The sequence below is a fragment of the Marmota monax genome, unplaced genomic scaffold, assembly GCF_021218885.2.
Source record: "Marmota monax isolate L192 unplaced genomic scaffold, Marmota_monax_Labrador192_F-V1.1 WCK01_AAM20220418_F8-fsc00011, whole genome shotgun sequence".
NCBI classification, from domain to species: Eukaryota; Metazoa; Chordata; class Mammalia; order Rodentia; family Sciuridae; genus Marmota; species Marmota monax.
Window position 1 is genome coordinate 24,432,668 of NW_026693082.1, and position 60,948 is coordinate 24,493,615.

Genomic DNA, 60,948 nt, shown 5'->3' on the forward strand with positions numbered 1-60,948 from the left:
TTAGCATCATTGTCAGAATTCCTATCTTCATCCCAGTGCCGGTGAAGACAAAGATGAAACCAAACTACAGTTTCTTCGATAGTTATCACAACAAACTGTATAAACTGATGCATCTATGAATAATAACTCAACAAGTAATGCTCAATCAATGAGTCGATTTATTTTGGGAGGAAATGGACATATTGATAGATTCCTCCGCTTTGAACTGCTTACAGAACTTGCCTGGACTATGTATCACTTGTATGCATTGTGATCTATCTGTTGATGCAGCGAATTATGGTAGTGCTGGCGTATCTTTGCTGATGTGTCACCAGTGATGCAATTTTTCCTAAGGAGCCGTCAATTGACTTGGTGTTGTGGCATTTCTGTATCCTCCTCCCTTCTACTAGTGATGGTCTAATTTTGGGGGCCAACAGAGGTGAGGCAAAGAACCTCACCCCCCCACCGGCACCAAGGCCAAATTTGGGGGCCAACAGAGGTGAGGCAAAGAACCTCACCCCCCCACTGGTGCATAGGCCTATCCACAAGTATGGCTATATGCTGGACCGGTAGTCAGTGACAGGTATGATCCAATTGCAGTGGTATCAACCTAAGACAGGAGGCTGACGCCTAGAGGTCAGTTCATCCCATGACGGGTAAGAACCTTATGTTGAATTGGACAAACCTAACAGGCACGGTCCCTAGCCACATTGCTTGTTGCTTAATTAAACACAAGGGGGGAGATGCTAAGAGCCACAGCCAAGTAATATGATGCATGGCATTTTTGGTTGAAAGGTGATGCCAGCAAGCCATTGAGACGATATGATTATGTTAAAATTTGCATTCATATGGATATTGGACTCCTGCTGTCCACCTGGGCCTGCTATGGGACTCCTGGAGAGTTCCCATTGGTTGGGGAAGTGCGGTAGGAGCGAATTCCAGAGGAGGAACTTCCTCTTGTGTTCCGGGGATCCGGGAGAATGCCACGTGCGTCGATCGGCAATCTTCCCGGGAACTTAAGGGGCATTGGCGGCAGTTTCAAAAAATAAAGTTTGTTCCTGCTTGAGTGGCTCGTGATTTTGTGCCCAGCCAGACTGCGGCATCCCACAAACATTCACATCCATTATAAAAAGAATAGATGTAAGAGGCTAATTGGAGTTATTTAGGTAGCTTTTCCTTCTTCTGAAAAGATAAGCCTACAGCTTTTTAAGCTCTTAGTATCAGTTTATATATTTAGAAGTCCTGGGTTCATAGAATGTATGTAAGGAACAGGGGAAGAACTAATTTTATATCAAGAAGGCCATGAAAATATAATATTGGTAGGAAAATATTTAAACCCATAGTTGTAAAAAAGCAGGTGTGTGTACTTTTGGAGAAAAATGTCAAATACATGGTTTAGTAAAAGGACAGAAGGAAGTCAAAACTTCTTTACTGCTCCTCTTGTTTCTAATGTTTGGCTATTATCCTCCAATGTTCCCAATCAGCATATTACAACAAAGTTATACCCTCAAGGTTGTATATAAAGACAATACATGAAATGACCTATGACTTTCAGGTAGACAATGATCTACTGTATTAACCACAAGTTCTTTGGGAGCACATTTTCTAAATGTTATGAAGTCATAATTACTTTTTTCTCTTCATATAAAATGCTTCATTACAATCTGATCAATATCTGGTGTTCTAATATGCCAAGAGAATAATTCTACTGAAAAAAATGAAATGTAAATCTGACAGAATCTGTTCTTGGTAAACCTATACTGGCTTCTCCTCTTATACACACACACACACTCTCTCTCTCTCTCTCTCTCTCTCTCTCTCTCTCTCTCTCTCTCTCTCTCTTTTCTGCTCAGAAGCAATAAACTCAGAAGTCCGTAATTTCTAGAAGTCCCTCCCCTGAGCATTCCTAAGGAGTTACTAGAATGTCATTCAGATTTTCTAAGCACATTAACTCATCTGTTTTAAGTCAGAGGCTGCATGTCAAATATTCATGGGCCCCAGCAGACAACAGAAATAAGGGAATGTAGCAAGTTATTTAAGAAGGAAGAAGAGAACTTGTACCAGGACTGAAGGGGCAGTGATCATTTGGCTCCAGCCAAGTTGTTACCATGTTGGACTCCAATCAGTGTTACAGAGCTTTTCAATTTTTCAAGAAAATAAAAATATGAAACATATTTCAATGGGAAATCTCCTTGTTTTTAAGTGTCAGTAATTACTTTTAGAAGATATCACACTGGGCCAAAACATATCAATGGGCAGAATTCTCTGAGTCCAGTCTTGTTCTAAGGTTAATAATCCATTTAGGAGTTTGTTAATGGGGAGGTAGTGCAAAGACAAGAGTTAAGTCAGAAGGGGGGTTCCAATCCCCTCTTGCAATATTTATTTTTATTCATTCCAGTCTAAATATTATCTTCCTTGATTCAGAGAACAAAAGTTAAATAAGACCAGAGTGATTACAAAATTACAAGACAGATGGGGCTGGGGTTGTAGCTTAGCCGTAGAGCGCTCACCTAAAACGTTAGAGGCCCTGGATTCGACCCTCAACACCAAATAAAAATAAATAAAATAAAGGTATTGTGTCCAACTACAATTAAAAATAAAAATAAAAAAATTACAAGACAGAAAAAAATGTAAGATACTCTTTATTGTTCCTGCTATATAAATAATGTCGCAAAAAACACAAGATTTTTCCTCTTACCCTTTTCTGAGTATACAATATCCACACAACATAAAATAGTATGCAGTATTCGTCTCTAGATACAAGACAGCTTCACTTAAAAATCTAAAAAAAATTTTCAAGCCCTGACACTCCCTCTTCTCTCTATCTTAGCTAAGACACAAATTACAAATGAAGCCAGGCATGATGGCACAGACCTATAATTCCTCAGTAATTCCAGAGGCTGAGGCAGGATGATGCCAAATTCCAGGCCAGTCTAGGCTATTTAGTGATACCTGTCTCAAAAGCAAAATAAAAAAGGCTGGCAATGTAGCTCACAGATAACAAGCCCCTGGGTTAATCCCCAGTACCACACACACTCATACACACGAAACAAATCATAAATGATCACTTTGTTAAATAAACTTTAGCCACATTTCCCATTCTTTTGAGCCATTTTTCCTTTTTGGAATTATAATCAATGGAATCTCTTTCTTATTTTTGTGTATTTGTTCATTGTTTTCTTTGAGAAAGCGACATACTTACACAATGCCTTCTCATTGTTTGCAATTATTTCCTAGAATTTTGAAATAGTTATGAAAATGTAACAACTATTCCCTGGGTTTAAAATACTTAGGACAGTAAAATAAAGTGACAAGCCATACTTGTATGTTCCTACAATGGCCATTATACACTTGTCCATAACCACAGAATGTGCAATAGTAAGACTGAATTCATACTAAACCACAGGCTCTGGATGATAATGGTGTGTTAACACAAGCTCACAGATTATAATAAATGTCCCAAACTATTGTGGGGTGTTGGTAGTGAAGGAGGCTAGAGGTATGAGATGAAGGCAAAGGAAAACTATTTTTTGCTCAATTTTTCTATGGATATAAAATTGCTCTGAAAAAAACAGTCCATTTAAAAGGAAGAAAAAGAAAAGGAAAACAAAAAAACTTAAACCAAGTTAAATCCCAATGGTAAAAAAACAGGAACTAACTTTTGAGTTTCTCATGTGACTTATGCAACAGGGTATCTCTACACACTAAGAAGGAGTGCTCAAACCAGGCCAGAAGAATTTCATAACTATGCTCATGTACAAGGCAATCATAACACTCTACTTTGTGTTAAATCCAAAACAGACAGGGCAGCCAGGCTTTGGAGTTACATACATCAGCACTTAGAGGCAAATATTAGTAGGGAGAATTCAGTGTCCAATCAAAAATATTCCTAATTTCTCTTGTTCTCAAAAAACATGATATGAACATTTAGATCCTTTTATGTCTTCTATCTTGGCAGTCTTATATGCCTTTGCTCTTGTCCAGTAGAGAATATTAACAAGATATTACAGGATGAAAACCAAGTTTAGACATTTCTTAAATTTATTGAATTCTTACTTGGGAGAGGAAAAAAAAATATCACAGGCTTAAACAACTGTAAGATAAAAGAACAAATAATTGCAAATTATTACAAAAGTAATTTCTGAAACATTTTTTTTAGCTACTGCTAACAAAATTTTAGTGCATCTTAAAGTTTATATTTTGATAAGCAAACATTAAATTACTGAAGAGGGAAAAAAAGTTACAATTAAACAGTACAAGATTATAATGTAGTAACTGAGCACAGCCAAATAAACAGCTATAATTATTCAAGGCTGCTTTTGCTATATATCTAGTAATTAAACAAGAATGTGGATTATTTTAACACTGCACAGTTAACCAAAGTTAGCAAATTCAGCAATATTAAAACTGGGCATTAAATAGTATTCAACATTACAACAGAAACAAAATGAGAACTTCTAGAATCACAACTCTATTCATATGAAAGGAATGTACATGGATGGTAAACAAATAAATAAATAAAGTGACAAGAGTGACTAACACTGCATCTGCATCTTCACAGCAGGAATACAGTAAATGAGTAAATGCTCACAGGGATTTTGCTGAAAATGAGAAAAAATACATTTCACTCTGCAGTACGATTTTTCTAATTTCTCCTGTTGCTCTAATTCTCTTGTGTTGATGACAGGTGGACAGGGTTTTTAAAGGAAAGTATTTTTCCTACCCTGAGTATGGATGCATCACATTTTTAAAAAATTCTGTGTAAAGTTTTCTTTGAAAAACATAAAATGTAAAGTGATATACTGCTGGGAAACTGATGATATTAAGTGGAATAATATTATCTAAATAATTAAGCAGACATTTGAATCTGGACTCTGATGATGAATGAAGATTACACTTGGCATTTAAGAAATATGCCCTAACATCAAAGTCACCTAATGTTAAATGGGCAAACTATCTTTCACTTTATATATGGTGCACTTAATAGGGAATTAAATTCTCCTAACAGCAACATAAAACCCATATGTAAGCAGAATAAATGTATTATGAATTGAGTTTAATTTACATCAAATATCTAGAAAGGTAAGTAGAACATGTTTCAAAGTATAAAGATATCACATATCATCACTGAGTGAACACTCTCAAATGTTTTATAACACCATTAAATCATATCAAACCATCCAATAGATAGTTATCTTCATATGTAATTTATAAATGAATCATCCTTTGAATAAATCAGGAAATATTTTCAGTATCAACATTACTAATACCAAAAATGTAAATGTAATTTAAACTTGGCTTAGGGAAAGAACTACACGAAAGACTTGTATTCTTTTTTTTTTTTAAGCTATTGCTAACAAAATTTTAGTGCATCCTAAAGCATATTTTGCCAAGCAAAATAATATTCTGAAATAATAAAGGTCTGAAATAATATTCTGAAAACTCCTTGTCAAAGGTGTCATTCACTTTCTTTCCACAGTTGGCAGGACAATTTTAAAATGGATAAGCAAAAGAATTCAGTTCATTGCACAACACAATTTTAACAGTTCTAAAGACATATTTCATTAGGACCAAAATGAACAGAATGGCAATATTACAATGTTACCATATAAATATGTCAAAACCAATTTGTAATAAAATAAGACACAGCTATCCTCAACACAAGCTGTTCTGAAGACTGAGCAACCAAACAGATCTAGAGTGTCTCTGGAAAGTCACAAAGTGCTTTTAAAGAAAGTTTAGACTGTACTTAATTAAGAGATACTGCTCTATTCTCAAACATTTTCTCTCTATATAAGTATGCTGAACCCACACCTCTTTTCACACCTATCAATAGTTAATATTTTCTCTATCCTCCTGCACTGAATTGATTTAAGTATGGAGTTCCACTATTATTACCACACATGCTAATACCTAATGATTGGCCTGTCATCAGGTAATTGTTAAATAGGGGAACTCTGAACCCAGCACAGCTCCAGCAAAAAAAAAAAAAGAAAGAAAGAAGAATATGAGGAAACCTTACTTCAAAGTGATTATTCTATTAACAGAAATAAGCATTTTCAAACAGAGTTTTACAAAACTACACTATATTATCATGTTATTTTAAAAGAAATTCAGAACTCAGTTTTGCTGTTAATCAAACCCATACATACATCCAAATTACTAAATCAATTTGAAAGTTACTTGTAAAACTGCAATCTAAACTTGATAATCAACTAATCTACCTTACAGTTAACAAAAGCAAACATTCCTGGTCCTAACATTTAAAACTCAATCCAGTGCTGCCTCAGACAGAAACAATTCTGGTTATACATTTCCTGCTTTTTCACCTTTAAAAATACTTGAAAAACCTTTAGGAAAATTATGTTTAAAGCCTCCCCTGTGTCTGTTATTTTAAACTGAGAAAAACCAAAGCTTACAATACAACCTCAAAATATTTAAATAGCTTTTGGCATTTTTCTTAAAAAGCAAATTTGAGTCTTTCATTATAAAACACATTTCTCTACCATAATTTTTAATTTGAATTAATGTAAGTGCCCTGATTTCCTACTCCCTGGCAGATGCTATGTTTTCTACAGCTTCCAGAACTGTCAGTGCTCAGGACAAAAGAAAATGCAATGGAACAAAATTAAAGCCCCCACAGAAAGTGACTCACCCTCAATTACAAAATCCACTAGTAGAAGAACCCAAAACTTACACATACAAACACACATACAAAACCAAGACATAATCTCAGTCCATGTCAACTTGCAGTTTTTGAAGACAAAGTATTAGGAAATGGAGAGCCCAGAAAAATCATGTCAAAACTTTACAAAACAGTAGACATATTTCATTGAAAGATGGAAAATCCCCATTTTTCTAGGAAAAAAAATAATTCCTGATAAAGGAGGGAGTTTTTTTAAAAAATTCAACAATGAAAACCATTATTAGGCTCCTCTGAATGTATTTCCATATTTAACATTAATTTTAAAAATTTGAATGTTTTGCAACCTTAACCTCAATTATAGAATAAAAGACAAAAATTTTTACTGCACAATCTTCATAAGCATTTTATTTTGAAGCACCTTTTTAATGTTAAATAGTGTGTTTCTAACTAAGAAAAAAAATAAAAAAAGAAGAAGAAAAAAAACCACTGGCAAGATTCAAGTTCTCCTTTAAACACACACACAGATACTCACTTTCATGCCAGGACAATCAGCAGCACTGGCAGATAATGTCCTCTGATGGAAGGCTGGGAAAACTATAGTTTTTGATGTTTACAAAAACCTAAGACACTAAAGTTTTTTACTAAGAAATTAAAATTTGGGGAAATCAAGAAACTTCTAATAGCTAATCTATGTTAATAAAACTGATTTTTAAAAAAGCAGGACCAAAGCCTATGAATCTGCTGAAATCAAAAAAGGCTCAATTTTACTTTTGACGTCAGATAGTCATTAGTCAGATACCATTTGTATGCAAAAGAGCAAAACTCTCTTTATCATGGAAACTCCTCCTCAGCCACCTCAGTGTAGTTTCAAGCAGCACTGTGTGTATGCAAAAAGAATGCTGTTAGACAATGCCCCGAAAGCCTCCCAGTTGACCTTCCTCCACATACACGTTCTTAGGGTCCTAACACACTACACAACCATACAGAATAGGTGAAGATAATATTTTGACAGAGATTACAAAAGTATGAACTATATACACTGTGAGGACAGAAAGCACTTAAAAGCTATATTTACTTTCCTCCCATTTTACTTAAAACGTTAATATTAACTACTCAAATTTTATCCTAAGTATGTTTATCTGTTTCTTCCCCTCCCAAAACAAATAATAAAATATACTGTTTGGGGATTTGTTCTATGCATTTTCCAAGAGCCAATCAAACAGAGACTTGCATCTCTCCTCAGTGGAAGCCTTTTCCACCACTTCGTAGTATTTAAACACAGCCTGCAGGACGTCTCCCACTTTCCATCCTTTTTCTTGTAATCGTTTTGAAAGCTAAGAAAGACAGATATGTCAAAAGTTAGGAGAAAATAATTTTATAACAAAGTTTTTATTTTATCATTAGATAAAACAGAATTCTACTGCTTCCAACTAAATATCGTTTCCCAGTTATACTAAGATCTTATCCTCTAAAGCACCACCCCTTTACCCAAATTAAACATTACCCCTTCCTGCCCTTTATAAATACATCTCTTCCACAGAATGAGACTGGGACTGCTTGGAGACACAACTCCACAAACCTCACCCCAGGGACAGTCTGTGTGGGAGTGCAGAGGCTTACTCTCTACAGGAAATTCTTCACCTAACTAAATACATCTGCCACAACCTTAATTAGGAACATAAAATAATAAAGACAATGTCAAACTTAATAAAAGGATGTGGATTTTCCTTCCACAACATATAGTATGGTTTTATTCTGGAAGACACACTCCAGCCTCAACGGAAACAAGGTTTTCTCAGTTAAGAAATGTTAATGTCTCAACACAAAAATAAATAAATACAGTTTTAAATAAACTCTACTGAGGCTAATCAGAACATGACTTCATTTACTTTTTTGTCTATTTACTCTATAAGTTCTTAAGTTTTGAAAGATCAGTAATTTAAATTTTGAAAAGCTACTTTAATTTTCTGTAAGTAAATATGCTTATCCTTTTTTATTTTTAAGTTGTTGGTGGACCTTTTTAGAATTTATTTATATATATGTGGTACTGAGACTCAAACCTAGTGCCTATCACATGCTAGGCAAGCGTTCTGCCACTGAACCACAAACCCAGTCCCATATTTATTCTTTTTTAAAAAACAGCTTTATTGAGATAGAATTCACATACAATTGTGTTTAGTATAGTCACCAAGAGGAATGCAACTATCACCACAATCAATATTAGAACATTTTTCCTCATAATATCAAATGGAAAGTCCTACCTGTCAGAACTTACTCCCCATTTCTTCCTAACCCCCTCTATCCAAGGCAACCACTAATCTATTTTTGGCCTCTGCAGATTTAATCTACTTTGGGTATTTCATATAAACAGAATCATAAATTATGTGTGGTCTTTTGTGACCATCTTCTTTCACTTAGCATAATTATTTTAAGGTTCTACCTAAAATGTTTAATGAAATGTTTCACTATTTCATTACTTTTTATTGACAAATAATGCTCCAATTCGTGAATATATCACACTTATCAATTCAACAGTTGATGGATACTTAGGACATGCCTACCCTTTACCTATGTTGCTAAGGACATTTGTGCACAAGTTTTTGTGTGGATGTATGTTTTCATTTTTCTTGCACATACACCTCGTAGTAGAAATTGCTGGGTAACATGATAATAACTGTATTCAATTTTCTGAGGAACTGTCAGGATGTTTTCCAAAGCAATTACATCATTTTAGATTCTCACATCAATATATGAAGGATCTAATTTCTCTGCATCCTTGCCAATTCTTGTTATTACCTTTCTGATTATATTCCTCCTACAGAGTGGGAAGCTCACAGTGGTTTTGATCTGTGTTTATTTACCTAACAGCTAATGAAGCTGACCATCTTTTCACATACTTGGCCACTATAATTCAGATTCTCTGCCCATTTATTAATTGGATTATCTGCGTTTTTTTATTAAGTTATAAGAATTCTGTATATATGTAGGTAAAGACTGTTATGTTATCAGACATATAATTTGCAAATTTTTTTCCATTCTGTGAGTTGTCTTTTCACTTTGTTGATAAGTGTCCTTTTAAGCACAAAAAAGTTCTTAATATTGATCTATTTTATCTTTTTCACTTATGTAAGTGGACTTTTATATTTTTTGTTTCTATATGATTATCTCTCATTTTCTATTTATGCTTATGGTAATAATGTTTGTTTGTTCTACTTAACAGTGTAAATATCAGAATTACTAGTATATCATGCATAAAGACACAAAATAAAGTATTTCTATTATCCTCAGTATCATCAAAGATATTCTGTACTTGCCTCTTAACTGCTTCAGCTTTTAAAAAAATGTATGCCTACCTGCTCAGTTCTAACAATTCTCCTACCCATACTTTCCCCTTGATAATTCATCTCCTGAGCACTCCTTTCTATCCTATTTTCTCTTTCTGCTCCAAACAGAAACCTACACTGAAAAAGTCTACTGTAAGTAAAAATTATGACAAAATACACACATAAAAAAAGTATATATATAATGTCTTCTCAAATACTTCTTTCTCAACAATATCCTCCTAAATTCTGAATCAGAAAATAAGAGTAACTGGAGTATTCCGTTTTTGTTATTATTGATCCACCTAACTTGGTTATTCACTAGACTATTTTACACCCTATAAAATTAAACCAAAGTTTTCTTTTTTTTTTATTGTTGGTTGTTCAAAACATTACATAGTTCTTGATATATCATATTTCACCAAAGTTTTCAATAAAGACAATTATGGAGGGAAAAAAGTCCTTAAGACTGTAAACTGAAAATCTTGATGAACAAGTGCTTAGCACATACTAAACACTCAATAAAAATATCTTATTTAAAATTTTATTGGCTTTTGAAAATGAATACTCGGGAAACTAGATTATCAGAGAAAGAATCTTATTAATTATTAAGAATAATTATGAATCAAATAAATACATAGAATAACTCAATCTTTCATAGGAACCCATAAAATGCCTATCAATGGCATGTTAGTTGGAGAACTTAGTGCATGCCCAGCATGAAGCTAAGCATTTTGCTTTTTACAGTTATTATATTAAAATTTTGCAAACCCTGTAAGGTAGATTCCATACTTAAATTTCCATAGTGCAACTAAGGAAACTGAAAATTAGACTGGTTAATTTCCCCACAGTTATATTGCTGGAAAGTAGCAGAACTGACACCTGAACCCAAACTGCCGACTCCACAGCCTAAGCATATAATCACTTTGCCAACAGGTATCTTACTAGACTAACAAGATGACAAGAACATTATATACTATCAAATGTATCCTCACAACCACTTCATAAGATAAGTACTTACTAATACAAACTCCTTCTTTGAAGAATCATGAAAATAAAGCTCCGAAACTTCAGCCTCAGAAGCAACAAGCCACTGAAGAATAATCCTCAACTGGGGGTCCACTGTGCATGGCTCCATGTCAATGTTTGTGATTAGCAGAATCTTTCCATCTTGCTCCAAACCTAATACATTTAAACAATATGAAGTGAAATTCATCAATTCAACTCATAATACTTTGGTTTCCAAGTATATACAAATATATTTCAATGAATGCTTTTCTTAATCGTACCATACTATCAAAAAAATATTTCTCTGAAAGGGAAAAATGATGCTAAAAAAAGGAATAACTTTGATCTTTTAGTGACAGCACAAATGTGAAATACTATTGTAAGGTACTGAATTCAAATACTATATATGTCATAATTTATGTCAAATTATGACTCACAGGTAAAAGGAGAGAAAATAAAGCTATCATTGCAATCAAAATAAACATGAAACAGAAACAATCTGAAAGAAAAACAGCAAACCGTGGTATAACATATTATATCCTAAGTACTATTCTAAATTTTTTTTATATATAAACTCCTTTAATCCTCACAAACACCCTATGAAGTATCATCACCTTTATTTTACAGGTAAAAGTAAGTTTTCAGGCCAAAAGAGATCCAGACTCTTACAATGTAAAATGACTAAGCCAGGATATGAACACTGGCAATGTGGCTCCACACTCAATCACTTCATTCTTTAGGCAAAATAGTGTTTGTGAAGTGGGTGGGAGATGTCATATGTAACCACTTAAATACCAAAAGCCAGACCATGAAATTTTCTGGTACAGCCTAATATAAAAAAAGGTGCTGCTCTCAAGTTTATTTTCTTGTTTAATGACAATTAGGTTTTTAACACAAAGGTTTGTTGCCTTAGGATTTCCAAAATTTTTAATCTTTCTGTAAATCCAGAGAAATATGTCCTTTAACAAATTTGAAAAAGTTAGCTATAACTTTCTATGTAATGAGAAATACCTATGATAATCTTAAAAGCTGAGTAATGACTAACTTGCATATAATTAACCTTCTTATTTCTACTGACTCACAAAAGAAATCCAAAACAGTCTGGGTGGTGTCAAAAGAAAATTTTTAAAATGAAATTCATATTTATATAAACTTCTATCTCTTTCTGCCTAATAATTCTTCAGTAAAGTTAGTTATGCAATACTGAGAAATACTTACCACATGCATTTATACCATGTATATACAGCCTTTGGAATAATTCTGCTCACAGGTGTTACTTGGGAAAAAGTACACAACTTTTATAGACAAAGCCAATACATTTTTAGTAAACAAAAATAAAGCAAGCATTACCTAGCCTATTGCTAATTCTAAAAATACTGTTCTATGCTGACTTTATATTTGATGAGAAAAACTTTCTAGACTTCCTATAGGAAGAATGTCTAATACACAAAAGACAATAAAATCAATAATAATCTTAAATATGATGATTTTAGGTTAAAAAAGGGATGTAACTTTCCCAAACAAAGACACTTGAAGATAAAGCTGATTGGAAACTCAACAGTTTTATAAAGTACATTTCAAGAAATTCTTTTCAGCATTTTCTCAGTTTGCCTACTTCTAAAGAAAGAACAAAAATCCACTGGTTCAAACAGCATAAATATATTTTATTTATATGTGCTACTCTATAGAAGATGTTATTAGTATTTTCATTTTTCAGGAAAAATAAGATTTGGGGGCAAAATTAAACAATTATCTGAATACAACATAAACTCCATTTCAATGTGAAAATTTTCTAGATTCACAAGGCATTCTAATATATGAATTAAGGAATAAAAGCCAATGACATCTAGTATTGAGATATGTGGAACTATATTCATTAAGGAAGGCTTTAATATTTTCCTCTCATATACATATGCATGAGTATAGAACTGGAATTAAAGAATAAATAATTACCGAGGCACTTAGATGTATCTTTTCACTTTTACTTATTCATGCCAGTCTGGCATGAAACATTAGTTCTAAAAATTACCAGTTTGGAAGGAAAATACTATGAGAGTAATATGCCATAATTATACCAAATTATAACATAAGGATTTTAGATCTTTATATTTTGAAAATGACAACAATGTGGAGAGATTATCACATATTTCTTCTCAAATAATTGAATAATTCTTTAAAAATAGTCCAGTCTTAACACCAATGAGTACTTTACTAGTGGCAACCAAACAATACAAACTTTTCAAAAGGACCTATACCAGGGGCTGGGGACATAACTCAGTAGGTAGAGTGCTTGCCTCACAGGTTCAATCCCCAGCACCACACACACACACAAAAAAAAAACCCCTAAATCCAGACAAAGTATCTGATGAAGATGCACAAATACAAACTGTAAAAGACTCCTCCAGGAAATCTTATACAAAAAACAAGCAAACTCTTTGAAAAAACAAACTGTCAGTTACCTTCTACATTGTCCTCATGATCTTCATCTTTCTCATCTTCTCCATCACTTTTTGAAGAAAATAGCAGCATTTAAAAAAAAGGGGGGGCTTAATTAATAATTAATAAACTACTTCTTGGAAATGTAAGAAATGAATGTTACAATAGGACATATGACAATTTGGAAAGGGGAGAAATGACAAAAAAAGGAAGCATTGCTTCTCACATCATTTCATGTTAAAATTTGAACTGCAAATGATGCCTAAAGTTATCAACAACCAAGAAGTCCTAACTTACCATTATGTTTAGAGCCAAGTAATTTCTTAATAAAATTGAATTTTAAATAATTTAAAGCTAAACTATTCTAATTTGATTTTAGATAATATGGCATTTGAATATTATAGAATTCATAAATAATAAAAAATTAGCACTTCTATTGGTGCCACTTACATATATTTTTAACACAATAAAAACATTTTTCTATGCTTTCATTATGTATAAAATAAAACTACATACAAAAGAAAAAAAAAGGAAAAAAGAAAAGCCAACAGAAATCCTGTAGGAAGCAAGCTCTTTTTAATGAAATAATAATTGGTAGAATGAAAAATAGCAAGCAGAGAAACACATGCATACAGTCACACATTTTGCAATTAGATGTCAGTCATGTCTTAGCATAGTTGAATTGTTTCATTAGATGTAAATTTATCAAGCAGAATCATGTCAAAATACAGGAGAAAAGCAGGTTGATAAATACTGGTACTGTAACCCACATTCTCTTTAAGAATATGACATCATGCATTAGTGGTGAAAGACTCATCAGTTTTTAAGTTTCTAGACTGGACCAACCTGTCTGATGTTGGAAAGGATAAATTGTCCTCATACAAATCTCCTTCTAAACCAAGACTGCTCCAGCTACTGCTGTTACCATTACTGCCGGAGGAAGAAAAGAACAGAGCTGAACTAGTAGTGAATAGTTAAGACCACCTTGGTTTTCCTTGGAACAGCTTCTGTCCTTGATAATTGTGCATGTCCTGAAGCTGCCACAATAGAGTAGCATCCATCCACTGAGCGGACGAGAGGTCATCACTGCTACTCTAAAGAGTACCTGACAGGATCAGAGACTCAAAAGTTTTTTTCTTTTTCCTCCATACATCACGTAAATTATTCTAAGCTTACAATTATTTTGCAAACAAAGACAATAGAATGATTTTCAAGACAGGAAATAAATGGATGATGAAATTAATTTTTATGGCTAAACTTAGGATATAATTTGTAAAAAGGTAATACTTTTCAGTTTGCATAGTTTAAAAAGAAAACAAACAAGATTAAGATTCTTTCAATTTTTTAAATAGAGTTAAACTACTGGCTTACTACAGGTTTGGGTGAGGAATATGGAGGAGACAGAATGAATAAACCAAAACATAGTCTCAAATAGATGTTGTTTTCTAGTTTTAAAATATTCTTATTATGTCAATTACCTTTATTTTTTACATTATGTGTAATTCAGTAGGTGGCAAATAACACACATTTTCTTCAGAATAAAGCTAGAATAATCAAGGCTTAATCACACTTGTCTGATTCACCAGTCACTGATACCACATTCAGATAAATTCTTACACTACCTAACCAAAAGAAGAAGAAAGCAACTATATTCTATAACTGCAGCAAAGCAATTTTTTTTAAAAAAGCAACGATGTTCAGAAACAAAATTAAATTCAATTTTTCAGATTAAAACCTTCAACATGCAATTTTTTAAAAATTCTAATCATTCCTAATTATTAAAATAATTAGTAAGCACATTAGTTTGCAGTGATAAGCGGCTATATCTCCTGATATTAGGCTAGGCAATTATAAAAATAAATATTAATACAAAAATGAAATTTTGCTTCTAAAGAAATTAACATTAAATCATTACATGTGCATCAGTAAATATTGACAAGGTTACCAAAAAAGGATGATTACTTAAAGTTCTAACAGTTTCCAATCAATCTCAAATAATTTACCTATCTATATTCATACTAATAGCATCAAATTGTCACAAACCATAATATATTACAGAACAAAAGTTAAAACTGAGCAGTATTTTAACATACGTTCAAACAAATATAACTCTATTATAAAACCATTAAAACAACCAAGAGTCTTATCCATGCAGTCTGTTGTCAGACAAACTAAAAATGAGAAAATATAGAAATATAGAATGGACAAACAGCTGTGTGCCAGAGAAAGAGAAAATTAATGATTTCAAAAATTGTACTTACATCTATCAATAGTATTATTAAACAAAAACAAGTTACTAAATTAAAATTCTTATTCATAGCCTAATAACAATAATGCTTTCTCCATTTAATTAAAATAAAAATCTACCACCATAAGCATTAGATGAACATGAAAACAAGTAACAACTAAATAATGTAAAGACTTAAACTTCAAAATCTCTGTCACCTCATCTCCTCCACCCTTTTGCTCCTCAAAATGGGTCTGCCTTAAGATCAGTTATTTATAAAAGACTACTTCTAACTTCGATGACAATATAATTTTTCATCTAACTTGGGTACTTGAAAATGTAAGAAGATACCATTAAAAATTATACCAAAACAGGAGAAATAAACCAGAACTGGCCTGAGTAAGCTGGAAGATATGATCACCCTCCATCCCAACACTGGGGGAAAAAAAAAAATCTTCACATAATAGACTATTTCATTCTTGAAACAATTTATCACTTCCATCACATCCTTTTCTGCCTTTTCATATTTCCTTTGTCTAGAACCAGCATACTTACACTCTCATACCAATGGTAGTCAAGTACAAAACTCTTAATTGTGGCTTTCAGTCATAGGAAGTCTACTATTAATTCTATCACATCTCATACAAAATATTTCAAGAATTCTGCAAGTTCAGCCCCATCTCTTAACTAGTGTAACACATAACTTGTAACAATCACAAACCACTTGAAATATTTGAGATTACAGACCAGTTCTCTTACTAAATAATAATACAATCCTCCTAAACACATATGCAAACCTGAAATTACTGTTTCTTTAATTTGTTGTCATTTATTTTCTACCTAGAGTGAAAGTGCAAGGTGTTTATCTCCCATCTTGATCTCTGTATATAAAGGAACAGTACATAGAGCAAATGTCACCAAAAGATACAAAATGTAAAGCAATCTATCTTTAGATTCCAATGAAATCATCTAAGAGACTTATCAAGCAAGTAGATTTTCAGGACTCTCTACTGACCTAATAAATCAATCTCTGAAGGTGAGGCCCTGGAAATTATGTCCAGCAAGCACACCACCAACCCAGGATGAGCCCCACAATCTTTTTCTTTCTCCCAAATCTTAATACCAAATAAAATCATTATTAGTTTTAATAATTATTAGTTTTAATAATAATGTTATTAGTTTTAATAATGTGGTCAATTGAAACATAGCCCTTTTTTTGACAAAATACTATAAAGCCAGACTTACTCCCTATATGAGTTCAAATAATTAATTTTGGAACCTAAATGTATTTACTCTTGTTAAGTATAATTATTTTAACATCAGCCTGACTCAGTCTTAATTTCATTAGTGGGATTATCTTTTCATCCTTGTTTATGAGCCATCCACAAATGAATATTCTACACGATTGACGAACTAATGCTAAAGAAGATAAAATAAAGGATAAAACTGGTAGAATACTCCCTCTTCTCATTAAATTACATAGTTAGCTTCTTTGCACAGAGTTGTTCTACTGGGTATAAATCCTCTTAGGGCCACTAGCCTCCACCAATAGTTCTTTTTTTTTTTTTAAATATAATAATATATTTTTATTTTTATTTTTTTTATTGGTTGTTCAAAACATTACAAAGCTCTTGACATATCATCTTTCATACAATAGTTCTATTTTTTATTTTTTTAGTTTTTTAAAATTGGTTATTGTAGTTCAATGACAATAGAACTCATTTGAATTATAATTATGTAATATAAAATAATTATAAAAGCATGGAATATAATTTGTTCTAATTCGGTCCCTAGTACTTCCCCTTCCTTCCTCCCATCCCCTGTTACCTTACCTGTACTCTACAGATCTTTCTGTTACTTACTTACAGTTGTTTTGTTTTTAATTAGTGTTTTGTTTATGTACATGCTAGTGAGATTCACTGTGGAATATTCATATATGTACATAAGAATGTTAGGTCATATACATTTAACTCTCTCTCCTTATTCCATCTCTTCTTCTTCCTCCCTTCCCCCCACTCCCCTTTGTCTACTCCACTGATTTTTTTTTTTAAATCCCCCTGACCTTTGTGGATTAACTTCCACATATAGTAGAAAACAATCTATCTTTGACTTTGGGAGACTATCTTATTTCACTTAGCAGGATACTCTCCAGTTTCATCCATTTACCAGCAAATGCCATAAAGTCATTCTTCTTTATGGCCAAGTAATACTCCACTGTGTATATATAACACATTTTCTTTATCCATTCATTTGTTGAAGGGCCCCTAAGTTGGCTCCATAACTTAGCTAACTCTGCTTCTAAAATTATCTCTATCTGCCAATGATATAATCCTATATTTAGAAGACCCAAACTTCTCCACCAGAAGAGTTCTAGAGCTCATAAATGAATTCAACAAAGTAGCAGGATTAAAAATTAACACACAAAAATCCAATGATGAATCTGCTTTAAAAAATTAGGAAAACTATCCTATTCACAATAGCCTCAAAAAAAAAAAAAAAAGGAAAAACCCCTTGGGAATTGATCTAACAAAATAGGCGAAGAACCTCTCCAATGAAAACTACAGAACTCTAAAAAAAATTGAAAAAGACCTTAGAAGATGGAAAGAATTCCCATGTTCTTGGATAGGCCAAAGTAATATTGTCAAAACTGCCATACTACCAAAAGCACTACATAGATTCAATGTAATTCCCATCAAAATTCCAATAACATTCTTCACAGAAATAGAAAATGCTTGAAATTCATTTGGAAAAATAAGAGACCCAGAATAGCCAAAGCAATCCTTAGCAAGAACACTGAAGCAGGAGACGTTATATTATGGGACGTCAAATGATACTACAGAGGTATAGGAACAAAAACAACACAATACTGGCACCAAAACAGGCATGAAGATCAATGGAATAGAAAAGAAGATACAGAGACAAACTCACATAAATAAAGTTATCTCGTACTAGGCAAAGGTGCAAAAAATGTATGTTAGAAAAGAGATAGCCTTTTTAGCAAATGGTACTGGGAAAACTGGAAATCCGTATGTAGCAGAATGAAATTTAACCCCTATCTCTCACCCTGCACAAAACTCAACTCTATGTGGATCAAAGACCTAGGAATTCCAATGAAACCCCACACTTACTACAAGAAAATGTAGGTCCAATATTCCAACATGTCAGCTCAGGAAGTGACTTCCTTAACAAGACTCCTAAAGTGTAAGAAGTAAAATCAATAAGTGGGATGGCATCAAATTAAAGAGCTTCTTCACAGCAAAGGAAAACAATCAAGCGTGTGAAGAGAGAGCCTACAAAATGGGAGAAAAATCTTCGCTACTTGCTCCTCAGATAACGCATTAATATCCAGAATATAAAGGACTCAAAAAACTTAACACCAAAAAACAAATAACCCAATCAATAAATGGGCTAAGGAACTAAACAGATATTTCTCAAAAGAAATACAAATGGTCAACAAATATATGAAAAAATGTTTAACATCTCTAGCAATTAAGAAAAATGCTAATTAAAACTACACTGAGACTTCATCTCACTCCAGTCAAAATGGCAACTACTAAGAATAAAAGTAACAATAAATGTTGGCAAGGATGTGGAGAAAAGCGTAAACTCATACATTGCTGGTGGGACTGAAAATTGGTACACACACCCTGGAAAGCAGCATGAAGATTCCTCAAAAAACTAGAAATAAAACCATCATTTGATCCAGCTATCCTACTCCTCAGTATTTTTGCAAAGGGTTTAAAATCAGCATACTATAGTGACACAGCCACATCAGTGTTTACAGTAGCACAAGTCATAATAGCTCTCCTATTTTAACACCAGAATTTCCTAAGCAACCATGTCAACCCACATGGGAATTCTAGAAGCTTGTGTTTCTCAAAGACAAGAGAAAAAAATTAAATGTTAATATTCTATTCTAGATAAAGTTATGGAAAAGGGCAAACTATGATTTATAACATTGCTCCATCTGCTTCTGCCAGTTTTAAAGACTATCTTTTTGGATCTGGATTTTAAGAAATATAATTATTTCTTTTAAGAAACTATGACAAATTATATACTTTAAAAAAATTTTAATAGTGGCTAATGCAAGTAGCTAACAAAATACTCTTGAGATGCAGCGTCTTAACAGGTGAAAGGCCATTGACTCTTCTTATGCTACCTGATCCCTTCTCTGATCCTTCTCTGGTTCTTCCTTCCACCTTCCTAGTAAGTCAATTCCAAAGAAGCCTTTCAGGGTCCTTCCCACATAGAGTAAGAATGTTGAGAACTCCTCCCACTCCCCAGATTCAGCACTGCACAATATTTATTATTGCTAATTATCAGCTAATGTGGATAGAAATTTTACGGGAATTTATAGGTCAGGATACTTTTAGATAGAGGTACGAATATAAGAAACAATTACCATAATTAAGAAAATATTTCAAAGACTGTTAAGAACAATGTTAACTAAGAAAAGTTATATATGAAGCAAATGTCAAGATATAAAAAACATTTTTATAATGGGTTTATGTATTTTCAGTCTTTCAAGTATGCATATACTTTGTGACTTTATTCCTAACAGCAGTAACAGCTTACCCTTCCCTGCAAAAATATATTAACTAATATAAACAAAATTACAGCCATATTGATGCCTTTTACAGATAACTGTCCCTTTTCCTAACCTCTAATGGGAGGAAAACAAAAACCCTATCCTTTTTAAAGTGAAAAAGAAAATATATTACTGAAAAGTTTAGGAAAAGTTTAAAAGGCAAGAAAATCAAATATCTATATTCAAATTAACTATTGACATTATTGACATAACCAAAGAACAATAGCTCAGCTAAGTATTGTATTTAATAAGTATCAGAAACCTTTACAAACATGTTGTAAATAATAAAACACATTTTGAAAGTAATAGTGTATTTCCAAATTTAGAGTTTTTAAATAATACTTAGTGTAAATTTACAGCATTTATAACACAAAATTTTACACAATGTACACAAAATTTTAGTTACCTTTCACTCAGATGATGAAAACTGCTGCTTTCATCCTGGTGTTCATCCTCAAAACTTAAATTGGACCAGCTACCAGTGCTGTCATCACCAATACTGAGATTCATCTGCTGGCTACCAAATGACTCAATTGATTGAAAGTCCTCTATTTCTTTTGAACTAAGAAAAGAAAACAACAATAATAATAATATCACACTAAAAGCATCACAGATCTCAACTCTTAGATTATTAAACTGATAACAGAGACGACAAAAACAAAAGATGATATTTAGAGTCAGACCAGTGTGCTAATAATGAGACTTTGTAGGATAGCATATTAACTTCAAACATAACTGAGATACCCAATAATTCAGTATGAATCCATTCCTAGTCCATCATTTATATAAATTCTGTTTAAAATAGTTTCTATTTTTCAACTGGGATACCACAAGGAGTATAAGTTCCTAAGTTGATCATCTATTTTGAAAAACAGTATTTAAGCTGTACTAAAGTAGCCTCTTTCTGGCTTTAAAAACAAAATAAGTAACTCAAGGAATTCGAGTAGTGTCAAATCAAGCCCACATTCAAACTAGCCATGAAATTTTGAGCATGGATCATTAACTCTTTTCATGCTTGTGTTTTTCCCCCCCAATAAGCAGACATTTGTATTTTTATTACATCATCACCAAAAAAAAAGTTCATTCATTGCTCAACTATTGTAATTGCCCCTTCTATGTATTATTCGCATTATGGTAGTTTAAAGTGCTATCTAAACATAAAGAAAAAAATGTCAGTCTTCTCATCAAAAAATATTCAATGGCTTCTCACCAGACTGAAAGCAAAAGTCCTTTACAGCATACTAGCTAGTCTTTTCTCATGTCCACCTTATCACCTTCCATATCATATCCCTGGTTTACTCTACTTCATCAACATAAGCCTATTGTTTCTGAACATGCACAATCCCACCTCTTTGACAGGAACACACTTCTGATTCCCATATGACTTAGGCGGTCCTCACTTTGGGCTCTTAGCTTAAATGTTACTTTGCCAGTTATTTCTTGGCCTGCTACCTATTTATTCAAAACTGCAAGCCAACTGCAACTGTCACTGCCCACTGCCACCACTGAAACTCTTCTAACTCTTTACCTTGCTTTATTTTTCCTCTGAAGCACTGGTCACTATGGGACATACAACATTTTACTTATCTAGGGTCTACCTCATTCCACTATAGTAAACTTTAAGAAAAACTAATTTTGTGTGTTTTACTCTCTTCTATATCCCCAGTGCATATAATAGGCCCTGAAGTGCTTTCCTTTTATAGGAAAAATTCTTCTTTTGCATTTAAGATATACCTACTAGATTTATATTGGGCATTCCAAATTCAAGTACATTATAGTTCTGAATAATAATAGAGCTGTATTTTGTTCTTTCTGATATTTTTCCTGATATATGCTACATTTTTATGGAAATGACCCCCAGGCTGAGGTCCAAAGAGGAGTTTTTAATGACTGTTAGGAGATTTTGGCCCAGAAATAATAGCTCAGAATATAATCTAGATGTTTTGTTCTTACAAAAATGTACTATCATTTAGTCTCCCATTTGACATTTACATGTTACCCATGTGAACATTAAAGCTTTGTGATATACTACCATATATATTTAAAAGGAACATTAGTGAAATAACCCAAATAATATCTTAAAGACATCTGAAAAAAATCCCACTTCAAGCTTGAAAGGCAACTTCAGAAGTAGATGTGAAATGCAAACTGAATACACCAGAGTCAATTTTTAACAGTAAGCACTTACAGAACTCTAGCACAGTTATTAAAAGAAACAGAAAAGAACCACAAAATAATATTCTTTGTAAATACCATCCTGGATAAAAAGTTGACTTACAATAAGAACTTCAGGGGCCTGTCTATTGAAGTCCTAAGAAGGTAAAGTAAAATATACTAGAGGTACCGGGGCTGGCATTGTGGCTCACCTAGCATGTGCGAGGCACTGGGTTCAATCCTCAACACCACATAAAAATAAATAAATAAAATAAAGGTACTATGTCCAACTACAACCAAAAAAAATTTATTTTTAAAAATATATACACACATACACTGGAGGTATTGGCTAGGTCCTGAGAATAATGTCTTAGAAACACTGATCTACAGAGTTCCTCCCACGAGACTGGGATGGTGGGTGGGAAGGGTTAGGAAGAGGGATAGAGGATGTTAAAATGATCTGAGGCTACTTGTTTGGGGAAAGAGGAAAGTTGAATCAATTGTTGAAAAAAAAAAAAAAAAAAAAAAGCCTAGCTCACTACCACTTATTTTTAATATTAATTAACCACATATTATGTATTTATCATCTAACTAACAGGTTATCATGAACAAAGAAAATGTGGGTCTATGACAGAGGTTCACAAACTTTTGCTTTAAAGGGTCAAATGGTAAATACTTAGATGTTGTTGCCTATATGGTCTCTGGTGCAACTGCTCTACTTCCATTTTAGCAAAAATGTAGTCACCAAAAATATATAAATTAATGAGTATGGAGATATTCCAATAAACTTTATTAATGAAGACTGAAATTCAAATTTCATGTCACAAAATATTCTTTTGATTTTTGTCAAACCATTTTTTAAAATGTAAAAACTATTCTTAGCTTGTGGTCCACATAAAACTTAGCAGTAGGCCATAAGACAGCCACAGATTGTAGTCTACCAACCTCTGATCTAGGAGTCTGCCTAATTAAGGCAAACAGAGACCTAGCCTTATTGCCCAGAAACTTACAGCATCTTTCCTCCCAAGAGGATGCCACGGGACAACTGGATTCAAGAGTCCTAGCCAAACAGCATCTCTATTTAAGGACAGCCAAGGAAACAGGCAGTCTTGGTCTTAAGTTGACAAAAGTTATTCAAAAAATCTGGTATACCATGTGACTCAACTAAGTTCCACCTCAATTCATTTTCTCTTTGCATTGGGGCTTGCAAATAATAATCCTGCAAACTAATACCATAGGTTAGTCCTTACATTTTCTGAGGAAGAAGGCTAAAAGTGAAAATGTTCATCAATCTGTTAGAATCACAGAGCAAAAGAGACAGCTACTAAAGGAAAGGACACAGTATGATCATCAGAACCCTTAAGGTTGTGAACTGATCAAGAGGGGCAGTGTCTCTGGTAGAAGTATTTAGAGGATATTGTTTTATTCCTCAAAACAGTTTGATTAAACCATGTTCTTCATAAGAAAATTTACCTTTATAAACAAGAAAAAGAAAATACTACACAAAAATCTAAGAGTAGTAAATTAATATGACAATAGTCTATATTTACTCTATAAAAGTCTCCAGCTATTTCTTTGACTCTACCTACTTCATAGATTAATGAACTTGGACAAAGTGATTATCTTCTCTAACCCTCATCTTCCAGCCCTGTAAATGGACGATACCTTTCCTCAAAAGGGATCAAAAAACAAAATACATGAAAGTCGTATGTAGGATACAAAACCACACACAAATGCAATGGGAAAAATATTTCCTAATTTAGGATTAAAATAATCATACTTTCATGAACAGGATCTAAGACACACATGATCAAATTTAATTTTTTATTTCATCTTAAGAAAGGACTTACCTGCTGACGGCATGTCCAACATTCGTCATGGCTGACGTCATTATTTCTGTGGTAAGACTTTCAGCAAAGCTAATGCCATCTTGTCCAATGCCACTATCAGCTGCCAAACTGGTATTGCTCAGCTCTCTCTCTGCTTTTTCAATAGCTTCAGCAACTATCTTCTCAGCAAGCACTGTCTTTTTATCAAGATTAACATGAATTTGAGGGACATCAAGATGAAAAATTCTAGATTTTCGATAAACGTTGCTAAATTTTGTATTTGAAACTGGCTTATTTGTAGCATATGAACCCTGTTTGGAAAACAGCTGAGATGAATTTCCAGTACAATCATGGAGTTCTTTAAGGTCACAATATCTGCAAGCTTGATTTATAAGGGGTGACAACTTTTCTGCATAAGTGATCCTATCTGCTGACCTTGCGGTCTCAGACACTTGGAAAACTGTGGATCCTAGACTTAGCTCTAAAGTATCATCTACTACCTTTTTAGCATACTGTTCTATAGCTTGAACAATATTCTCTCCACACCCATATCCACTTAAGCTATCTGTACTATGGTAAAATCCATGATTTTGTGAGGAAGGCTGAAGAGACTTAGGAAACTCTGGTTCAGTAAGATATTCAGTATCTTCAATACATCCAGATTTTTCAAAAAGGCAAGAATCTGTTAAGGATTTTGGCATGTCAATTGTAGGTGCTATCAGCTCTTTTTTAACATCTCTTGTTATGCTGTGAGCAAGAGAGGCCGAAAAACTACAGAGTTCAGAGTGCTCATTTCTACATGTATCCTGGGTCCTTTCACAACTTTGATTTTTACAAAGGTGACCTCCATTTTTTTTTCTTTGTACTTTTTTATCTACTTCTTCATGGTACTCTTTATTTGAGAATATTAACAGTTCGTTGCTGGTTTTCCACTGTGAGCTTTGCAGAGGGAACATTTTTGAGTTGTACTTCATTTTAGCTGTCTTGGCTGCTTCACGTAATCCTGACTTAACAGATCGATAAGCAAGCCTGTTGGCATACTGATCCATTATTAACTCACCATTCCCACCTTCCTGTTTCAGTATTTGAATAACATGACCTGCATATTCATCTGTCACACTTTCACAGCTGGGATACTTATATGTCAGACCTGGCATACAATAAGTTGGTGGTAATGAAAGAATAAATGAATCTGCTTCTCTTGGGTGTGCTAAAACCTCAGTTTCCAACTTCTCTTCCAATTTATAATCTTGGTCTCCATCAATATGACAACTATTCTTCTTCTGCCTGAAAAATACACAACTTCTAACTTTTGCTATTTTCTCAGCTTCTGCAATGACCTCTGCTGCCATATCACCTGCAAAATTGCAGGTCTGTAAATCTGCATCTGAATGACTTAAAAGAGTAGGTGATATAATCTGTTGACTCTGTAAATGTAAGCAAGGACTTTGACCCTCAGGTTCTTGAGTTATTTTATGATCCAAATGAGAGGCTGCCATTTCAGTTGCAAGAGAAATGATGTGAGTAGCTAATGCTTCTGCAAACTGGACTTTCTTCCCTGAGTGCTCTGACTTCACATCCGTTTCTGGATGCTCTTCACCTTCACTACTTTCAACTTCTTCTGAAAGAGATCGCATGAGTTTCAACATGAACTCTTCTTTTTCTATAGTATTTTGTTCACTTTCAGACAAACTACAAACAGATGAGTTGTGAGGTGTAGAAGGTGGTGTAGCCGGTGCAAATTCTTTGGCTAATTCCCCCTTGAGCTTTTTGGTTAACTTCTTGATATCCCACTCAGAACTAGCTTGAGATGGTACCAGAGGAGTTGATGGAGGAGTATCAGGTGTTACATTTCTGTCTCTGATTTTCTGTTTATCTTCAACATGCAAACCATCTGCACAGGTAAGGACTGTAGAAGAGAAACTTTGTGAGTTGTGAAAAGGGCTTTCCTGTCCAAAAGAAAAGGCTTCAAGTGCTGTATTATTCGAATTATGCTTTTTTATTGGTTTATCCCTGGCAGGTTCCTTCATATCAGGTTTTTGACTTGCCATTATTGTACAAGGTGGTAGAGCTGCTGAAGAAAATCCATGAGCCACAGATTCTTTATATTCTGGAACACAATCCTTTCCAACTGAAACTGAACAGTGAGATAAGTGATCTTGAGTCTCAAGACATTTGGGGAACTTTTCTAAGGTTAACTTTGATTCTTCTTCTGGAACAATCAAGCCTTCCTTATGTACTACATTTTTATCTACATTTGGGATCATTGATTTGCTTTTATCTATGGAATGTTTAATAATAGATTTAGACAACTGTTCAGCAAACACATCCTTATTGTTAACTTCACTCTGTTGGGTTGCTTGATCACAGTGGGAAAAAGGAGAGATTTTTCCCTTCATTGTTTCAGTTAAATAATCTGTGTGTTCATCAATTGTTTTTGTAACATCAAATGATGTCATTGACTCTAAAGTTTCATTTACTATTGTATGCACCATTGCTGCAGAGAAGTTTCGAATAATCACAGGATCAGTTGTTAATTTTGAGGAACTTTGCATTTCAACATCATCATGAGTTGGTTTACAATCATTTTGGTCACCCGGATTGTGTTCTGAAGGTAAACAAATATTTCTGAGGCAAGCTACTTCTTCTTTGTTTTTTGTAGCAACGTGTGCTTGCATAGAATCACCATTTAAATTACTTTCACCAGATGACAGTTGAGACTTTGCCTGATACAAAGTAGAGGAAATATGATATGGGAGAAGGGCACTTCCTGCCAAGGGCACTGGTATGGAAGTGACAATTCCTGAAGTACAAAACAAGGCCTGCTGCACTGTATACGCCTTTTTATATTCCTGCACTGGTTTTGTCACCATAATTGCTTGATTGTTAAAAGATGGGGAAAATGTGAAGGTCTGTGTTGATGGTACTACACTTTCTGCACTCACATACTTGATGTTATCTGTAGATAAACTAACTGCTGCCTTTGTTGTGAAAGGCACATCAACTTGTGATAGCTCAATGAATGCTTCCTGTATTACAGACTCAGACAAGTCTTTTGCATATGACTTCACTATTTTGTTTTCAAAGTCAAATGACTGACACTGTGGAGATGTAGGTGTTGGAGAATATGAAAACTGACACACTTCCATGATGCCTTCAAAAACAAGCTCTTCAGCAAGATCTGTAGCAAACCTAGCAACTGTGTTTGTAAATATCTGCTTCTTTACATACTGTAAATCTTTTAAGGCATTTGATAAGGCTTCATTCACCAAAAAACTGGCCAGGCCACTAATGGCACGTTCTTTCAGCGAAAATGCACGCTGCCTTCTCAGTTCATTAAATGCCATCTGAAAAACAGATGATGTCAATTTGATGGCTAAATGGCACAAGACATTGGTACATGAAGAGACTCCTTTCTGTAAGTCTTTAAATGCACTGCCAAAACTTTTTTCCACCAGATCTGATGCAAATCTCTGAATGCTATCTTTAATCACTGAAGATTTATTTTTAGGTTTATCTTCATGATCAAGGCTTCCATGCTTAAAAGGCACAGTTTTACTTTCTCCTCTTTCAGTACTATCAACGTTTGACATTGAATCAGAATGTTGGGCATGAAGAACTGAGCCTAGTACTTCACATGAAATGTTATCTGCATAATCTTCATAGGTGTAATAAATAGAATCATGATTTTCATGAATCCTATCTCCACCACTATCTGTTTGACAAAAACATTCAGCAGGAGTACAGCTTCCAAGAGGACTAAAAGCAGAGGATCGAATAGGGCTAAACAAACCACTATCTTCCCCTGATGCCTTGACAGGGCGAGGAGAATCTGGAGTATCACACAGGTTACCATATGGAGATTCTGGTTTACGAGGAGTTGGTTTCCTAACGTTAGCTGGAAGAGCTGGACAATCAAACTTGAATTTCTGAGGATTCATACAAGACTTTTCATGTTTATGTCCTTTCTTCTGAGATGACTTCCCTATGACAGGATCTTTTATAAATACACAAGAAGTCTCTGAAGTTTGTTCTAGTTCATCAAACTGATCAAAACTATCAAAAAATTCACTTACTTCTGAGTCTGAATCCTCTACATCATCTTTCATCACAGGAATTTTAGGCAGCTCAAGTTTTGCTTTTAAACTTTTTTGATATCCCTCTTCATCCAAGAAAATAACAGGACTTGGACTTGAGCATTCAGATTCAGATGAATAGGCAGGAGAAGAAGAAGAAAAAAACATTTTCTGGGTATCACTACCTTTGTCTGAAGCATTAGATGACCTATAGAAACTTCTTTGGATCCAAGGCTCTGAAATTGATGTTGTGACTGAAGTTTTCACAGAAGGTGGTTCTTTCTGTCCCAGAACATTTATTAAAGAAGATGAGGGTTTAGCCAATGACTTCTGCTGTCCAGAGCTAACCATAATCTTTAAATCACGGGGTTCTAAGTGATGACCAGAAATAGTCTGAGAAGCAGCATCACACTGGCTCCTCAGTGTAGTAATGTTTATTCCTACAGGTAAAGAATAAAATGATTAAGTTATTCTAGAACAGAACTTTAAACATTTAAATCAATGGAATAAATTGGCATTAAACATGAAATGTTTATTTGCAATGTAAATGTTCTGTATACTATGTTGTTAAACAGAACGATTCATCTCAAGTAACACATGAAAGCAAATATGCCTTTTACTAAAATAATTTCATTTTATCCTAAGGGGATACCTATTCTTAGCATACTATCATGCATGTTAGAAACATTACTACAGTGACTCTGCCAGCTAACTCTTCTACCATTTGAATATCGCCATGTTCCAGACACTGGGTATTGAGGTAAATAGGGTGTGAACAATATTACCTTAAAAAGAACAGAAATCGTAAAAGTAAAAACCAGGTAAGAAGGAACCTAAAAATCTCAGGGAAATTAATTCTTCTGCAACTAAAAAGAACTTAGTATGCTTAAACTGGATCAAATTTCAACATAAATTTCAACCAAACAAGTGTGCCTTAAAACTTCCAAAACTGAACTTTTGATTCCAATCTACTACTAGGAAAAAATGTTCAGTAAAAAAAAACAAACCATCATTATATAGCTTTGAAGTCTCTTCTTCTTCTAACTGCTCAAAAGCAGTGACAAAGTCATCCTCTATGGAAGACACGGACTGGTTAGTATCATCATCATCTTCATTAGAGGTCTCAAGTTGGCGCTTCTGATGCAAGTACGTGTCCAGGGTGTATCGTATACCAGTAGCATATTTACTTAGGAGACTAAAGATAAAATCGATTCTGAGTCTTGGTAATGTAGGTGACACTCTCATGACACAAAGCATTCCAGAATGATGACTCTTGGGAAAGATCAAAGGTGATTTTTTAAAAATTTAATTTTAAACACAAAACATTACCTGGAAGTATAGCCTAGAAATAATACAATCTCAGAAAACAAACAACAACAAAAACCCAAGAAATGTATGACTGACTCCCTGGACAACGTTTAATTCTTTTGTCTCTTCTTTATAATCTCATTTACTAATCTCTTTTTCTACCATCTTCCTCTATCTATGTATTCAAATTCTACCCAGTCTATTTCCATAAATGTTATAAGACCTACCATCTGTCCACTCACCTGTCTCACCAGTTTATACTGTAAACTGCTTGAGGGCAGGAGCCAGTTTCTATTTTACTTTTTATCCCATTTTCTCATAGATGGCAGAATAATGCTACTTTCCCTATCACAGTTAAAAAACTGTACCCTCCTTTTACTTAAATTTCTCTAGTATTAAAACTTAAGACAATGTTTACAGTCAAGATTAAAAGTCCCAAACTTTCCTTCATATATTATCTTTAAAAATGCAAATACTGACAAATGATTTATTATAAAAAGTAGAAACCAAATAGAATAGCTAATCATCCTTATATTCTAGCAAATAAAGAATATAATTAAGGAAATGAGGCAAACAGTTCTATCCTTTATCAGTAGATCTCATAAAGAACACAGCAGTATTTTATACCTAGAATACGCAATCCAAATTTTAAACTTACTGGTTCAATTTTAAATGTTTTACGTCCTAAAATGCAAATCATTTTTCCTTGATGCATTATCAACAAAACCATTATTTAGCAATGAATTAAGGTTAAGTATTATGAAATTAACCACCTAGCTTAGTGGTATAATTTTTTTGTTTATAATAAAAAAATATATAGGATCATGTGTACACTTTACAAGGATAATTGTGAACTAAAAAATGAGCTGAAGTACATTCACTATAACATATAGCACGATGTTTATATAAATTTGGAATTGGCCATAAAAAAAATCATGCTATGGTTTATATAAAGGAAGAAACTATAGAAATCCATAAGGAATGAATTTCCATTAAAAAATTTGTACTTGCATATCACTATGAAACTTCACAGATATAAAATCTAATTTATAAGCTACAACCAAAATTACTGTTTCAGGGACATTAATGTTTCATGAGTTCAATTTCTTACAAATTCTATTTCCTTGAGATAGCAAAAACAAAACAACAACAACAACAAAATCATCCAATAAAAGTTTTATACTCTTGATCAAATGTAGTAAAATTTGCCCTGAAAAAAAATAATTAGAAATGATCTATAAAAGTTACCTGATTTAAAAGACCACTGCTTATATCTGATGATTTATTTATATCCTTCATACAAATAATTTCATTTTCATTTAGACTGCAGAAGTGAAGTGAATTCAGAAGATCTGGAAGTTCCAAAGAAACTGCAGCTAAATCCTAATTTAAAATAATAACAATATATTAACTGAAAGAATAACACTTTTATAGTTCCTAAAATGTGATCTCCATCCCAAAATAGTAAGGTCTATTGGTTATAAGATTTACATACACAATTTATATCCACAGACAATTTTTTAAACTAAAAAATAAAATATGAAATTATTTAATAATGGCTATTCCTGCAGCTTTCCAAACATATAGCTATCGAGCTATAAAATAAATTTTAACATGGTACCTCACACATCCATGACAATTAGGCATTTAATTGTTTTTAGCAAATTTTAATCTATTGTCCTCAGATTTAAATCTAGCATTTTTCATACAGCATTCTTGGCTATCAAATGTACTTCTCTTCAGAACTTAAGTTTGAACTTTATAAAACACAAGTTCATTTTTCTGTCTCTCCTCTTGAAGGTATTATATTAGCTTTGTTTTTTCCTTCACTTTTTTACATAAATATTTTACCTAGCTAAGAATTATTAAAGTCTTTGACCTTTAAAGAGCACTTTGCTTTGCAAACATAGCTTTATCAGTAACTCTCAAAGACAAGCATTAGAAAAATACTTTGGAACTTTTCTCTTTCCAGGCATATGTTGTCAGAAATAAGTCCTCTCTGTTGCTTCTATCCAAACAATTTTCTTCCAGCTAAGGCAACAAGACATACAACAGAGTTTTTATTCTTAATCACCTGATATGTAGTATTCTAAAAGAATTGAATAATGTTATTTCTTTCTCTAGTAGGAGATACTTTAGCATCAAAAGCAAGCACAAATTTTCAAACTGCAGGAAAAAAATAGTATATCTGCAGTAGCTTCAACCACGTTTTATGTAGCTATGAAGCCTTTCTTGATTTTAATATCCCCTACCAGTCCTTTTATATTTGCCTAAATCAAACAAGCTCAAATTTTTGCATTGGTTAACTGTGACTTTTTATAAGTTTTACATTTTACATTTAACTAATTCAACTAAAAATACAAGAAATTTACTGTTGAAGTCAAATTATGAAAAGCAAAGAAAGAAGTGTCACATGCTATATAACACAAAGAATGAAGAAAAGGTCATCCTATAGTTTGCATTCTTTGAAGATAAATGCCTTCAGCAGTCAAACCTAACGTTGATTTCTAGACCAAGAATTATCAGTAAAAATGCCCAAAGCACACTAAAAAATTAACCTCAAAATATCACCTTTTAACTTTAAAAAGGAATGATATCAGAACTTAGTGTATATATTGGGCATTATGGTCAATGTTTTGTGGTCTCAAAATTTATTGCAAACAATCTCTCACAGTCCTTTCCAATTCTTTAAGTTGACCATACCTGTATATGCGCAGCATCTGTTTCTTCATTAAATCCCAGAAATGTGACCTTTATAAAAGAATAAGAAATAAAATGGAAAAAAATCCATTAATTTGAGTTTTTAAGTCTTGTCTCAGATTGTTGACAGAAATATAGACAGAAAAAAAAAGCATAGTAAGGCATTAAAATGCTGACTTCCTTGAACAGAGTAATTTTTCAAGGATGATCCAAAAGGTTTTCCCCTAAAGATTTGGCTCCATACTGCAGTTCGTGAACTTCATAAAACACTTCCCTCAAACATATTTCAAATACTCACTTCTTCCCAATCCTCCTGCCACTCTTCACCTGCACTATTATATTCCTCTCCCATCTGATTCCCGCTGTCACACAACATATCCTATCAAAACTCTTCCATGCTTTCAAGGGGAAAATCCTAACCAGGGTTAGTTTATACCTTTAGCTTTCCCTCATTTTTATTCAAACACATGGTCCCCTTATCTGGGTTGGGAACTACCCAGTACATCCTTCCCTAAAGTTCTCAAAATTGTGTACGCTTGATCTGGATCTCTCTCCCTCTCTTGGATATTTACATGCCTAGCTCCTCCTCATTCTTCAAGTTTCAATTAAATGTGATCTTCTCAGAGAGGCTTTCCCTGAGTAGACCTCCAAGATTGCTTCCTCTAGTACTATGCATGATACCATCATTTATTATTTCTTTTAATGCCCTTATACAGAGATTATTCTGTAGAAGTTTAAATAAATTAAATTTCTAAGAAATGTCTAATGGCATGAGAAAATGCCACATTATGTTACAGAAAAAAATATATTTGGTACACAATTTTAAACTAATTTTTAAAAATATATGCATGAAAAATAATACTGGAAGGCAACACCAATGATTAAAGATAGCAGGAATCACTGAACACACTATTGAATGTCCAATGAGTGGTTAATAATATCTATAAATTTAATTACATGTGCTCACTATGATACATTAAGACAATTACGTTAGCCAGTATTTAAAACAGGAACTTTTAATACATGAAATAATATGTAGAGATTTTAAAAATAGGTCATACAGTTCTACAAAGATGATGGAAATACATTGAAGTTTATTAAGAAAAGGTTTAGAAAGTAGTAGGTCAAACCTCAGTTAAATTGGCATGTTCATTCTGCTTTAAACAGTCCTCTCCTGAAATACTGCATAGTTCCTTCTCACTCTGTAATAAAGATTTTACAGACTGGAACACATCATCACTGAAGCTCTAAAGAGAGAAAAAGACATTCTTATTTAGTTCTACAACAAGGCAAGACATTCTGCAGATATTTTAATTTTAAATGGAGAGACTTCATGATCCAATTAACATTCACTTGGCACCTTTATTGTCTGCAAAACTTAATTCAGCTTAGAAGAAAAGTTCCATTCAGGTGATAAGGCTTAATAAGTCTTCAATGTGTCCAAAACACACTCAGCACACCAGAGCCTCTGCATTCAGATCACTGGCAGACTACAAAGGCCCTCACACCCCAGCTTTTATTACCTTATGCTAAAACTAACAGATTGCATATCTGATTTCCAAGTCACTGACAGAACAGATACAACAATTTCTATAATGAGCGAGACAATGTGGGAGTTATAATGAAGAACACTAACAACAGTGACTATTCCCTTAACATAGAGACAAAGAAAAAAGAGTTATTCCAAATATGGTCTTTCAGGCATCAGCATACAACTATATGAAGAAAATGAGGGAGCAGATTCCAGATTTAGGGGAGGGGACTGTCATAAGTACAAAAGGAGGAAATACTTACATAGAGAAAATGTGTATTATAATTGGCTATAAAGAAAACATTAATTTTTTTCTACCTTATTCCCCTTCTGATTTTGATCTGTTCTTCAATCAGAAATGTCCTTACTCCTCAGTCTTCCCCTATAGAAATCCTACTCATGCCAAGACCTGAAGATTTTTCTTAATCCCTTAATTGTAACAAAATCCTCTCAAAGTTCCTGACACATTGTTTGCAACATTTAATCTAAAAGAAACTTTCTTAAACATTTATCCTAAATCACATAATATTATAATTACTACACTCACATATATTTGTCTTTCCTATGTATTAAATCAAATTATGGAGTCAGACTGTATTTCATTCACTTTGTTTACCCAGATTTCAAAACCTTACATATCAATATGAACCTACAACTCCTTAAATATATGTACCACCTTTTTCCACTAAAGAGTCTTAGAAACACTGACTCTCAGTGGCAATGAGCATACCCAGTACCCAGATTTTGGTTTCTTAATCACCAACAAAAAGACCACAGTTCCTCAGAAAAATGGCCGGTTCTAGATCAGAGGTAAAGAAAGCACAATGTGAGCCTGGAACATCTAACTATGCCAGAAAATGCATGGAAGTACTCCAAGACTTAATTGGATCTTTAAAAAAAAAAAAAAAAAAAACACAGAAACCAGCTTGAAGGAATTCCTATTATCCAAATTTGGGCAGAGTCATAAAAAATAAAAATGGCTGGGCATGGTGGTGCAAGCCTATAATCCCAGCAACTTGGGAGATTGAGGCAAGTTTGAGGCCAACCTCATCAAGTTAGCAAGGCTCTAAGCAACTTGGCCCTGCCTCAAAATAAAAAATTTAAAAAGGGCTTGGGATATATAGAGCACCTCTGGGTTCAATCCCCAGGACACCCCTCAAAAACAAAAAGGTAATGGATTATAACTGCTAATAATAACTTCTTCACCTATGAAAACCAACTGACATACATGGACAGAATGACTAAATTAGAAAATCCCATACTAGGCACTGTGGCACACACCTGTAATCCAAGCAGCTTGGGAGGCTGGGGTAGAAGGATCAGGAGTTTAAAGCCAGTCTCAGAAACTTAGCGAGGCCCTAAACTACTCACTGAGATCCTGTTTCTAGATAAAATATCTTTAAAAGGGTTGGAGATGTGACTCAGTGGTTAAGTGCCCCTGGGTTCAATCTCCAGTACCAAAAAAAATTTTTTTAAAGAAAATTCCAAGCCTGGGGACATAGCTCAGTTGGTAGAGTGCTGGCCTCGCACGCACAAGGCACCGGTGGAACACCTAGCACCACAAAAAAATAAAGAAAGAAAAGAAAATTCCATTTGTAATCCTACCATAATTATTGTTTTAGGAAAAGAATCATCAAAGTACTCTAAATCGACTAGGCTAAAAGCTATTGGGAGCTGGGCATGGTAGCACATGCCAGTAATCCCAGAACTCCAGAGGCTGAGGCAGGAGGATTTCCAGTTCAAGGCCAACCCCAGCAACTGAGTGAGTCCCTAAACAACTTAGCAAGACACTGTCTCAAAATAAAAAATTTTAAAAAGGGCTAGAGTTCGTCTATTCCTCCCATGCTCCCGCTTCCTATCCAACTGTGAATCAGCCTCCTTATCAAAGAAAACATTCAGCATTTGGTTTTTTAGGATTGGCTAACTTCACTTAGCATTATCTTCTCTAACTCCAGGAAAGGAGGGGGCAAGGGGTTATTAATGATGGTGGAATGTGATGATCACTGTTATCCAAAGTACAGATATGAAGACACGAATTGGTGTGAATATACTATGTATACAACCAGAGATATAACCAGAGATATGAAAAATTGTGCTCTATATTTGTGTAATAAGCTTTATATATATATATATATATATATATATATATATATATATATATATATATATATGAGGGGCTAGAGACTTAGCTCAGTGGCAAAGCACTCCTGGGCTCAAGCCCCAGTACTAAAAAAACCTATTGGGAAACAAGATACTCACACTATCTCAAACTATCACCCTACAGGTTATTTATTAATCTCATAAATACAAAGATACTATGTGCATTCATACTGGAGATATCGGGTGTCTACATATCTTGACTATGGAATCAGGTCTAGCATCAAATAATATCAAACAAACTCTATCAAACTTGATCTGATAGAATGAATGCAACATTAAGTTTTAAGGTACAGGGAAAAACAAATGAATCCAAATTTACTCAAGATTTTCTATCATAAGTAAAAAAATCTAAACCACTGAAATGGTCTAGAATGGGGGAGATCAAATACACAAAACAATTAAATACAGTGTTTGAACTTTAACTGGACCCCAGATGAGAGACAAGCAAAAAGTCAGAAGAACATCTGAGATAAGTGGAGAAATCTATGTAGGGACTATTCATTAGATGACGTTACTAAATTAATAATTTTCTTAAGAGTGTTGACATGAAAATAATGTCTGTAGAGATACTCTCATATAATTGCAAAAGTGAAGAAAGGTTGTGTACAGGCATATGTCTGCACAGGTGTGTATACTGAGAAAAGACTGGGTACTGCAAAATATTAATAGAGGATGATCTAAATAAGGAATATATGAAGTGTTTACTATACTGAGGTGTTTTCCCCTAACCTGAAAATATTCAATATTTAAACAATTTTGTTTTCATTAAAGAATGGAGGTTTTCATACTAATTTACAATCACAAAATCAAGAAAGGAAAAAATATGTAAGAAGTAATCTGACCTTGAACTATCAATATAAATTTGTGTGACTGCAAAACAAAGGGCAATCCTAGTATCCAGATCTTGGTTTCTAAAGACTTTTCAGGGTTCTTTGAAAAATAGTCAATTTGAGGTCTGAGGAAAGGTGAGACTGTGTCACACAACCAAAAAGATACAACCAGAAAGTAAGGAAGCTGTCAAAAAATTAAGAACCTGAGAAAAAAGGACACAGGCACCAGGTCTGGTTAGCTCCCAGGTATCAATCTGGGGACAGTTTGAGCACTTCAAATAAATAAATGAAGCAAAAGATTGTAAAATACAGAATTATAAAAATTTATACATCCAGAGCAATACAAATAAATAAGAAAAAAATCCAAAGCAAAAATTCCAAAGCAATATAAATAGACAAATGAATGAGTGAGGGGAAATAAATTCACTTGCCACCACTGGAGGTGATAATTACATCAAGTCATTAATCTAAACATTATTAGTAGGAACTAAAGGACATTTACCCTTCCCTTACCCACCTTAGATAAACTATCTTCTCCCTTATGAGTGTTATCAAAAGAGAGAACAGAGTTGCCATAAAGAGAGAAGGAAAGCAAGAAAAACATTCTAGTGAAAGTCAAAGACTGTCTCACAGGTATGGACTGGTCAACAGTGTCATATAATACAGAAGGGTGGAGAAAGTAGTATGTCAGGTCTAACAGGTAAGGACTGGTCACCAACGTCATACAGTTCTAACAAACAAGCATGTGCCATCCTCCAGTCTCCATTTCTCTCTTCTTACTTTAATTAATGCCCCAGCGTTTTAGCAAAGATAAAATATAAAGACATAGAAGATTAACCAAAGAGTTACAAAAGGAAGTAAAGAAGTTTTTCCTCAGACTACAAAGAAGAAAGGATCAAGGATCACATTTCATTTGGTCCCTACTAATTATCCTACATCTAGCAAAGGGGCTGACATATAATAAGTTATCAAATTCTTATTTGCTGAATGAATGAAGGAATGAATGAATGGTAATATTTTGTATCATCATCAGAGAAAAGTCAGAAGTACATAAGAAAGTTGATATCTGATACGCTATACAGAAGAGTATACCAAAGTTGGAAAACATCTGTTGAGAAGAAATGGAGAGGAGGTTTGTGATTTAAGAAAATAATCATGATCATGATTTTATAGCATTAATTCCATACATGACAATTTTTATACTATTTTAATGTTACTAATTTAAATAAGATTCAACTAAAAACCAAATCATAGCTTTAAAATGATCAATACTTTCATTAAGGGCTGGAGATATGGCTCAAGTGGTAGCGCACTCGCCTAGCATGCATGAGGCACTGGGTTCGATCGATTCTCAGCACTACATAAAAATAAAGATAATTGTGTCCACCTAAAACTAAAAAATAAATATTAAAAAAAAACTTTCATTAAAACTTTCATGAAAAGGAACCTAATATAATGAACTTACCTTTCTGACAGATGCTCTTGTCTTCATATGACTGTTTCTGAAAGACTGGAAAGTCGCCATACCTATATGACTATTATACGTAATTACTGAAGAGTAAATCTATTGAACACCTAAACAAAACATCAAAAGAAAACTTATTTATTGATCTTAGTAATGCAGGCAAACATTTTGTGCTAAAATAATTTCTTTAAATTCAGTCATTTAAAGAAAAATAAAAACAAAAATATTGAGCCCTAAAAATGTATTCAGCAATCCAACATATATATTTGACAAATAAGTGATATATGAAATTATTACAAAAAACTCCTATTTTTCAACTGTAAAATTATAGTATAGTTTACCCTTTTCTGATCCATTATCACTGTCCTTTTCAACTGAAAAGTCACAATAAGAATTATTTTTAAAACCTTTCAAATCTTAAATAGCATCATAAAAAGAATCCCAGCTTCCCTGCCTCCTAAAAGTCAACCTCATTTCTACATCAACAGTGAATGTTGCAGACATTCTTATCTCAGGCAAAATAAGAACATGAAATCTGTTCATATAAAATCAAAAAGATAAAAATTTAAGACCATACTGGGGCTGGGGATGTGGCTCAAGCGGTAGCGTGCTCGCCTGGCATGCGTGCGGCCCGGGTTCGATCCTCAGCACCACATACAAACAAAGATGTTGTGTCCACCAAATACTAAAAAATAAATGTTAAAACTCTTTCTCTCTCTCCCTCTCTCTTTAAAAAAAAAAAAAAGACCATACCAATGACTAGAGTGCAGGAACCATCCAAGTTAAATGAGTAATAGTACTTTACACACACACACACACACACACACACACACACACACACACACACCTCTAGGAGAAACTATCTTAAGTTTTGGGGGGAGGAGGGTAGCTGGGATTGAACTCAGGGGCACTTTACCACTGAGCCACATCCGAGACCTATTTTCTTTGTATTTATTTAGAGACAGGGTCTCACTGAGTTGCTTAGTGCCTTGCTTTTGCTGAGGCTGGCTTTGAACTTTCGATCCTCATGTCTCAGCTATCCAAACCGCTGGGTAGGCATGCACCAGCACACCCAGCCTAACTCTTAACTTTTAAGATGCTTTATTAAAAACCTTTCAAAATTTAAATCAACTTTGGCCATTAATCATTCAGTATCTACATTTGACTGTAGGACCTTGTCCATCCATTAAGATCTACTCATGTTACACACAAAAGATATAATGGAGATGAGAGAGTTCAAAGCCTTCCAGAGAAAAAGTTTTATTATAATAAAGAGTAGGAGTAGGGAGCTGGAGCTGGAGCTCAGTGATAGAGTGCCTGCCTCACATGTGTGAGGCACTGGGTTAGATCCTCAGCACCACATAAAAATAAATAAAGATTGGGTCCACTTACAACTAAAAAAAAAATTAAAAAAAAAAAGAGTAGGCATGCAAATTCTGAATAACCAGAAAATCTGAATCAATAAAGATTTAATAAACCTTAAAATCTTAGTTTCAAGTACCAAACTGGTCTTATCAAGGATTGCCCAACTGAGGTTTTCAAGACATTTGGTTAATACAGATTTATATTATGAAGAGATATATACTTATATACTTACTGGATAAGTTTACTATGAGAATCAAATGGAAAATAATTTAAGGGAAGCACTTGCAAAATATAAAATACAGGCAAAAGATAAATTAAAATATTTACCTATGAACCAGAATGATCAAGACCAAAATTATCAAAACTGAATTTAAAGGTTTATCTGAACAAAACAGAAGATAATCTTTTCATTTGTCTCAGGTCAACTTATTATTCTTTCTTCCCACAGTGTTCTCTTCAACTACCAGAAACCTCTAGTGGCAATGGAAATGCCACAGAATTTCATATAAAAAATAAACTACAAGCCTGGTGCGGTGCTGTTCGCCTGTAATCCCAGCAGCTAGGAAGGCTGAGGCAGGAAGATCTCAAGTTCAAAGCCAGTATCAGCAACAGTGAGGGGCTAACCAACTCAGTGAGACCCTGTCTCTAATTAGAATACAAAATAGGGCTGGGATGTGGCTCAGTGGTTGAGTACCCCTGAGTTCAATCCCCGGTACCCCTCTCTAAAAAAAAAATAAACTATAGAGGCCAACACAAAAATTCCAGAAAAGAAGAAACACTCAAAGCCTGCTCCTGAAGAAAGTGTCACCAACCTTCTAGAAGGCGATTTTATAATAACATCAAAACTGAAAAAATTCCTACCCTTTGGTCCAGCAATTGTTCTGGGAATTCGTCAAGGCAAATAATAATCCTGGAGCATGTAAGGCTCTAAATTAGAGTTCATAACAAATTAAATGCTTGCTGAGAGGTTTATGTTAACATCTCATTGTACACTCCTGTTTTACAAGGAGAAAAACTAAGTAAGACAAGAGGAAATTAAACAATCCACCCAGGCCCATACAAAAAATGGCAGAGCTAACATTCAAATTCAAATTTTCAAAATCCAGCTCTTAGCCATCCTCTATAGTGCATAAAGGTTTGAGAAGCTATTCATCAAACTTTATAACAGAAATAAGAAGCAATCTAGACACCAGAAACAGAAGAGGTATTAAATAACCTTAGGTTTATTCCCAGTGAGGTAATGGCAGCCATTAAAAAAAACACTAAAAAAGTAATAATAATAAAAAATAAATAAACAAACAATACTGAAGGATAGAGGTAAAGCACAGGTAACATCTTTACTTTCTGAGTTGAGTCCTAACCTTGCCTGAAAGAGGAGTCCAGAAAAGAGATGGAAATCAGTTATTACCTCTGCAGCTGTTGACTAAAGTCAACTGAACAAAGATAAACACTACCTCACAGGAAACTTTACCATAAAAATGACTTGCTATCTAGATGAAATGCCCACCCTAAATTGTGTCATGCCCCTGAGGCAGAAGACACACTTGTAAATGTCCTCAGTTGGAGTGTCTTAAGTGCTGAAACAACATCCTGGATTAGACAAGGCTAGCAATCCCAGTCCACTTTACCCATAATATTCCTGAATGGCAGGCCCAGACAGAATACTCTTATTCAAGGTCAAGAAATAAAGCAAACATGATCCAATAATTGGACCTATGAAAAAACATTTAAAAACAAATGAACACATTAATAAAAATCCAGAAAAATATAATTATGCCACCCCCCCAAATTCATATTATCCAATAATACCTCAGAAGATATATCACTGTTTAAAATTAATAAAAATGAAGCTAAGTTTAATTCCACATTTATACTATGCTTCACTCATGGAAGAAACACAATTTACTCCACGATTTACCCTACTCCATTACTTCAACCTAAGGTAAAATGTTGTCTCACAAAGAAAAATCCACTAGAAAGTATCTGCACAACATAAAAGCGAATCCAATATGAAATGACATAACATATTTCTAGTAAAGCAAAGAAAAAAAAAATCTTTGGAAATGATACATAGATAAATGGAGAAGAGAAAAACAGCCAGAGCAAGATTTCATCAACGTCTTATAAATTAACAATCTAGTTTTAAACATTGTACAAGAGGAACAAAAAAAACAGTATTTTCCCCTGAAATACCCTTGTACTACAATAAACTTTTTGCTTAATTCTCATTTTATACCCTATTCTGGGTGAATAAGTAAGAATTATATATGGGAAATAACTGTGTTAGCTATAACAAAATAAAAAATAAAAACCAATCTAGATTGGAAAAAAAAAAGCAGATCAGAGTCAAGAAAGCACAAAAAGCTGAAATGTGAGCTGACAGAGCTCAGGAAAGATTTAGAAAATAAAAATATTATCATTAAGCAGCTGAAATCCCCCTAGAAGCAATAAAAAAATATTAAGGAAAAAAACTTAATACATTTAATATAGAAAATATTTAATAGATATAATAGAAAAATTGCTGAATGTAAAAGGAAACAAAGTAATTAGAGAAACAATTACAAACAATAGAGAACAGAGACATAGGGCACTATGAATAAGCATAGTTCTTTTATCCCACAACTTCACTTATAAAACTTACCCTACATGTATACATGCACAAAGTTCACCAAGATATGTCAAAAAATATTTACCAAACCGGGTAAACTAAAATAATGACAGGTTCAACACGAGAAAGGACTTTTTCTTTTTTCAATGTTATAAAATGTCATCTACCTATATTATGGGAAGATGATAGATGATTAAGTAAAATATGCCTATTCTAGCATGCTTCCATTTTTCTCTTTTGTGTAAAATCTATGTCACTACAAGTGTGTATTTACATATGTAATACAAAAGAGGGCACACACTAGATGAGTAAAGACTGATTTTATCTGGGGAAATGCAATTATGGGTGTGGTCTATTGTTTGTTTGCTTTTTGGTCTGTGTGTATATCCTGTATTTTTCTGGATACACATAAATTCTTTTACAATAAAAAATATTCCCCAAATTTTCTCTCTGTCCTCTGGCCTAAGAAGTGTTCAAGTCAACATCACCTGTAACTTGACCTTTTTATATCACGAAAATTAACCATGCCAAGAGTATAAAATACCTTTCTAGTCAACAATATTGTTTTTTATTCCCCCATACCCAGGATTGAACCCACAGGCACTTAACCACTGAGTCACATCTCCAGCCCCTTTTATATTTTATTTAGAGACAGGGTCTCCCGAAGTTGTTTAGGTCCTAGCTAAGTTGCTGAGGCTGGCTTTGAAATTGAGATCCTCCTGCCTCAGCCCCCTAAGCCACTTGGGATTATAGGCATGCGCCACCATGCATGGCAAAATTGTTCTATCTAGACTTGCCTCCTAATGCACCAATTCTCAAACTTCAGAACACATACAAATCAGCTTAGTTCTAACACTAACACACACACACAAGCACATACTCAGAAGTACAGAGTTGGGTCTACCTAGAACCCAGAAATCCATATTTTTAATGAATATTTTATATAATTTCTACTGAGAAATACATCTTTCTACCCAGACATGGGTTTCCTTCCCTACATTCTTTCAAACATTGTTACTCCAATACTAATAATTCCTTACCTTCCATTGTTATCCTCTTTGGTTTTCATTTTATTTAGTTTTCCAAAGATATTTTACCTCTACCTCTGGTTTTAACAGTGCGAATTAACTCCCTTAATTTATATCTTCAGTTCAGCTCTGTGTTCCAGTTTTAGTTCCTTATATCCAATTTTCTATGAGACACTTCTAACTAAATATCCTTGCTACAGTTTGCTTATGATTGTACCCCAGCAGTCCATGTGTTGGGAGATTTGTTCACCAGTGTTGGGAGGTGGTGGAACATTTCAAGAAATGGGGCCTAATGGAAGGTAATTAGGACCTGAGAGCATCAACCTCATAAATGGATTAATGTTACCCTGTGGGGATACTAGCTCTCATGGGACTATATTAGTACTCAAAGAAGGGAGTCTTAGAAAGAGACATTGGCCCCTTCTGCTCTCTGGCTTCCTGTCTCACTATGTGATCTCTTCTACACAATCCCACCATGATGTCATATGCCATGTTGTCATATACTCTGAAGATCATCACAAGAGGCTGAACAGATGGAGCTACCCAACCTTGGACTTTGTGCCTCTAAAACTATCATAGTTAAATAAATCTCTTTTCTGTATAAAGTACCCAACCTCAGGTATTTTGGTATAGCAACACAAAATAGACTAAAACAATCCATTACTCTAAAATTAGTTGTTTAAAATCTAAATAAAACTTTCTCCCTAAACAATTTCCTCCTGTATTCTGTTTCAGTAAGAGCCAGAAACCAACCTCATAATAAGCCAAGAAACTAACTTTCTCCCCAATCCTACAGAGCATTGTTCCTTGTAAATCCCCAGCCCTAACCTGTGATGCTCCTAAAACTGTCTCAAATCTACCCTCTCACTTCCATAAGCTGACGTGAAACTAACTCTTCACACATTAGTTCAAGGACCTCCCCACTTAAGGAAGGTTTGGCTTATCATTTCTCCCTCCTTGTCCAATAGTACTACCTCCTTTATATTCCCAAAGTGGTTTGGTGTCAGTGTTTGCATACCTCTCTCCTGTTGTGAGTTCCCTGAGCATAAAAGTGCTTTATGTATTTGTACTTTATAATAGGCATTCAAACACTTGCTGAATAAAAATATTATTTTAAAAAGCAAAATACACTTTTAAATGTTTGAGGTCTACACTTAATGGAATTATTTGTAAAAACACATTTAAAAGTTTGTAACAATTTGTTTTATAATATTTGCGATTACATTTTTAAATATGCTCCAAATACACATTTTGACTAAATGCAAAATGGTCAGGTGTTAAAAATCAATGTTCTGTTGAATATGAATACAAAAAAAGGTATACACACACACACACACACACACACATATACATACATATATGCAACTTTGGTTTGCAAACATTAAACAAGAAGTAATACAGGACTGTGATATCCCTAAGGGAAGGGAAACACCTGTGGCCTTTCCAGAGCACAACACATGGACAGGAAAACCAAGTAGTCTAGCAGCCTCAGTAAGTTTTGGACAAAGAGAACATTTTGGAGAAACCAGGGTGGCTATACACAGTAGGACACAGTGCCAGAGTGAGGATGTTATGAGAACAATAGATCTAAAAGAGTTATATTAGAATAGTTGGCTAAAAACTATGCTGTGCTAAGTACCTGAAGCTGGGGAAATAACAATCAGAGAGTAGTAAGTCAAACAATATCTGGAGCCAGACAGAGCTCAGAATAGTTTACACTTTCACTAACCAGAGTTGAAAAACCTTGTAGGATATTCGACCAATGGATAGACTCTTCAGAAGGAAGAGGTCTTTGTGGTGGGTGGGGGGGGGGGAGGAGACATCACTACTACAGGCTCTTCTAGACATCCACAAATAAGTTTAAAAAGCAGGACTTGAAACAATTCAACAGATTACAAATAATCTAAATGTTCACCCCAACAAAATTAATACTCTTGAGAATTATAAGTTAAGCAAGCAACAGCATAAAACTCAATAGTGGCATATAATCAAAAGTATGAGACATGCAAAGAAGGAGAAAAATATGACATATAACTAGGGGGAAAAAGGCAATAAATGGAGGCCCAAAAATGACAAGAGATCCGGACATGAAGAGAAAACAAACTGTCATAGTATAGTATAAGTATGTTCCATACACTCAAAAAGGGAGAGAAAAACATGATTCAAGATTAAAGAAAGAATCTGAAAATATAAGAGACCAAAACTGAACTTAGAAAATAAAATATTGCCAATATGAAACATACAGTGGATGCAACCAATAGCAGATTAAACACTGAAAAAGAAAAGTTAAGTGAACTTGTAGACAGTGTTTACTTGTAGACAAAAAAGAAAAACACCTATCCAAAATAAAACTGAGGGAAAGGCATAAAAACAAACCCTGAGCATCAGTGACATTAAGCACTGTAAAAATGGTTGGTACACAGAGTCCCAAAAAGTGAGGTGTGGGGGTGGGGAAGGCAGTCCCAAAAAGTGAGGGAGAGGACACAAGAAAATCATAAAAAGTGACTGATCCAAGAAAGCTCAATAAACACCAAGAAGAATAAACATAAAGAAAATCACCCCAAGGCATATCATAACCCAAGTACTAGAAACCAGTGATAAAGAGAAAATCTTAAAAGTAATGGGTGGGGGGAGTACACAAAGCAGAGAACAAAGCACAACAGACTTCCTACCTACCCAAGTCAGAAAACAAAGATGATGGAACACTATCTTTAAAGCAGAAAGGGAAATAAAAGTGCTAACCCAGATATCCGTACCTAATGAAAATGTCTTTCAAAAATTAAGGCAAAATGAACTTATTCATAAGAAAAGATGAAAATTCATCACCAGTTGATCATCATTAGAATAACCATGAAAAGAAATTCTTGAGGCAAACAAAAACAATACCAGATGGAAATCTGGATCTATATGAACGAGTAAGGAGTACCTGACATGGTAAATATAATGGTAATATAAAAGTTATTTTCTCATTTATAAGTCTCTTAAAAAACAACTATTTAAATAACAATGTATTATAAGATTTACAACAGACACAGAAGTAAAATTTATGACAAAATAGCACACAAAGGATGTGATGGAAGAAAGGTAAAAAAATAAGCATAAGACTTCAATACCATCCATGAAATGATATCATTTCAAGGAAGACTGATAAGTTTAAAGTTGTCTTGTAATCCCTAGAGCAGCCACTAGAAAAATAAAACAGAATAATATCAAATAATGAACAGCAGAATAAAGGTGAAGCTATCCTACTCTCTGTAGAGAAGAAAGCTAAGGCTCACCTTCACGGGGCTGCTATAAGAACACAATGCAATAACATGTAAAAACAATGCCTTATAAGGCAGGAATTTCGGATCTTCCCTTGAGCACACACCTGGTGTTGAGTTATAAAATCTAAAACTACAACAGCTATCAGTTACTACTATTTTGTCTTCAATTATATTAAAAAGACCTGAGTATTACTTGACATTAATTCTTGATAGTAGCTGCCCAGTAGCAGGAACATGTTAATGGATCTCCTTTGCAGATTAAGATACTTGCTTCTTCATAGTTTCTGCCCTCTTTTTACTCCTGAATCACCTCATTCCTAAATGTAAAACATACATTGTATTCTAACCTCAGCATTATTGACATTTTAGGTTAGCTAATTCTTAGTTGTAGAGGGCTGTCTGTGCATTTTAAGGAGGACACTGTACAGCATCCTTAGTCTCTACCTACTAGATGCCAGCAGGTCCCACCCAGTTGTAAGAACCAAAATTCTCCAAGTATTGCCAAATATTCCTTGGGAAGAAAGGCTGCCTTATTTTAGCATTTTGACATTCTAGTGCCTTATATGTATAGTAGTTTATGCCCTGCATTGATCTGCAAACACTGACGACACTCAACACATATACTTACCAGGGAATTTTGAAGTTAGTAGCAGTTTAGTGATTAGAATACAACTGTGAAAAGCCCTGCTCTAAAGAGCTTACATTCTAAGGCCATGCCTTACCCACAATAAACAACTATTATTGATTGAACTGAATAAGCTATAAAGCACAGAAATTTTTCATCAAGAACATGAAATTCCAAGGAACATTTAATGGCAAAACTGGCATCAGTAGATAGAAAATTCCTACTCGATGGCTTTTTGAAAAATTAATCCTGAGATATGTGTTCTTCCATGAGTTTTCTGAAACATCGATAGGAAAAAAGTTATTGGTCTCTCAAATGCATTCCTAGGTTAGAACTCACTTCTAGGCATGTTTGAGCCCAGTCTGTCAGTTTTAAATTATCAGCATGGGCCTAGTTGACAAATCCTAAGTGGGAACTGCTATGGACTTAAAATCTCCCTATACAGCCAAAAATGAGTGCACGCGCGCACACACACACACACACACACAGTCTCTCTCTCTCTCAAAATACTAAAGCTTCACATATGCTTTCAATGTAAATATGCTATCTATAAATTGACATAATTTTCTTAACCCATAACAAGATTATTTCTGACATAAAGAGATTTTAACCCAGTAACACATTTCTCATTATCAGTCAAATCTACCAGTAGCAGTAGTAGCTGACCAGTAGCAGGAACATGTTAATGGATCTCCTTTGCAGATGGTCCAGTGCTTGGCACATAGGAGGTACCCTGTAAGCCCACACAGAATCTATTAACTGACAAGAAAAGCCTGAAAGACAACTTTAAAATTTCAAGCCTAAGAAAACAGAAGGTAGAGCTTTTGCCATTTTTTAGAATAACTGGAAGATGGTGTTTTATGTCAACATAATACCCAAAGGCAACTAAAACAAAGCCACAAATGTTACTCTAAGAATCGTCCATTCACACAACACAAAGCTTGAAAGCTGAGCCCAAAGACTAGGACAAACAATAAATTAAGAGAATCTAAGGGTTCTAGGGCAGGTTAAAAAATAAATAAATAAATAAATGGCAGTGTGAAGAATTTAGAGTCACTGAAGTCAAGAAATAGTTTTAAATAAGTGGTCACCACTAGACTTCTAAACTCTTTTGAGGGCAGAAATGATATTCAGCTCTGAACATTCCTGATGCCCAGATATCAGTACCAGACACACCGTATGCACCCGATAAATACTAACACCCTACATATACCTTGTGGCTGCCATGTGCCAGCTAGACCTTGAGTGCTTTGCACATGTGAATTCATAATTCTCACAGGAGAAGGTGCTGTTATTACACTCATTTTACACACAGGGAAAGTAAGGCATTTAAGTAATTTGTCCAGTTCTCACACCCAGAATTTGTCCTAAAAAGGGATCATTGATCTGGTTAGATCATTACCAAGCTGACAGCAAGTTCAATTCACTGCTATTAGAAAAACCACAGGATGTTAAAAGTACCCCAAAGTACTTATCATTTCCTCCCCATCCACACTTTTCTTAAAGAACTTGCTGTAGTAGTCTGAAAAATATAGCCCTACAATCTGTGAAACACAACTAAGTTTCCTCCCCACTAATTTCCCATTCCCATCTTCCCCCACCGCAACCAACATGACAAGAAGTAGAAATCTAACCAATCAGGTTCTCTCAATATAAATTTAGAACTGAGTTTTGAAGATATTTGTTAAGAACCATGATTCAAAGTCAAAAATGATTCTCATGTAGATGCTCTAGCACACCAAAGTAATGAGGAAGCAGAAAACAAGAGCCTTGAACGGAAGGCTAATATGAAAAACACTGGAACGGGCATGCAGTGAGTACCAGAGATCTGAGACAGTATGTTCCCAGGGAAAAACTGGAAGAGCAACTAACTACCTGAACACTTTATGGTCTCCAGGACCCCAACCTGGAATCACAAAATGGACTTCAGAGGCAGTGCTCCAACTGTATGACAAATGCCTTTTTTAAGTAAGCTAATTCAAATGGCTTTTTGTTTCTTGCAGCCAAATAATTATTAAGCCAACAAGGGAGGTCAAAGAAAAAACACTGAGTAAGCAGTGACTATGTGCCTCAAAGTAACTTTCTGAGGTAGATATTTTTACTCTCAAGGATAAGGGAAATGAAACTCAGAGATATTTAATTAGCAGGTCTAAGTGACTTCAAAACCCAAACCCTTAACACTATCACTCATTTTCACTGAAGTAACATCTTTCTGTTCCAGGCTATCACACAACTACTTTCCCCCATGAAACATTACCAAACTATTAAAAAAAAAAAGAAAAAGAAAAAAAGTGTTAATTTTCCTCTTTTTGTCATGTCCAAGTTCTTATCTACACATTTCAAATGCCTTTATAACAGGAAGTACTTTTAATGAACTTTTATGTATAAGAATAAATGGAAAGGGATGGGTTGTAGCTCAGTGGTAGAGCACTTGCCGCATGCATGAGGCACTGAGTTTGATCCTCAGCAACACATAAAAATAAATAAAAATGAAGATATTGTGTCAATTTACAGCTAACAGAATATTTTTTATAAAAGAATAAGTGGAAGGGCTGGAGCTGTAATTCAGTGGCAGAGCGTTTGCCTTGCACGTGTGAGGCACTGGGTTCAATCCTCAGCCCCACATAAAAATAAACAAAATAATGGCATGCTGTCCATCTATAACTACAAAAACAATTTTAAAAAAAGAATAAGTGGAAAAAATGAAGATATTTGGATCTAATAAAGCATTTTCCTTTCCTTTCACCATATTACCAGTTTATACACCCTTTCCTCACAACCAAGCTAAGTTCTTTTCCTGACCTGTCCCCACCTCTCATTCCCTCCAAGTGGTTAATTTGACAAAAAGAAAAAAATACCAGTTTGCCTAACTGGTAATTGCTTTATCCAAAGTTACTTCAACTACTTTACAAAGGCAAGACAAAGCAACAAATGCCCCAAAACTTTGAAACCCTTGCCAAAAGAGTATAAATATCAGCAACAAATCGTTTTTCTATCTCTGAAAATCAGTTTGCCAAGATGGAATGGGAAGGAACTTTCCTCATCTAGATTGGTCTCCTTTACCCTTGACAAAAGACATTTTCTAAGTTTTTTCACATTTTCTTCATATATGGACAGAAGTTCCATACCTATTTATAGGTGGAAATTTCCCTTTAAATGACTTTTAACATTTTTTTCTGAATTGGTCTCAGCTCCTTTTCCAGACAGTAAGTTCCTAGAATTTAAAAAAAAAAAATTAAAAAAAAAAAAAAGGTGTTGTTGTTTTGTCTTGAAGTACTGTTTATTTTTCCATCCTCAAAGGCAAAGGAGAATTTCTTCACCTTCTAGACTTACCCTTGGAGTTCAGAGCTAGAGAAGGCTAGAAAATTTCTCACTGTTGGTTCTGGATCCTAGGCAACTCCTACATCTTCACCAACAGAGAAATAATAACCGGTCCAGGAGTATACTGCAAAGTATCAGTCTTTGCAATAGCGCAGTTTTGTGGGCACTAATCACTAGCTCAGCTTGGGAACCAATTTCTTGCCTGATTCCCTTACAATCTTTGATCTCTCATAAATTACTCATCACCACAACTAACAGTGAAATTCACCGTCAATTCTTGGGTCAGTTATGCCTGAAGGAACATTAAAAACTATAAATAATCAGAATAATACTTGAAAGATGTTAATGCATTTTAAAAGATTGGTTAAATTCCACTATTTCATTTTGCCAATCATGTGGGCACTGGGCTACCATTTACTCTAACGTCATAAACGTTAAAACAAAATCACTTTTCATAACTACGTATTCCCATCTTTTCTGAATATTCTTTGAGTATTTTCACATATAACAAAATCATTTATTAACCAACATAATAAATTCCTAACAAGGTGGGAGGATGCTAAAGAAAATTTAAGCTTTTTAAAAGCAAATGAATAATTACAATGCCAAAAAGAGGTTTGGAATTATTAACTTCAGTATACAAGAAGGCCATTAACTACGTGCCTCAGCAGTTATTTCTCACCAGTAGAGAAAAAAAAACATTACCAAGTCCTACCACCGTGATGGTTGATTGTGACATTGACATTTTGCCAAAAGTTTGGGGGTTTTTTAATGCTTTTATTACATCTATACCTTTTTTAAATACAGCAGCTTAGATGCATGGAATAAAATAAGTCATCCCTATCATTCGGAATACTGAATGGCCATCACTTAAGCCACTAATGGCCTAGGAGTGAACCTGACAGCTAACGCAAATATAAATTCTCAGAGGAGCCGCCTGACGCTTCGGTTTCTGATATAAAATTCGAGTCCAGAGCTCAGGGATTCTGGCAGTGAAGAATGCTATTTGGGGACAATGTGCAATGTCGTACTCTTCCTATACAGGCTCTCAGTCGCACACCACCAACACAAACTAAGTACGCCCACCACGTACCTGGGGACCGGCTCTGAAGACCACCCCGAGATTGGAAGCTGAGCCTGACATACGGTGGGGCGGCAGCTCCTGCTTCACACTCAGGAACCACCTTCCCTCTGGGCCCAGGGCCTTTGGCTTCCTCCCTTCCCCACTACTCCCTCCCGCCTCCCACAGCCAAGCGAAGGCGCAGCCTTCAGGCGGCCCCGAAGCAAAGGAAAGACCACCGGCAGGCGGAGAAGCTAAGGAGGCCAAGTCAGGCCTCTCCATCCATCCGGGCCCCCAGTTCCACCGCCACCCCGAGCTCTGCTCACGCCGCTGGCGAGTCGGTGCCTGGCTCACCTTGGAGGCAGCAGCGTCTGCAGCTCACAAGCATGTCACCAGCCAGCAACGACCAGTGGCGCGAGCCAGGCGAGCAGCAGGCGCCCCCACCCGCACCAGCCCCCGGCCCTCCCCCCTCCCAGCCCCGCGGCCCGCCCCCACCTGCCCACCCCCTCGGCTTCCGCCGCAGCTCCAGCCCGCACCACAGCCTACTCCCCACGCCTCCCACTCAGTCTCACGAGAGTGAGCACTCTCGCGAGAACCACCCCGTGGCCAAGCCCGCGCAAAAGTGGGTGGGCTTTTAAAAAAGGAAAAAAGGAACGCGAGAAAAACCTTCCCACGTGCTTCTTCGGAGCAGCAAGCATAACTGGTCTGCCCGTCACCTGACGCCCGAGCGGCCTCACCATTTGTCAGAACGCGTTCAGCCGTGGGAGCTTTAAACTCGAGTCTGACCTACGAACCTGCGGCGAACGTCTTTCGCGTTTCCTGGTCTGTTGCCTTGGAAATGGTTTAACCCTTTCCTCTGGCAAAATACCCGGGCCTTGGCTAGCTCGGCAAGCTTGGTTTCAGGCCCAGTCGCGTTTCCTTCTACCCCCTTGGCTTATCGCCTGGGGCCAGCAAGATTCCATCGCCACAAGGCTAGCTTTGTTTTCTTCCACAGCCCCTGACCCTGCCCAGCTGAAGCAGCAGCCCCACTACATCTGGCAGCCCACGTCAGACCCATCCTTTCGCATGGCCCCGCCCCTTCTCAGAGCTTCTGTGGGAGGACCATTCACAGAGCACCAGGCGGTCTGTGCTACTGAACCTCAAGAATCAACCCAAGACAATCTCTGGGCCCTAGTGCACACCCTGAAGTCTTTAAGTGGTTTCGAAATCAGAAAATAAAGCACTGGTCGCCAAAAATCCAGGCCCAAGGTGAAACGCTAATGTGTTATGTCCAGTTAAAATCGGAAGGGCTAGTCCCACAGTCAGGTTACACTGTTCCTCAAAGGCATGTGTTCCTCAAATAGAAAATTTCTGATAGATAAGAACGGTATTTTTAAATGTATCCTCATTAGGAATTAAGTTGCACCCTTTTGTTGGAAAAGAGTTGGGGAAGATTATTCACATGTTCACTTCTTAAGTGAATTTTGGTTGAGCTTCTACATGTTTTAGGCACTACTGTGGGCTGTTGAGCAATGATGGAGACAAATGGGAGGGAGTGCATGCTCGTGTTATGCTATATACAAATAAATAACAATAAGAAGCTTGGTTTTAAATACTTTTCCTTGCAGAGTATGGATTTTAAGGAGGCCAAAGTAGAAGCAAGAAATTATAATCACTTATAGTCCAGGTGAGAGAATTGTGAAATGAATTAATACCAATGACCTTGACGTTCTTCTGAAATCCATAAGGTCAGAGCCCTAGTGCTCTCTGTTGCCTTTCATTAAAAGTAATTGGGTTTCTCCTATTTAATAGGAGAAATTAACGGTGATTTTTTGGTTTCTTGAGAAAATGAATGGTCCCCAAATGAAAAGCTCACCTTTGATTTTATTCCCATCATCTACACTACAGATAACCACCTCTCCTGTCTAAAAGTCAGTTCTAAGAAAAAGGAAACATAAAATGATGTTCCTTGTAGATAGTTATTTCTTAAGTGTAAGATTTGAAAAAAATAGAGATTGAAAGCTGGAAAATGGAAAGTTCCATTAAAACAAATCCAGAGACTTAACTACCAACTTGAAAAACCCTCTCTCGTTAACTAGCAACCAAATCAAGTTTCCTTTCCTTATCATCACTTCCTCAAACATAAAAAAAAAAAAGCAATTTAACTAGCCTACATGCAAAGTGGTTAAGCCTGAATTACACTTTGGCATGCACACACCAGTAGGATGGAAGCTGGAAAGGGAAATGAACTTTTATGAAAACCTAACAGAGTCAGTAGCACAAGCCAGATGAAACTGGACACACATACCAGCTGAAGAACTATGAAACTGATTCATACAGATACCAGGAATGCTTTCCCAAGAACCACTGGCTTTCTCAGAGTGTGAAAACGGAAGCATTGCCACCTGCTTAACCTTATATTCCCTTTCTCTGAAGCTATTTTGAACCTGTGTAGTATTTAATAAATAATGATTCACATGTTCCTAATCTAAGTTTAAGAACTAGATGGAAAATAAGTTTTTTAGGTTTGAGGTTATATAGTTAAGCTAACACCTTAATTTTAATGAAAGCAATATTTCAAGAAATGCTATAGGGTTACTTTTTTAAAGGAAAAAGTGACAAAGTAGGACTATTTGTTAAAATGTTAATTGCATACTTTTTCTAAGGTTTACAGCTCTAAATCTGCTTAGCACTGCAGATTTAGATGAAAGGAGGTCTCCTCTGCCATTCTAATGTATATTAATAGAACAGTCAAAGCCTCTCAACTCACCCTAGTGATAAAGTCATTGTGGTCTCCAGTTAGCTCTAATTATTTGAAGTACATGAATAATATAAAGTGAGAAGAAATGTAATATTAAGATCCAGGTGTGGGGCTGCAGTTGTAGCACAGTGGTAGAGCATTTGCCTAGAACATGTGAAGGCACTGGGTTTGATCCTCAGCACCGCATTAAAAAAAATAAATAAAACAAAGGTATTTAAAAAAAAAGATTCGGTTGTACCATGTCCCTAGTTTTTGGATTCTTTAAAAAAAAAAAAAAAAAACTATTCTTTTTTAACAGTTTCATTGAAATGTAAGTCACATCCCCTGCTATTTAATGTTTTTTTGGTGTACTCACAGAGTTGTACAACCATCACCAAACTAATTTTTACAACAGCTTTGTCCCCTTAAAAAAATCCATACTCTTTTTTTTTTTTCAGGTGGCATAACAGATTTTATTTCTTTTTTTTTTTTAATTTTTTATTGTTGGCTGTTCAAAACATTACATAGTTCTTGATATATCATATTTCACACTTTGATTCAAGTGGGTTATGAGCTCCCATTTTTACCCCATATACAGATTGCAGAATTACATCAGTTACACATCCATTGATTTACATATAGCCATACTAGTGTCTGTTGTGTTCTGCTGCCTTTCCTATCCTCTACTATCCCCCCTCCCCTCCCCTCCCCTCCCCTTTTCTCTCTCTGCCCCCTCTACTGGCATTCATTTGTCCCCCTTGTATTATTTTTCCCTTTCCCCTCACTTCCTCTTGTATGTACTTTTGTATAACTCTGAGGGTCTCCTTCCATTTCCATGCAATTTCCCTTCTCTCTCCCTTTCCCTCCCACCTCTCATCCCTGTTTAATGTTAATCTTCTTCTCATGCTCTTCGACCCTACTCTGTTCTTAGTTACTCTCCTTATATCAAAGAAGACATTTGGCATTTGTTTTTTAGGGATTGGCTAGCTTCACTTAGCATAATCTGCTCTAATGCCATCCATTTCCCTGTAAATTCTATGATTTTGTCATTTTTTAATGCAGAGTAATACTCCATTGTGTATAAATGCCACATTTTTTTTATCCACTCATCTATTGAAGGGCATCTAGGTTGGTTCCACAGTCTTGCTATTGTGATGCTATGAACATCGATGTAGCAGTGTCCCTGTAGCATGCTCTTTTTAGGTCTTTAGGGAATAGACCGAGAAGGGGAATAGCTGGGTCAAATGGTGGCTCCATTCCCAGCTTTCCAAGAAATCTCCATACTGCTTTCCAAATTGGCTGCACCAATTTGCAGTCCCACCAGCAATGTACAAGTGTACCCTTTTCCCCACATCCTCGCCAGCACTTGTTGTTGTTTGACTTCATGATGGCTGCCAATCTAACTGGAGTGAGATGGTATCTTAGGGTGGTTTTGATTTGCATTTCTCTGACTGCTAGAGATGGTGAGCATTTTTTCATGTACTTGTTGATTGATTGTATGTCCTCCTCTGAGAAGTGTCTGTTCAGGTCCTTGGCCCATTTGTTGATTGGGTTGTTTGTTCTCTTATTGTCTAATTTTTTGAGTTCTTTGTATACTCTGGATATTAGGGCTCTATCTGAAGTGTGAGGAGTAAAGATTTGTTCCCAGGATGTAGGCTCTCTATTTACCTCTCTTATTGTTTCTTTTGCTGAGAAAAAACTTTTTAGTTTGAGTAAGTCCCATTTGTTGATTCTAGTTATTAACTTTTGTGCTATGGGTGTCCTATTGAGGAATTTGGAGCCCGACCCCACAGTATGTAGATCGTAGCCAACTTTTTCTTCTATCAGAAGGCGTGTCTCTGATTTGATATCAAGCTCCTTGACCCATTTTGAATTAACTTTTGTGCATGGCGAGAGAAAGGGATTCAGTTTCATTTTGTTGCATATGGATTTCCAGTTTTCCCAGCACCATTTGTTGAAGATGCTATCCTTCCTCCATTGCATGCTTTTAGCCCCTTTATCAAATATAAGGTAGTTGTAGTTTTGTGGATTGGTTTCTGTGTCCTCTATTCTGTACCATTGGTCCACACGCCTGTTTTGGTACCAGTACCATGCTGTTTTTGTTACTATTGCTCTGTAGTATAGTTTGAAGTCAGGTATCGCTATACCGCCTGATTCACATTTCCTGCTTAGCATTGTTTTTGCTATTCTGGGTCTTTTATTTTTCCATATGAATTTCATGATTGCTTTCTCTATTTCTACAAGAAATGCCGTTGGGATTTTGATTGGCATTGCATTAAACCTATAGAGAACTTTTGGTAATATCGCCATTTTGATGATGTTAGTTCTGCCTATCCATGAACAGGGTATATTTTTCCATCTTCTAAGATCTTCTTCTATTTCTCTCTTTAGGGTTCTGTAGTTTTCATTGTATAAGTCTTTCACCTCTTTTGTTAGGTTGATTTCAAGTAGGATTCATCCCTGGGATGCAAGACTGGTTCAATATACAGAAATCAATAAATGTTATTCACCACATCAATAGACTTAAAAATAAGAACCATATGATCATCTCGATAGATGCGGAAAAAGCATTCGACAAAGTACAGCATCCCTTTATGTTCAAAACTCTAGAAAAACTAGGGATAACAGGAACATACCTCAATATTGTAAAAGCAATCTATGCTAAGCCTCAGGCTAGCATCATTCTGAATGGAGAAAAACTGAAGGCATTCCCTTTAAAATCTGGAACAAGACAGGGATGCCCTCTCTCTCCACTTCTGTTCAACATAGTTCTCGAAACACTGGCCAGAGCAATTAGACAGACGAAAGAAATTAAAGGCATCAAAATAGGAAAAGAAGAACTTAAATTATCACTATTTGCAGATGACATGATTCTATACCTAGCAGACCCAAAAGGGTCTACAAAGAAACTATTAGAGCTAATAAATGAATTCAGCAAAGTGGCAGGATATAAAATCAACACGCATAAATCAAAGGCATTCCTGTACATCAGCGACAAATCCTCTGAAATGGAAATGAGGACAACCACTCCATTCACAATATCTTCAAAAAAAAATAAAATACTTGGGAAAATCCATACTCTTTTAGCAGTCAATCATCTACCCCATCCCCAATTCTAAGCAATCACTAGTCTCCTTTGTCCTTGTAATTGTGCCTATTCTGGAAATTTCATGTAAATGGAGTCAAACAATATGTGTCTTTTGTGTCTCACTTCATTCACTTAGCATAGTGTTTTCAAAGGTCATCCATGTTGTAACATTTATCAACATTTCTTCTAGGCTTTGTCTTTTTGCCTACTGTTTAAAGAATGTACACTCTGGGCTAGCATTGTAGCTCAGTGGTAGAATGCTTGCCTAGCATGTGTGAGGCACTGGGTTCAATCCTCAGCACCACATAAAAATAAATAAAGGTCCATCAACTAAAAAAAAATATTTTTAAAAAAGCATGTATACTCTATTCACAGAGAGAATTCTATGTAGGCAATTTGCATCCAACCATGTCACTTGCTTAAAACCTTTCACTGGCTTATTATGGCTCTCCCCATGGACTGCCTAACTTTCTCTTCTGCTCTCATATCATTCTCCCCACTTTTATTTCTTCAAAATAGGACAAGACTCTGCCTCAGAGCCTTCCATAAACTATTTCCTTAGTACTGTATATTTTGCTCTACCCAGCCCCCTTAACATCTGAATGTCCACAATCCTTCAGCTTTGAGTTCTTCTGTCATTTCTTCAGTAACCTTGTCCTACCTTCCCAGGATCAGTATGCGCCCCTTTATTTTCTCAACTTATAATGATTTTTATTTGTGCCATCATTTTTAGTACCTGTCTTTATTATCTGTCTCTTCCATTAGACGTCCCACGAGCAGGGACCACATCTGTTTTTGGTTACCCCTGCTTGGCACACTATAGGTACTCAATAATTATTCATAGGAAGGAGGGAAAGAGAAAGGGGAGAGAAGAAGCTGGAGGGGAGGTGGTTCTTCCCCAACTACTCTTTGTTCTATTTCCTTTATCTTCCTAGGATTTTTTAGCAACGTCTTGATAAATGTTACAAACCAAATCTATGCTATGCTAAGGAAAAATAATGGCAAATCCTGTCCTTTGCTTGGGATATTTATTATAGCGGAGGAAGACACAAGTGTCTCCTGCTCCCTACTAGAAAGAGGTGGGAAGAGGGGAGGCTAATGGTATACAAAGGAACCAAGTCAACAATGGGCTAAGTCAGAGAACACAAGCTATATCTAAAGACACCTAAAAGAGTACCTGGAAAACTCACATATTGTCTCCTGGGGACATTTTAGTAGGCTAGCAATCAAATCAGCGGTGTCTTCTCCACTGTAATTTTTGTAATTACAAAATGGAAATATTACCTTCATTTATAGACATATTCTAATAAAGCCAAGACATTTGGGTTACAGGCACAGGAAAGAATTACAACCCATCAAGGTTGAATAATTTGTTCTAGGTCACATCAGCCACTAAATGTGATAGTTCAGACTAAAATTAGCTGGTTCAGTCTGGTCCAACTTTTTAGTGAAACCAAGCATACTACACAAAGCCAGGCTCTTAATCCCCCTGATGACCTTCTGACGACAAAGGCAGGAATCATCTTTCCCCAGGCTCTTTGGAGCTTTACACTAGCAACCTCTGACAGCCAAATCAGATTCCATGTTGCTTCCTGTCTGAAAACTTGAGTCTCACTTTGGCCCACATGGCAAATTCCTCCCTGAGTGATGTTTCCTGCATGAATGATAGCCCCAGCTGGCTATTTACTTTTACAAGACAGACACCGTGTTCATCATGTCCACATTCCTTATTTTGGGATTTTGGTATTTTATGATTATAAATGAATACACATTCATTATGTAGAACATTGGAAAGTACAGGGAAAGATAATGCAGCACACCGGAGTTTTTTTTTTTTTAATTGTTGTTGTTTTATGTTTGATGCTTACTTTCCATGCATTTTTATATTTAATAATAAACCAAAGTAAAAATTCTAAAAGTAGAAAACTGGAAATTACATCAGCCTTCTAAATATGTAAAAATATTTTTTTTAAATTTAAGAGCTGAAGTCTGTCCTTCATATATTGTGTTTTGTTTTTTTGTCCTGGTGATCCAACCCAGGACCTTGCACATAGTAGGCAAACATTCTACCACTGAGCTTTATCCTAAGTCTTCATGCCTTTGCTTTAAAAGCATATATATTACCTCATAGTCTATTATATAGAGTTTATAACCTCACACTTACTTAATTCTTTTGTAGTGAGTCTCTTGAACAATGGAAACACATCTCAGCCAGTGTTATAACAGGATACCTAGTAATGTTTTAATTTATATAAGGTGCTTATTAAATGTTCAATGAATTCTAAGATTATAACTATACTAATTAGGAAATAATGCAGGTAATAATTCAAAGGTGACATTCTAAACTACAGAATTCTTGAATAACAAAATAAATCTGAGTGCTGTTATCATATGCAAATACAATGATTCTTCCCATATAGATCATCATAGTCATAGCTAATTACTTCCAATATGCAAAATATATATGTACCCTCTTTTAAGAAAACGTCAAGTTGTCCAAAATTCAAAAATCATGCCTAAATATAGTTATTTAATAAGAGAGTTACTTTAAATATCATCACCACCCTGCTAACTTTAAATAATTGGCATATATTGTAGTTAATTATAAAATAGAAGCACAAGGTCTTATAAAAGTTAAACAAACATTACTAACTCAATGAAGCATGAATGTTATCAAACATTTTAAAAGCACTTACTATAAGTAAATGTAAAAATAATTTTATTTTCAAAACAAACTCTTATACTCAACTTCTCAAAAATGTCTTTTGCATAAGTTAGGATAGACATCCTCTTCCTGTGGGGCCAATAGCAAGCATGCTCGCTACTTTAGAAAGATATCACATAATTTTTCCTGGATTATGTACTTAAAGGGCAAAGTTAGTCTTTTGAATATTAACATAGCTTTATGACAATATAAAGCAGATCCTTTCCTAGGTGTATCATTCCTGGTGGTTGGTTACTTGCTTTTCAAATTTTAACATGCCAATAAGAGCATCTTTATTCATTAGTTAGCTCACACAAAATCTAACAGAAATGTTATATGATCCTTAGATAACTATGTGATCCTTAGATAACATCATATAGATGAAACATGAGTATTGCATGTCTGCCTCTGGTTCCGGCTCATTAAATACTGTGGTAAAAATCTACCCTGAAAAGAAGATCTTTTAAAATACCTTGAATACTTCCTGACCTAGACTTTAGAAAAATCTCTGTTCTATTTGGAATTTTAAGCCATTAAATTGTGCTAGAAATGCATAGTCTAGCCCCACACTAGTTTTTGATCCTTCTTTGGGATTCCTCAGGGACATGTTAAACAACCTTGGTCCCTTCACCACAATGGAATTATGAAATCAGCCAATTTTCTGAAGGACAGAGTAGGATTCTTCATAGCCAATCTTCATGAACACCAAAGTAACCCAACATCTCTGATTTGTTGGTTCACTGTCTTGCACCACTTCATGGTTAGTCTAATCTCTTCAATCTGAAGGTTTTGGCCAAAACCAAAAAAAAAAAAAAAAAAAGCAAATGCAACTTTAGGCAATATGAATGTTAGTGTGATGCTCACAATAAAAGAGGTAATGGACCTACTCCTCTGAGCTAGTCAGTCC

The 60,948-nt window shown here is 35.0% G+C and overlaps 1 protein-coding gene across 8 annotated transcripts; it reads right to left on the reverse strand.

The window, feature by feature from the left end:
* Positions 1–5,014: 5,014 nt before the first annotated feature.
* Positions 5,015–52,526, reverse strand: Akap11 (A-kinase anchoring protein 11). 8 transcript variants are annotated; one of them, XM_058582603.1, is made up of 13 exons: positions 52,325–52,526; positions 50,278–50,363; positions 38,258–38,367; positions 33,402–33,518; positions 32,275–32,322; positions 30,820–30,954; positions 29,271–29,535; positions 24,209–28,703; positions 20,611–20,766; positions 14,236–14,319; positions 13,413–13,459; positions 10,967–11,127; positions 5,015–7,959 (listed from the first exon to the last, which is right to left on the reverse strand). In XM_058582603.1, exons 3-13 carry the CDS (start codon positions 38,315–38,317, stop codon positions 7,819–7,821), a joined length of 5,709 nt encoding a protein of 1,902 aa, XP_058438586.1. In that variant the 5' UTR covers positions 38,318–38,367; positions 50,278–50,363; positions 52,325–52,526; the 3' UTR covers positions 5,015–7,818. The 8 variants fall into 8 exon arrangements, with proteins under 8 accessions (XP_058438586.1, XP_046310047.1, XP_046310049.1 ...); XM_046454091.2 differs by lacking the exon at positions 52,325–52,526 and adding an exon at positions 51,885–51,963; XM_046454093.2 differs by lacking the exon at positions 52,325–52,526 and adding an exon at positions 51,564–51,844.
* Positions 52,527–60,948: the final 8,422 nt, after the last annotated feature.

What these genes read in the sequence shown, in the direction of transcription:
- Akap11 (XM_046454096.2), bottom strand. Translation starts at nt 38,317, where the DNA reads ATGGCGACTTTCCAGTCTTTCAGAAACAGTCATATGAAGACAAGAGCA. An exon ending in AACATGCCAATTTAACTGAG is followed by an intron (nt 32,323 to 33,401) that starts GTTTGACCTACT and finishes TCTTTTATAAAG; the next exon opens with GTCACATTTCTGGGATTTAA. An exon ending in GCAGTGGTCTTTTAAATCAG is followed by an intron (nt 29,536 to 30,819) that starts GTAACTTTTATA and finishes ATCTTTCCCAAG; the next exon opens with AGTCATCATTCTGGAATGCT.